General features: G+C 42.5%; 2 protein-coding genes across 3 annotated transcripts; both read right to left on the bottom strand.

Annotated features, from left to right (window-relative positions):
• Positions 1-8,521: 8,521 nt before the first annotated feature.
• Positions 8,522-22,263, bottom strand: FGF6 (fibroblast growth factor 6). Its single transcript, XM_069952880.1, has 3 exons — positions 21,918-22,263; positions 16,718-16,821; positions 8,522-9,127 (listed from the first exon to the last, which is right to left on the bottom strand). Exons 1-3 carry the CDS (start codon positions 22,261-22,263, stop codon positions 8,951-8,953), a joined length of 627 nt encoding a protein of 208 aa, XP_069808981.1. The 3' UTR covers positions 8,522-8,950.
• Positions 22,264-43,027: 20,764 nt separating this feature from the next.
• Positions 43,028-71,087, bottom strand: LOC138772459 (solute carrier family 45 member 3-like). 2 transcript variants are annotated; one of them, XM_069952861.1, is made up of 5 exons: positions 71,005-71,087; positions 50,437-50,727; positions 48,102-48,923; positions 46,145-46,410; positions 43,028-44,987 (listed from the first exon to the last, which is right to left on the bottom strand). In XM_069952861.1, exons 2-5 carry the CDS (start codon positions 50,582-50,584, stop codon positions 44,535-44,537), a joined length of 1,689 nt encoding a protein of 562 aa, XP_069808962.1. In that variant the 5' UTR covers positions 50,585-50,727; positions 71,005-71,087; the 3' UTR covers positions 43,028-44,534. The 2 variants fall into 2 exon arrangements, with proteins under 2 accessions (XP_069808962.1, XP_069808972.1); XM_069952871.1 differs by lacking the exon at positions 71,005-71,087 and adding an exon at positions 55,317-55,396.
• Positions 71,088-72,089: the final 1,002 nt, after the last annotated feature.

The following is a 72,089-nucleotide window of genomic DNA, read 5'->3' as shown; positions in this document are numbered from 1 at the left end:
GGGGCATATACCTTCTGGGGGGAATCTATCTGCATACTAGGGGGCATCTATGCACTGGCTGTACCTATCTACCTACTGGGGCACATACCTTCTGGGGGGCATCTATCTGTCTACTGGGGGGCATCTACTTACTGGCTGTACTTATCTGCCTACTGGGGGCATCTACATACTGGCTACACCTATCTACCTACTGGGGGAACCTGGCTACCTACTATATAGTAGTAGTATAGTATGGGGTAATATTGATCTGTGTGTAGAGTGTTATGCTTACATATACAGAAATGTTAGGAATTATATAGACTAAGACATGGGGGGGGGGGATTTAAAAAAAACCTGGATTAATGCTAGCATCCCTGTTCTCGTACAAGTACAGCGTCACCGCTCACGGACCCCATCGTCCACCTGAAGCTTCTGCTACATTACAACCCTGCCCAGGAATGCCCGCTCAGCCAGTGAGAGACTGGGGCGAGACACCTCTGCGGTCACCAATTGGCTGAGCAGACACTTCCCGATGCGGTGCTTTAGGGACACGGGGATGGATGAGTATAAATTTTTATTATGTTCCCATACCCCCTCTGCCCACCCTGGATTTTTTGTTCCCCTTTAATATTGATATAAGGATAAAGTACCTATAAACGCCAACAAACACCAAAACGCAACACAGTACATAAAAAAAAAAGAAAAACTTTTTATTGAAGGATTACATGAAACTTTTGTGCACAGCACATTTGTATAAAAAATAGAGTCATAACCTTTTAGAAACACATGGCTGGATATTTCTGCTTATAAATTTACAATCTTTGTCAGAAATCATCACTACTCCACAATGAGGTATATGTCATTGGTAAGAACATGATCAGGTTTGTGTGTGCAAGAAACGTGGAATCGGAAATGATGAACTCTGCTGGGTTTTAAGGGGGAAATAACAAAATATACAGGTTATTTTTTTAACCCACAATGCTTTGTAATCCTTAAAGGTTCCGTGTAGAGTCCGTATATATACAGATGACATATACAGATGACATGCTATGGAACGGACTCTGGAACTCCTGGAGTCATCTTTCATTATGATACCGGGAGCTCCAAAGCACATCCATGTATCGTCCGTATCTACGGACCGCGCACAGAACCCCTTAATCCGTGCATGGAGGTAGCCATTTTGTTGACCATGTTGATGATTATATTTCCACCATAGTGAGCCCCATGGATAAAGTCAACCTGACTGCTGGTTCATATTAACATTCACTACTATTCTGGGACAAATGGTACCACCATTGGTTTAGCCTTTGGGTATATTATAAGGACTATACAAAGCCATCTTTCCCATTGCGCAGGATAAGCGGCTGCCCAGGGGCGCATGACTCATAGGGGGGCCCTGAACTGACTGTAAAACACTTACAAAGGAGCGATGAGCTATTGCCCAGGGGCCCATAATGCTGTTAAGACAGCCCTGGGACTATACACCATCTTCCCATACACATGAACATTCAGCACAGCTTACTGTTCATGTGTTCTCAATAAAGAGTGGAGGGTAAGCCCTGGTGGTGGTTTGTCTCCCTGAGAACACGTGATGCCCTTCCTTGGATGCTGCCCTCGGATTCCTGCCAGGAAGACATGGATACAACCTATGGCTGTATCCATGTTTTCCAGGGTTCCCTATGGCGACATCCAACTCTTCCAGACCCTGGGAGTCAAATGCTGAACAGTTATCCTCTTTCCGGTGTATAGGGGATAATACTTAATCTCAGGGGAAGAAAAACCTTTAAGAGATTAACTGAGAACCACTGAGGCACAGAGCCCCCATAATAGGGATAGCAGCCACAGTTGATCTAGCATGTTGGATTTCAACTATCTAAAACTTTTGTTCTTGGTGGGATAAGCTAGAACCAGAGGAGTCCATCAGCAGCTTTTCCCCCCCTATCTTCTACAGAGAACCAATGCACTCTCAACCGAATAAAACATGCAGGAATATGGTGGGACAGGGAGAGATCACTAGAGGCTGCATTAGGCCAGCAGCTCCTGTATATTATGTGTATGGCCATCTTGAGATAGGGTTCCCAACTTGGTAGTCTTTGGAACCTGGTTGAGGAGTTTTTGAAAGACATGACCTGTTAGGGCCCTTTTACATGGGCCAGTGGGAGGCAGTAACCTCACTGATAAGTGCTGGGCTGCACGATCAATAGCTGGATTGTTAGTGCGTCCATTGTTATCAGCAGCACATCCCCTGTATATAATGATAATTTATATGGCTATACAAAAGATTTAATCCACCGACAAAAAATGGACCATACTTAGGTTACCCAGGCGGAGAGCATTCTCTTAGGGGTTCGCTCATTGAAATACCTTCTATACTCCCCATTCTGTTTCACACAAGCTTCTCCGAGCACATTCTACTTATCGGACTGCCGAGCCATTTTACAATAATTATTTACAAACAGAAAACAATAGAAAATATTATATAATATAACATTTTATCATTCACTTCCTATAGCTATTTTTTTTTTTGTAATTGATCAACATAATGATTTCTAACCAAATAGTAATAACTAATATAAATTGTGCTGTTTCCGAAATGAAAGCATGACGCGCATAGGTCAAAGCGTTTCGCACTTATTTAAGGGGAAAGTGACAAGGTAAACTTGCTCAGAAATACATAAAACACCATGGGATTTTACAGCCAGTAGCCTTGACTCACTTTGCAAAAATTCTCCTATGTGTCTCCATGGATACAGACTACAAAAAAACTCTGTGTAGTCTGATCCTGCAATCCATCCATACATCCCCTGCCTTCTACTATCCTACTGAATTCATTTAGTAAGAAGTAGTGAACATATGGGAAGCAATATGATTGCAGGATCAGACTACAAAGGCTTTATTTGTAGTCTGTAACCATGGGGACGCGCCAGAGTTGCCATAAACTAATAACAGGATATCTTTAAACAAGGCTTCCTGCAAAGTTGCTTCATTTTCCATTTAGTCCCTCGTCTCTTTATGGGTCTATATTGCAGTTTACAGAGAGAGACTATTGTTTAGGACCCTCCTTTCCAGCAATCTTTGAGGGGGGACCCCCTACTTATTCTACAATTTAGAGCCTATAAAAAAAAATTAAAAAATAGAAGTAAAAAGCAACATCAAACTTATTGACTTCTTCTGACTTTGATTCCCAGAAGTCAACTTGTTAATGCAAAGCTGACCTTTACGGTACGCCGTATATTTTTAGGAGGTCTAAAAACGATGGGCATAAATTGGGACAGGATAGCTAGACGCATCTCTAAGAAGTCAGAGCGAGAATAGGCAGGGTAGTTCCTCTAGCACTCTATGAGGGTTAGTCATATAATGTATATAAGGAGCTATGAGTCAGAACTGACCTATTCGAGGACCATGGGGAGACTTTCACATGCAGCATGTGTGTAGATTTCCTGCCACGGGTTTTATCATATACTATGCAGATCAGACATCTACCTACCTTCTAGAAGACACTTTCTCAATGAACTTTGGGTGGTCACCACAAAGAAGTTTTACTTTTTTGGATTGAAGAGGTTGATCCACCAATAATACTTATTCTTAGCCACAGGAGAGGAGATACGTGTATGATGGCAGGTGGTCATGTAGTAACCTTTATCAATTCATTTTAATGAGAGATTCCTGTTCTTGAGATTATGGATGGTCCCATTGGTTGGACATTCCATGGTTATACAACTCCTAGTTGGTAACAACCCCCCTAAGAGAACCTTTATTAACAAAATCAACCATGGTACAGACTAACAAGTTGGCCATTGACTTGTCTATTATTGAAGAACCCACCACAAGCATCTTCAATATGACTTGAGGAAACTGTCTAGGTTCGGCAACTTCTCTAAACTCGAACTCTTAGCATTTGATTCCAGAAGTCTGGAGAAATTGGATGCCACCCTAGGGCTGCCAGGAAAACATGTTTTCCAGGACTCCCTAGGGCAGCATACAACTTCTCCACACGCTGGGAAGTTGCTGAACCCAGACATTTTCCTCAAGTCTGCTCAACACTAATAATGACCCAAACTTTAGCAACCGAATGTCTCTTGGACCAGGCAGATCTTCAACAGAGACAAGACAAAATGGAATTTCCATATTTGCTCCTTTTGTCCCATAAAGTGGTGCTACTAGTACCCTATTCCATGTTCTAGAGGAACAACATGCACATTCAGCTTAACCAAATCCTTATGAATGGGAAATCAAAATTAAAGTTGACCATAGATAGCATTTTATCAAAATAGGATTGGAAATGTCAAAAACCAAGTGGTCATATATTTGCTCCTTTGGAGGACTATCCAGTTCAGGAATCCAATATAAAGGATTAAGGGAAATCTCTATCAATTAGCCAGAATGAAGAGGGGCAACGAAGGGAGCCTTCCTCTGGAGGACCTGGCCAGGGCAAGCATTAAACAAAATCCTATGTAATGTAATCCTTAATTTCCCCTTTGGTGGCTTTGTGGAGCTGTAGGACACTTGCTGCCAGGTTTACAGGAAAATAACAACTGATTCCTGGTGGTCCCTATAGTGGGACATTAAGGATTGTTTAAAGCGGACGACCCCCTTAGGAAAATATTACTAGAGATCCAAAATGATCCACATAGTTAGCCATAAATTATTATTCCGCTCTTGGAATTGTACACAGCCCATGGTTTAGAATCTGCACCTGCTATGTTGTGAGCATTCCAAGGATTCCGCATCGGGAGAGCGAACGCCACACACAGTGATGCCATATTTTATGCCCGCTATGAATGTTTCAGGTTGTTTTCCATTAAGCGAGTGAACGAATGGCCTAAAATGACCCTGATGTAACGCTATTGTATTGGTATGCCAGCTATTCCAAGACCTCCCATCAACAAGTCAGTGGAAACAATGAAAGAGGTGAGGATTAAGGCGTCTCGGGCAAGATTGGATTGGTTAATGGTCATTGTTAGAAAATAGGGCAAGAAATAGAGTATAACTGGTACGGTTATTATTACTGTCACTTGGTACAAAGATATTCCATGGGGAATAGTTTTATTTTACATCTGACATTAACACACTTGTGGTTGATGTCCCTTATACAGAGCCAACTAAGGTCAACTGTACGGGAAGCAATTTAATAGATGTTCTCGAAGGTCCCATCAAGAGCCATTGTGACTGGCATTTATATAAAAACAACTAACAGTACCATGGCCAACTAGAGCATTCTCTGTACAGTCTATTGTCCTACTTTGGTTTCAATAAGATAAACAATTAACCCAAGAAGCTCTATTCTTGGCTACCACCTAAAAAGTAGAAGGTGACTTTGAGTGATGATGCCATCTCAGACACCCCAACTCTGAGAAGATCATGCTTTTGTCTCCTACACCATAAGGCATGTTACAAATTTACTCTATACAATTTTAATGGTCACTATTTCACGAATGACACTTTTTATTCCCAACATTCCAAGAACACAACTAGTATTTTATTCCCAACATTCCCAAGAACAAACCAGGTCATATTAGAAAACAACCAAAACCTGCAAATTTCATCTAATTCTACATTAAGAAATCCTTCAACTTGACAGATTACGCCATTTTTGGTCATCCTAGATGCACCAAGACTATGACTTAACTTTGTAGCCTCCATATCCATAAACTTATGGAAACCCAAATCACCCCCAGTAACTTTCAGAACATTCAATACCTCCATGTCTCATCTACAACTATATTGTAATCTCTTCCCGGATATCTTACAAGGAAACTGAAATAGAAATGAAGCCCAAGAACATCTTCTGATATGTCGTAGGTATACTACAATGGTGAAGATCAAGACCAACATTGGTCTCCAGATCAAACACAGTGAAACCTTGGATTACGAGCACAATTCGTTCTGGGAACATGCTTATAATTCAAACCACTTGGATATCAAAACAAATTTTCCCATAAAAATTATTGAAACGTAGACGCGATTCGTCCCAACAACCCCCAAAAAAAGCCAGCAAGGTGGCGAGAGATGTCAGAACAAGGGCCTGGGGAGTTGAAGCACTCACCGCTTGGGTTATATCTATGCACACAGGATCTAGGCTGCCTGAACAGTTTTCATTGTATACTAAGCCTATGTCCACTATATATAACATAATAGGAGTTTTTTTAAATATTACCCAGACTCGAGTCATATATGAAACCCATCAATCAATCCGATACTGGCGCACATTTTCTAACCTCCATTTATTGCAATATCATGGTTTTCCACTAGAGATAAGCAAACCTCCAGTACACCTGGGTTTGTCCGAATCCGAGTGTGTGGAATTTGATTACCGGTGCCTAAAAAGTTGGATGCAGCTCTAGGGAGTCCTGGAAAACATGAATACGGCCTATAGCCTATGGCCGTATCCATGTTTTCCAGGCAGCCTTAGGGCGGCATCCAACTTCTTCAGCCATTGGTAATAAAATGCTGCATGCTCAGCTCCAGATAAATGCAAGGTTCGCTAACCTCTAGTAGTCACACATTTCTTTACAAAGCTGTCGAACATTTCCTCCATTCCGATTCTAAGGTACCATACTCATTCTATAAGGTTCTTATTCAGTTGAGTCCACAATGATGGCCTGTGTTGCTTCCAGTAGTGTTTTCAAAATTCTATACCCTCATTTTGACAGTATTGCTGCAATAAATCAAATAGCTAAAGTGTTATACTGGTAGCTCAGGCCTAAAATCACAGTCATAAAAAAATCTATAAACTTTAAAACACTAAAAAAAACTGACACGCCATGTCACACTTTGTGCAGGGTCTGTGGGGGCGGGGACACAAGGATTCTATCTTTAAATAAATGTGTCAGGTACCGCCCCCGCAGAACCTAAAAAAGGTAACACGTCTGCTTTTTCTTGTTACGTCTAGAGATAAGTGGCTAGGTCTCCGATTAGTGAGATCAGAGATCACTGAGACCCCGACTGATCTTTTGACATAATAACAAAAAGGTATATAAGCAGCACCAGTATATAAGTAGAAGAGTGCACGTGTCACCAGACTGGACAACGTCCGGACCAAATCAACAAAAATGTAGTGGAAACACTTCAATGAAAAAAAATGTGACTTTTATTCACACCCTTTTGCGCGCCATTTCGGCTCGTTTAGTAGCCTTTCTCAAGTGCTTAGGAGCTGAAACGTTGCGCAAAAGGGTGCGAATAAAAGTCACATTTTTTCATTTTTTTCACATTTTTAGATCTTTTGACATGTGTACCTGACATTTTTAAACTGCTGTAATACTTTAAGAGTCCGGATCAGATATAAACGCTATTTTCAGCTGATAACACCGCCTCGTTCTGCCCTAGATTCCTTGACAAACAGATATACATATATATTTTTAAAAAATTAATTCTACGTTTAATTTTTTAATACTACATTTCTTAGAAATTTTCTAAATAAATTATAAAAAAAATTTCAGTGGCAATTTTTTTTTTCAGTTACTCTTCTATTTCAGTTATAGACAGTGCACAATTCCGAGAAAGTTTAATTTTTTTAGATACTTTTTTTCTTTCTTAAAAGTGAGCAGAGATGTCAAACTGTTCTGGTTCGGCAATGTTCTCTGAACCTGAACGCTCGGCATTTGACTCCGTAGGGCGGCATCCAAGTTCTGCAGCCACGGGGAGTCAAATGGCGAGCATTCGGGTTCGGAGAACGCTGCTGAACTAGGTCAGGTCAACATCTCCGCTCAACAGTATTCTTGACCCCTTTTTGACTATCTAGGAAGAAATATACAATCATTAACACTATATACCCTAAGGTGCACCTGTCATTAAAAAGAAAACTTTTGACTTGTCAAAAGTTTTGATTGGTCGGATCTTACTGCTGAGACCCCCTACCAATCAGGAGAATGAGAGGGGAGCAGCATGTGGTAGAAGTGCCCTTTTTTATCCCTGCTGTCAATCATTTCCATCCAGTTACCCCATAGACTTATAATGAAGCCAATGAATGCCCTACTGTGGGCTTCTTCTGATCGGTGGGGGCCTCAACCTTTCAAAACTTTTGACATGTCCCTGTAACATGTCAAAAGTTTTCTTTTCAATGACAGTGCCAATTTAAAGGGAAACTATCAGCAGGTTAGAAGGATCTCCCTATAGGGCATGGGGAGCTGAGGATGACTGTATGTTTCTTACCTTCATCCTCAGCGCCGTTTCCGAGATATTCAGAGTTCAATCTTTATGCAAATAGGTTGTTTTGGTGCACTGACCACCACTCCTTGACACGGCCGGTCCACCCCTGCTACTGAACGAGCCAGCCGGGACGGATCAGTGCACTGGGGGCGCCAGCCACATCCCCGGTGCAGCAAAACAACCTATTTTCATAAGGTATAAACTCTGAATATTTCGGAAATGGCGCCGAGGAGTAAAGTAAGAAACCTACAGTCATCCTCAGCTCTTCGTGCGCTATAAGGAGAAAGCAGCAATTTAGATACTTCTAACCTGCTGATAGTTTCTCTTTAAATAATCTTTCAAACATTATTTTTTACAGGTATAAAAAATTCCTATTCATAACTTCATCCTTTAAAAAAAAAAATACAAAAACAGCAAAAAGAATTACTGATATCAATATACATGCAAAAGCGGTTGATGCCGAAATCAGAGTTTCGGGGGAAGGGAAGTATTTCATATACTTATAATAAAGGTGAAAGGACTGAAAGTTTATTTTTTCCTACCGGAAAATAAAATGTCGAAAAGTCCTTTGGAAAACAAAGCTCCCGAAACGCGTCCTCTATCCGTCAGGGATAAATTAAGTTACTGTACTAAATATAGCACTTTTTTTTTTTTTCGTCCTTCAAGTTGTTTATAAGCCGGTAAGCAGATCGGTACAGGGTGCGGTGATCCGGTAGAAATATCTCCATCCAAATATACATATATTCTGCTACTGTATAAATATTTTTACCTGGGAGAGTATTCACATGTGCAAAATTACAAGACCCATCTGGCCGGACTTGTGTCACATTCGTGGAAGAAAATGTGTGACTGTCATGGCCGGGGAAATTTTGGTTCCTCTTTTAATTCTTCCGTGTTTGCTTAATCCGAGATAGGCACCTTGATACATTTTGGACTCGTAGGCATTATAGTTGTTGGATAGCAGAATTTCTTTAAATTTGCATTCATCCTGAAAGGTTGGCTGTAAAAAAAAACATAGTAAGAGCCATCATTGTCACACCAACACCAACCAAACATAAGACTGCTATTATTTATCTATACATATTGTACATTCTCTGGTTAAAAGAGAAGTCGGCCATTTTGAAAATCCGCCAGCAGCCAGGGGGATGGGGGAATTTGATAACAAGTCGGAACTTACCTCTCTCTGTGACCGCGGTGAGCGTCACGGACGGCCTCGGGACTCTCGCCGGAAGTAATTTTTCCGCACTCGGAGGGAGAATGCCTGTCCCGGCTGATAAGAGAAACAGATCACTGATCTCAGGGAGACCAGCCAAAGATAGCACAGCCGACAGCTAGTTAAAGCGCTCAATGCAGTGAAATCCTAGGTGCATTGCTTTCTGGGAAACATGATTATTAAGGAAGGATCCAGCCAGACATTATTATTCTTGGCTGGTCTCCCTGAGATCAGTGATCTGTTTCTCTCATGGCTTTACTAGGCATTGCTTCCACCTAGACAGAATCCTGCTCCACACTGATGAGGGGCAACACTCCGAAACAGCTGTCTGTGGATGGATACCTAGCCTTGGTTTTTCCCTTGTTATTACATTGACTTATAGGGCCACTTAATAAAGTGGTTTTGGTGGTTTCCCTACAGGAGCCACCCTTGGCTGTGTCCTTCCCGTGTCCCACCCCAGTTACTGACTGGCTGAGCGGCCAGTCCATCAGCTGGGTTGTGACGTGTACACCCCGGAGATCCCCTGGCAGTGGTCCCGTGGCAGGTCAGGAGAGGTAAGTTAGTACTTTTTATCAAAATCCCCCCTGCCGACAGCCAGATTTTCAAGATGCCCGGACTTCTCCTTCAAAGGGGTCCTGTCACCATAAAAGTTCAGTATAGCTTTTATTCTTTTAAATCTTGCATCATTCTGGCCTTAGGAGTCCAATGGGTGGTACTATAGCTATAAAAGGAATAAAGTTTAATCTTTTCCCACAACATTATATATATCAATCTTCTCAGCTTTTCCTGCTCTATCACATGGTGCTGTCAGATGTTACGTGTAGCATTACAGGTTTCTTTTATATGATGCATTATATGTAGGGCATTGTTACAGATTTTATATTAAGGCGCTGTCACTGTTCAGGGAGGGGTAGGAAGTCAATGTGCAGAGATGATTGTGCACGGAGGGAGAAGAGGTCACTGTGTAGAGGTAATTGTCCATGGAGGGGCAGGAGATCACTGTGCAAAAGTCATTATTCAGGAAGGGAGAAGACATTACTGTACAGAGGTGATTGTGCAGGGAGGGAGAGGAGATCACTGCGCAGAGATCACTGTTCAGGGAGAGAGAGGAGGTCACTGTGTAGAGATAACTGTTCAGATTGGGAAAGGAGATCACTGTGTAGATGTCACTGTTCAGGGAGGTGAAAAAGGTCACTGTACAGAAGTGATTGTGGAGGAAGGGAGAGAAGGTCACTGTGCAGAGGTCACAGTTCAGGGAGGGGGAAGAAGTTACTGTACATAGGTGATCGGGCATGGAGGGGGCGATCTCCCTGCAAATGTCACACTTATGGAGAGGGAAGAGGTTACTGTACTGCGCATGAAGGGGGAGTAGGTCACAGGGCGAAAGTTACTGTGCAGAGAAGGGGGAGGAGATCACTGTGCAGATGTCACTGTTCAGGGAGAGGGTACTGTGCAGATGTGATTTTGCATTGAGAGGAAGGAGGTCACCATGCAGAATTCACAGTTCAGGGAGGGGGAAGAAGACATTGTACAGAGGTGACTGTGCAGGGAGGGGGAGAGGTGATTGTGCATAGAAAGGGAGGAGATCACGGTGCAGATGTCACTGTTCAGGGAGAGGGTACTGTGCAGATGTGATAGACATTGTACAGAGGTGATTGTGCAGGGAGGGGGGGGAGAGGTGATTGTGCATAGAAAGGGAGGAGATCACGGTGCAGATGTCACTTTTCAGTAAAGGGGAGGATGTGAGCTGTGACCATCGCCTTTTGTGAGTGGTAAATCCCGTATTATCTTTACAGTTGATGTAAACATTAGTTCATTCTCTAACTATACGTTCCTAAACAGCGACATGGAAAATTAGGAAAACGTCACAATGTAATTTAAAAAAATTTATATAAATCATAGACTATTCATTCTTTTCTAGCCTAGAAGTTGAGAGTAATAGAATACTGTGTTTTTGTTTTGTTTTTTTTTTGTTTTTTGTTTTTGGGCATTTATGCATCCATGTAGAAATAAATACATTCTAAAATTAAAAAATATTTTAGGCTTTAAAAATCAAAATGTTCAAATCTGTAATTTCAGATTCAATAAATTTGGATGATTGTGCCCTAGTAAATAGATACGTAGTCTATTTCCAAAGGACTGATCTGGCAAGTGCTGCCTAGTCCCACTTTATATAAGCCTTTTAGTCTTCTTGACTAATTGCAGAACAGGAGAAGGAGGACGGGGACAAGAAGAGCTTAGCATTAGACATGCATGTTCTTAGGGTGAGAGATTACCAGGAAGAGCTCTCAGCGACAGATTCCTAAACATCTTTCTAGACAAACTACTAAAACTCTTACAGGACATCCATAAAGTTAATGTTACTACTAGGAGATTACACATATCATCTTACATCTTACATCCCAGACTGAGCATGCCCATTAAACTTGAGCATGTCCACTAAACTTCCTTTAATCCACAATTTGATTTTCAAAAATATCTGGAATCTGGATCTGTGCAATTTTTTTTTTTTTTTTGTAGGTAAGCGTAGATTCTTTTTTTTGTTTTCTATATGTATTAAAATGTTTGTCCGCCATCTTTACCAACTCGTTACAAACTTTGTATAAAGTTAGTAAACAATCTTGGTTCATGATGTTCAGTTCACTTATCTCTACCTTGGACCCTCCCTAAAGATGGAGGGAAGAAGTTCCACAGTCTTTTTGTTCTTGCTCCAGATGAGTCTTGCAGAGACAGGGGAAACTCAGGAGGGATCTGTCCATCTTCTATCTATCTATCTATCTATCTATCTATCTATCTATCTATCTATCTTCTATCTATCTATCTATCTATCAATCTCCTATCTATCTATCTATCTATCTATCTATCTTCTATCTATCTATCTATCTATCTATCTATCTATCTTCTATCTATGTATCTATCTATCTTCTATCTATCTATCTATCTCCTATCTATCTATCTATCTATCTATCTATCTATCTATTATCTATCTTCTATCTATCTATTATCTATCTATCTATCTATCTATCTATCTATCTATCTATCTATCTATCTCCTATCTATCTATCTATCTATCTATCTATCTATCTATCAATCTATCTCCTATCTGTTATCTATCTATCTATCTATCTATCTATCTATCTATCTCCTATCTATCTGTTATCTATCTATCTCCTATCTATCTATCTATCTATCTATCTATCTATCTATCTATCTATCTATCTATCTATCTCCTATCTATCTATCTATCTATCTCCTATCTCTCTATCTATCTATCTCCTATCTATCTATTATCTATCTATCTATCTATCTATCTATCTATCTATCTATCTATCTATCTATCTATCTATCTCCTATCTGTTATCTATCTATCTATCTTCTATCTATCTATCTATCTATCTATCTATCTATTATCTATCTATCTATCTATCTATCTATCTATCTATCTATCTCCTATCTATCTATCTATCTATCTATCTATCTATCTATCTATCTCCTATCTGTTATCTATCTATCTTTCTATCTATCTATCTATCTATCTATCTATCTATCTATCTCCTATCTATCTATCTATCTATCTATCTATCTATTATCTATCTATCTATCTCCTATCTATCTATCTATCTATCTTTCTATCTATCTCCTATCTATCTATCTATCTATCTATCTATCTATCTCCTATCAAATCAAATCAAATCAAATCAAAAAAGCTTTATTGGCAGGTCCAAGTTACACATTAGCATTGCCAAAGCATGGGGAGAATAGGGAGTTGAGGAAATGGGATTCACCCGGGGTCGGTGTACAGGGGTTCATGATGTATCATGGTGGTGGGGGGGATACATTCAGGGTCGGGGTATCGGAGTCCATGACCTATCGGGGTTGGGGTATTGGAGTCCATGACGTATCACGCTCCTCTCAGTCTATGGCAGGCAGTGACGTATTGTGCCACTATAGTCGCTGTGGTCTCTTCTTTCCCCAGCAGGATGGGTAGTTTCTCTTCCTCCTCCATGGTGGAGAAGCCTGGGAGGAGGTTGGAGAGTCTCCTATAGTGAGTGTCCCTCACTGCTGAGTATTTGGAGCAGTGTAGCAGGAAGTGGGCCTCATCCTCCACGGCCTCCTGGTCGCACTGCTGGCACAGTCGGCTCTCCCTGAGGATGTAGCTCTGTCGGTGCCGCCTACCTCCTATCTATCTATCTATCTATCTATCTATCTATCTATCTATCTCCTATCTATCTATCTATCTATCTATCTATCTATCTATCTATCTCCTATCTATCTATCTATCTATCTATCTATCTATTTATCCATCCATCTATTGCCTTTCTCTCTCTCTCTCTCTCTCTCTCTCTCTCTCTCTCTCTCTCTCTCTCTCTCTCTCTCATACATAACCATTCTTGCTATCACATAATTGAAATTCACCCTGCTTCCCTTCAGTAACCCGGCACACAATGACCTCCATGGAAAATCCAACCTGGCATTCGGTTACTGTGAGGATTACCGCAGGTTTGGTGTTTCACAGGATATGAAGTGGTCATCTTCTAGTCGCCTCCTCTCTGCGAACCTTAGCATAGGCCGACGAATGTGGATAATCCTTAACACTAATAGCTAAAACAGTCTAAAATAGTGCCCTCATATCTGTGTATGAAGTCAGGCAGCACTTATAGCGCCTGGCAGGATTACTGTGACGTCAGTGGTTGCAGATGTACCGCTGGGTGCCTCTATCCCGGGTGACCTTAGCCGCTAAGTACACGATCCTGCGATTTGGTGCCTTTACAAGACCCTTTAGAAAGTCATTATTTGTAAAGGATAAGAGGGTGTTATGACAGACGGTGCCTGAGAGTCTACATCTAACAATAAATCTCGCTTCTCCGCTCCCAAGATGCACGGGTCACATGCCACCTGTTGCACCCGCGCTCTCCGCTCGCTGATATACATTAGCACGCTGCTCTTTTATTCGCCTGTAATATATATTTATAGTGCAACTTATATTTGACCGCAAACAGCAGGATCTGTGACTGGATACGAAATCCAGATTAGAAAACGTGACATTTAATATTTGACGCTGTAAGCAAAGATGTGTCCGCTGACGGCTATAATCCTGGTCCTCTAATCTTATCCTGCGTGCGCTATATAAAAGGAAGGAGGGGGGGGGGGCTTTTATTACAGTGCAAATCGTAATGTATTCCAAGGACTATTTTTGGAAGAAAAGTCGTGGGACTACTTTTTCATTATCCAATTGGCTAGCCATACAGGGCCGGTGTCAGCACAGGGCTTACCAGAGCAAGTGTCGGGGCCCCAGTGCCTCCAGGGGCCCGGAGAGGGAGAAGGGCCCAGTGTTCTGATGCTCAGCCCGATCACTGTAGTGCAGGGTGAGTGCGCTGAACATCAGAAGACAGAGAAAGAGCAGGAAGAGAAAGAGATATGAAGGACCTGATCACATGACCCGCAGGTCCTTAATACTACAGTATGGAGATCAGCCAGCAGAGAGGAAGAGGGAGAAGACTGAGCGCTAAGTGCTGTGTGTATGTATGTGTCTGTGTCAGTCAGTCAGTGTATGTGTGTGTCAGTTAGTAATGTGTCAGTAAGTGTGTGGGTGTCAGTCAGTGTGTGTCAGTAAGTCAGTCAGTAATGTGTGTGTCATTAAGTGTCTGTGTGTGTAATGTGTGTGTCAGTAAGGGTATGTTCACACCTCGTTTTCGGTCCCACGTCGGGCTGCACGGCAGGAATCAGTGAAAAAAGGATGCGGACGTGCCGACGGCCACATGACGGCCACATTGACTTTAATGAGCAGAACGGAGTCATTATGTGATTGTGTTCTGCTCATTTGCGGGACGTACACGGCTTTTGTGCAGGACTCAAAAGCGTGGTCGACTTGTGAGTGAACCCAATCGTGTGACATTTGATTACCAGCGGCTGCAGAAGTTGGATGAAGCCCTAGGGAAGTCTTGGAAAACATGAATACAGTCTATAGCTTATGGCCGTCTCCATGCCTTCCCATTCATATGATTATGGGGGGACGCGATCAGCTAATTATAAGGACACAGTGTAAGGTCAGCCTTATCCAGTAGCGGATTATAACAGGTCAGTTTCGGGTGGCAGCCCGGGGCCCTTTGCTCCTGAGGGGCCCATGGCCCCCCCAAACAGACTTATGTTCAGTGATGATTTGCATAAAAATCGCTCCTTTATACCGCAATTTTGCAAAAATCAGGGCAAAACTGTAGCCAGGAGACAATGCATTAACATTAGGAAATATATGGAAGGACCTTATCATGTGACAATGATGTCACCACAGGTCCTTTACAGACTGAATTATGGAGGAAAAAGACTTAAGTTAGTGCCGACATAGTTACAGTGGGGTTGGGGGGGGCCCAAGTTTGGCCTTATCTGTACATTATATGGCTGTTTCTAGGGAAGGAGTCCCTCCAATTACCCCCAAAAGCCATTTTGGGGATGACTGATTAGAAAGGTCATGTTTGATAGGGTTTGACTTCTGGGTTCAACTATTGATACCTAGAATGATGTTGCAGTTGTCACTCCTGACCATCCGTGCTGTTTCATCTGTATTGAATAGAACGTTATTCCAGTTCTGACCACAGCATTGCCATAGTTACACTTTAAGACCCAAAACTGGGAAATTTAAGTGGTACTCCAGTGGCAAAAAAAAGATTGTTTTCAAATCAACTGGTGCCAGAATACAGATTTGTATATGACTTTTATTTAAAAATCTCAAGTCATCCAGTACATATCAGCTGCTGTATGTCCTGCAGGAAGTGCTGTATTCTTTCCAGTCTGAAGCAGTGCTCTCTGCTGCCACCTCTGTCCATGTCAGGAACTGTCCAGAGCAGTAGCAAATTCCCATAGAAAACCTCTCCTGCTCTGGATAGTTCCTGACATGGACAGAGGTGGCAGCAGAGAGCACCGTCAGGCTGGAAAGAATACACCACTTCCTGCAGGACATACAGCATTTTTTAAATAGAAATAAATTACAATTCCGTATAACTTTCTAAAACCAGTTGATTTGAAAAAAATAAAAAACAAATAAATAGAAATTAACTGGAATACCCCTTTAAGCCCTGTGGAAGTCCTAAAATGGGCACTTTTGTGCATGGTTTACATAACGCTCACCTTTGTGGCCCATTTTGCATGATTGTACCAGCAAAACCAGGCTTTTTTGATGGAAATGGGTCAAGGGTGGGCTGTTCCATAGAAAAATACCAACAGGCCTGCAGACAGTGATCTGACATATAGACATTGATGGTCGATACGTTAACACATTAACCCTTTTAATTCTCAGTGGAAATGTTTGATGCTTTCATCATCTATAATCCATTCTCATTCCACCTATAATACATACATTAATATAAAATCTACAATACTCACCGAAGCATAGACTCTCCCTTTGCTGTTCATTGCTACAAAAAGATTTGTTGTCACACCAAACAAGCTTATAACTCCCCGTTCTACTGTTGAAATTTCCAAGAGACCTGAAAAAAAAGAAAAAAAAACCTCAGTTAAAATAAAATCTGAATTTTTATATATATATATATATATATATATATATATATATATATAAACCAGTGCAAGAAGAAATTGTATGTGTGATGTAATGATGATATACTGTATGTGAGTACAATATCGGGGTGCGTGCACACTACGGAATCCGCGCGTATGTCCGCGCATCCCTGCCCGTGCCATAGACACTATTCTATACACAGGTGGATTCCGCATTCCTCCGAAAAAAAACCATTTCATTTCTTTCGACGAAATCCGCCCGTTTATAAAATAGTGTCATACGCGCGGATTCCGTAGTGTGCACGCACCCACAGGGTGAAAAGAGAAGTTCAGTGGGGCTCTAGGACCCTGTAACCCTGTAGCTTAGATGTGGTTGGGCATGGAGGATACAGGTTCTACAGATCGGCCCTGCACACTGGTAGGTTGCTGAAGCTGGTCCCATAATTGATGGATTGGTGAATATTGGGGTGACTGGGCAGCAATAGAAGTGTTACAATCTGGTGGAGACACTTCTGGACAACTCTTGTGTGTGCGCGGTGGGGGGGGGGGGGCATTATCCTGCAGCTAGAAGTCATGAGAGTCAAGAAATAGGGCCAGAGGATGTCCTGTATATATCACAGAGCTGGTAGTGTTTCTCGTATCACTACTAGGGGTGACTGACTGTCATATGTGATGGCTACCCATATCATCACACCAGCAGGGGGCAGTGTGTCCTCCACATCATCACACCAGCAGGGGGCAGTGTGTCCTCCACATCATCACACCAGCAGGGGGCAATGTGTCCTCCACACTAGAGATGATCGAACGTCGAAAAATCTTAGGTTCTATCGAACTCAAACCTTGCCTAACCTTCCGCATTTGATTCTCGATGCCTTCCCGCTCCGTGGGGAAGGAGGAGACAGCCCGGGTACCGCATGGAATTCCGGGATTCAGCTTATTACCTAGGAACATAAGATTTTCCCGATGTTCGATCATCTCTACTCCACACATCATCACACCAGCAGGGAGCAGTGTGTCCTCCACATCATCACACCAGCAGGGGGCAGTGTGTTTCTCCACCGCACAGGCAGGATTAAAGCGTTCACCATGAGGCCTTTATAATGGAACATGGCAGTTGTCGAATTCCAGTTCCAGTTCATAGCAGTCAAGGTTTATCGTTCATGACATCACTGTAAACAAAAGTGACAGTGTCTCCTGTCAATGGCCGTCTGTGTCTTAATGGTGGACAAGGGAAGTGTGGGAAGTTCCAATGCTTGTGGTCCAATCACATTATCCTTTTTACAGGTGATCTATCTGGGCTGTCCAGGACTTGATCAATTTGTGCAACCTCATATAGCCGCTTCTCCCGACATCTCCTCACAGCTTAGTCAGAACGGCCTCCATGGTGGGAACCATCCTGCTTCTCTCAGTCCAATAATGTTTCCCCTCTCTGTTGGTGGACTGGCAAAATGCCTTTAAAGTCATAGGGGGAGATTTATCAAACATGGTGTAAAGTGAGACTGGCTCAGTTGCCCCTAGCAACCAATCAGATTCCACCTTTCATTCCTCACAGACTCTTTGGAAAATGAAAGGTGGCATTTGATTGGTTGCTAGGGGCAACTGAGCCAGTCTCACTTTACACCATGTTATGTCTTTACACCCTTTACACCACTTTACACCCATAGAGTTATGTCTAGTTGTCACCAAAAAGAGTTATGTCTCCCACCAAAAGGTACACCACCCAAAAGTGGCCTCTGAGAGACTTTTTATAGCGCAGCAAGGGAAGACCCAGTTTTGCAGCAATCCAACTTTTCTATCTGGGTGCGTTCTTTCCACATCCCTTGTTACCCCTGAGTTTGGTCATCCAGGCCTACCATTGTTTACCTCCTTGATACTAGGTTCTCCAGACCATTGCAGAAAGACCAAGTCTAGGAAATGTATAATATTACAATATTTAAAAAAAAAATCAAAGTGCCAGAGATTTGTAATTTACTTCTATTAAAAAATCTCCAGTCTTCCGGTACTTATCAGCTGCTGTATGTCTTGCAGGAAATGGTGTATTCCCTCTAGTCTGGGGAGTAGAAGAGGATTTCTATGGGGATTTGCTGCTGCTCTGGACAGTTCCTGACATAGACAGAGGTGGCAGCAGAGAGCACTGTGTCAGACTGGAGAGAAAACACTACTTCCTGCAGTTAATTTGAAAGAATTTTTTATTTTTTTTAATAAACAACCCCTTTAAATTTGGGCACCACTTCAAACGGCCAAAGGATGGAGGTCCTGGGGGTTGATCACTAAATCAATATTATAGTCCTGGAAAATCCCTTTAAGGGGCCCACACATAGAACAGGTTTCAGATTCCTGCTGTGCAGCATCTTATCCCTATAGATGTCTGCCTCAAAGCTCCTCCTAATTTCAGGTACTGTAGTCCTATTATTGTTGGAATTGTTGGTCCATGTGGTTTGCTAGAAGATACACGCTCTTGTGTGGACCCAGACTGTACATTATATAGTAGAAGGTGGATGCTGCTGGTTCCTGGGCAGGAGTGTCCTTAGTTTGGGTGCGGTACTGCAGCTCAGTTCCATTGAAGTGAATGGAGCAGAGTTGTAATACCCCAAACGACCTGAGGATATGAGTGGTGCTGTTTTTAGAAGAAAATATAAAACAGACTTTTCCTAAAATCCTGGCTACCACCTTTACCAGGGTATCCATTATATTATACTGTATGCTCTTAGGAGCTGGATACGTTTTAGTAAAATGGATAACATACAGTACAGCTATTAAACATATATAGGCACCTTAACACCTGGATCCCCTTAAAGGGGTATTCCACTCCATGAACAGAACTTGTGATATGTTGTTGCCCATGGTGAGACTAACAATTCCTTCCATACTTGTTATCTATTCCTTCCCCCAGTTCTGAGCTGCTGCTTTCTGATGAAAACACAACGATCCATGTCTGAGCTTTTCTCTCTGCCTCCCCCTCCCTTCTGAGACAGCTGATGTAAACATGTCCCTGGTATCTGCAACATTGTAGCTTATTTATAATGCTGGGAGGGTTAATCATAGTGAGGTCACTAGCAACTTGTCCTCAGAATAACCCTCCCAGCATTACAAAGAAGCAACAATGTTGCAGATACAGCCTGCCGGGGACTTGTTTACATCAGCTGTCTCAGAAGGGAGGGGGAGGAGGGGGAGACAGAGAGAAAAACTCACACATAGATTTTTGTGTCTTCAGCAGAAAGCAGCAGCTCAGAACTGGGGGAAGGGAGACTGAATAGATAATAACAAGTATGGAAGGAATTGTTAGTCTCACCATGGGCAGCAACATATCAAAAGTAATGTTTGAGTGGAATACTCCTTTAACACCATAGAGAGTTTGCTAGATTAGGGCAAGGTCTGGTTGTTACACTAGTAGACAGGAACAATACATCCATATGAATGATGCCTAAGGGTGCGTTCACACCTACAGGATCTGCAGCAGATTTGATGCTGTGTTCAGTTATTTAAATGAAATCTGCTGCAGAAAATCAGCTGCAGATCCTGTAGGTGTGAACGCACCATAAATCTATAAGATGCATACATTATACCATGATTAGAGAAAATTTACTGTAATAAAGAAGTGAATCGATTGGATATCTCGGCAATCTGCTCATCAGCTCCTGTCATTTAACTGACTGTTGCTCTGTTCCGCTCCTCCCCGGGTGCCTGGAAGAGCTGGATCCAGTCCTGACTAACTTTTGGTGAAATTTTGGAAATTTTGGTGATATTTAACCCAAACTACCTCCTATTAGTGCTCAGTGTTCTGAAGCATTAGGTAGCCTTCTATCATTTTAATCCCCCAAAATGTTCACCAAATTAGCATAATTTTTATAAATATATATGTATATATATATAAATATATATATATATATATATACACCATTCTTGATGTTATAAAAAAAAAAAAATTCTATTCTCAGGGTTGGTTTAACGGTTTATTAATAGATATGATGTGAACAACTGTGGGCAAGTGAATCAATAAAAAAAAATCAAGTAAGCAATAAAAAAAAAAAAAAAATACAAGGTGGTTGTAATGATCGTATTAAAATAATATGTAAAACAACAATAAAATAATATATATAGAAAAAAAAAGTAAAATAAAAAATGTAACCAAACAATAATCCAAAATGTAATTATAAAGTAATAGAACAATAAAAAAATCCAAAATATAATCATAATAATTGAATAAAATATTCAATAAAAATCAAATAATAATTGGATGATAGAAAAGTAATGAAATGTAATAATAATAATAATAAAATAATAATTAAAAATGAGTCTAAAGTATGTTAATAAAATAGTAAAGTAATAGTGCTAATAATAATAAAACATGTAATAACAATAATCTTCATAATAATAAAATAATAATAATAATTGTTTTCAACTTATTATTAGTCAAATAATAATAATACTAATAAACCAATAAAATCATAATAATAACAATACTAATAATAATTATCCAAAATATTAAAAAATAATAATCCAAAATAATACTAATACTAATAAACCAATATAATAATAATAATAATAATAATAATAATAATAATAATAATAATAATAATCCAAAATATTAAAAAAAAAATCCAAAATAATACTAATACTAATAAACCAATATAATAATAATAATAATAGTAATAATAATAATAATCCAAAATAATAATAATAATCCAAAATATTAAACAAATATTAATCCAAAATAATAGTACTAATAAACCAAAATAATAATAATAGTAATAATAATCCAAAATAATAATAATAATAATCCAAAATATTAAAACAAATAATAATCCAAAATAATAATTATAATCCCAAACATAATAAAATAATAATATTAATCAGTGATTATAAAAAAATAAACAAAAAAATAATAATTCATATAATAATATATATTTTTTTATTTTAAGGTTGGCTGATAACTTTGGGATTGATTGATTGATTGATTGACCATCCATTATGTGTCTCACAGATGTAGTAATTATTGAACTCCCTAAAAAGCTCCATTTTACATGCATGACATCACTTTGGCATTGAATTTCAGGCAGTAACTCACTATATGGACTTTCACTGTGCGCACCATCTATCCTTCCATCTGGGTGGACCTGCAGGTGAAACCCAATTCCGACATTGCAGTAAAGCCTCCGCTGCCTCTTAATTCCCTGCAAATAATCGCTCTTCCACTTTGCATCCGATCTGTCCGCAGACATTCCAATCGACCTGGACAACAAGGCTTCCCATGTCCTCTCCTGTAAGGTTCCATTAGCCCTGTAGGGTATATAGGGTATAGGGTACGACGAAACAAGGTCTCCCACAAAACCCAGCAGAAGGAAAACAGGCAACGTCCAGTGAATTCTGCCTGCGTAGGACATAGTGATGAGTAGTCTTTGTGCAACGGCCATCCGGTTCACCTTCTGGACACGTGGTCAGAATTAATGGCCCTAAAAATACCGCCCTCCTTGTTTTTCTCTCTTCAGCATGGCGGTGGCAGCTTATTTTTGGAAGGCAGATAGGGATTGCTGACATGAAACCGAAGCCTGGGAGAAAATGAGTAGAGAATACGTAGAGCCCAGCAAACAGAAAAGTGGTGGGGACCATGTTTTGTAGCTCTCGAGTACTAGTGGGCAGCAGCCGGATATATTTGCTCGGCCTATCTTTATACTTCGGAGGCCGTCCTACACCCCCGACGTCATCCTGACATCAACGACGTGCCGACGATAGACCGGCTAGAGACGAGGACTCTCATCACTGACCTGCGATGGTCGCCCGGATGGACGACTTGGGGACGACTTTGTGAAAATGTGAGATGTGAAGAAGAGCTCCAAGGACCAAATTGGTTGGATGGTCATATGTCTGGCAGGCAGTTTCCTTATTTAGAGCGCAAGAAGCTATAAGCGTTCTTCACCTCATCCCTTAGCAATGATAATCCTGCCAGCACTTCCTCATCAGTATGTTCACTCAAAGGGAATAGCATAGACAAGGCATAGGGAAGCCAAGCGGAGGGATTGTACGCCGCCATCCCCAGCAATAAATTCACACATATAATTGTTCCGGTCACTGCGAGGGATTATTACATTAGGCAGAACCGAGGTTTCGTGATAATATTGACATGAACGTCCAGCAGGGTTCTATTCCCGGGGGAAGGGGCTTCATGCATGTTAAGGATATTTCGAGGCTGTCATATAATATGGCGAGTGAGGATCAGCTGCTTCCTACCACGTGGAAGGAATGAATCCATAATACAGATGTGCCACATATTGTACTGGAGTCAAAGTTATGCGGCTTTCTCATTTGGATTTAGTTTCAAGAGGCACGCTTGCTGTCAGTGAATGGGAACGGGGGTGTTTATATCTAGAATTTAAAGGGGTACTCAGATTAACTGGCATCAGAGTTATATAGATTTGTAATTAAAATTTAAAAAATCTTCCTGTACTTATCAGCTGCTGTATGTCCTGCAGGAAGGGGTGTATTCTTTTCAGCCTGACACAGCGCTCTCTGCTGCCACCTCTGTCCATGTCAGGAACTGTCCAGAGTGTTTTCTCTGTACAAAAATATTGTGTGATGTGACATGTTATATTCCTTTTACTATGTCATCACTTGTCTTCTTATGTTACAATCACCATTCTTAATGTACCGAATTAATGCTTGTACAGTTATAACAAAAAACCTTTAATAAAATATCTTTAAAAAAAAAAAAAAGGAAAAAAAAAAAAAAAAAGTTCCTGACATGGACAGAGGTGGCAGCAGAGAGCACTGTGTCAGACTGGAAAGAATACACCACTTCCTGCAGGACATACTGATAAGTACTGGAAAATGTGAGATTTCTAAATAAAAGTAAATTATAAATCTATATAACTTTCTGACACCAGGTGATTTGAAAGAAAAAAATATTGGCGTATTGCTTTAAAGGCAACCCATCATGTTGAAAATCTGTAGGCAGCATGTCATAGAGCAGGAGGAGCTGAGTAGATTCATATACGTCTTTGTGGGAAAATAGTCAGTATGACTAGTAATATAGTCAGTCTAAGCTTAGGAGTCCAGTGGGAGGTCCTAATTAGTGATTGACAGTTTTCCTTGGATTAGTGTGCATATAAACATAACTGTTAAAGGGGTTATACTATTAAGAAAACTATCTCTAAACTGATGTATCCTATGAAATTAAAGAGAAACTCTGCCATTTTTTTCTTTTAAATCAGCTGGTGTCAGAAAGTTGTAATTTACTTCTAATTAAACATTTCCAGTCTTCCAATACTTATCAGCTGCTATATGTCCTGCAGGAAGTGGTGTATTCTTTCCAGTCTGACACAGTGCTCTCTGCTGCCACCTCTGTCCATGTCAGGACCTGTCCAGAGCAGGAGAGGTTCTCTATGGGGATTGGCTCCTGCTCTGGACAGTTCCTGACATGGACAGAGGTGGCAGCAGAGAGCATTGTGTCAGACTGGAGAGAATACACCACTTCCTGCAGGACATACAGCAGCTGATAAGTACTGGAAGACTTGAGATTCTTAAATACAAGTAAATAACAGTTCAAGCAGATCCACTACTCGCAGGTAATCGTTCGGAGGGGGGGCACATACTTTAAGGTCAAGGAGAGCGATCAGCAGAAGGAATGCTTCAGATGTCGGGGCCGATGACCTACTTTGGGCTTGGGCCCCTCCATGGTCAGAGGTTAGCTGATGATACAGGTGAAATGGGAGCATCCCTTGGCATGACGCCACTTCTTGTCCAGCCAGGACTGTGAAACCTGTGCATGTAAAGAACTGGCCAGGAAGCATGCGAGCGTCTCCATCCAGGGTGATAGGTTTTGATGGATAGACGTGTACAGTATTCCTTTGATGTCGTTCGGCCTTAGACAAAAACACGTTATCTGCCGCAGTGCAAATACCTTGCATCACTGCTGTAAAGTGAGAACAGAAATACCACTTATCCCACAGCCCATCAGAAAAACAGAAGTTACACGCAGGCCGGTCATTATGGCCTGAAAAACAGCTGGGCCCCCTACCATTAATTATATGCTATACATTAGAGGGGCCCGGGGGGTAACTGGATACTTAGCACTGGGACCAGGTATTGGAGAGTAGGATCAATGGGCCTATCTATACAGCTAAAATAAGTATAGGGTTACCTATAGAACATGATCGTGCACTCATATATACAATCTAATAAAAAGTTTTGCTTTACATGAGTTATTGGAGATCATCAGCAAGTGTTTGAAGAGACTCTGTCAGTAGGTTTATGCTGTCCTATCTAAGGGTAAGATAAACTAGTGACAGAGAAGCTGAACAGAATGATGTATCCCTTACATTGTTCTGTGCAGCTGATCTAGAGATATTCTACTGACAATAAGTAGTCCTCTCCACTATGTGCATGAGCCCAGTAGTCCTGGATATTCATGAGAAACAGAAAACTCCGCCCACCAACTACTGATTGGCAGTTATCTACCCATGCTGTGTATAGACGGTAACTGTCAATCAGCAGATGGAGGGCGGGAAGGAGGGGTGAGACCATAATCCTATTCTCCTGCATATAAGGAGAACAGATGAACAAAATTATACAGTAATTATAAAGTAATACACCCATCTGTTTAGCATTTCTGTCACTAGTTTATGCTGTCTTCATTTGAGGTGGAATAAACCTAGTGACAGATTCCCTTTAAATTCCCTGCAGTGCCTCCACAGTAGAAATAAGGCATTGCACATTGCACAAAATAAATAAACAAACTGTCTATGTAATCTATTGACCTGCTGACCAGGATGATATGAAGCATCCCTTACACATTAGATAGTTGTCTGAAATTGATGGGATCCATTGACATGAATCTGATGTTTTTGAACAGCTATTTACTTCCATTGGTCACTTGGTTTGGCTCTATGTCAGTATAAACAATGGGGGATATTTATCGAACATGGTGTAAAGTGAAACTGGCTCAGTTGCCCCTAGCAACCAATCAGATTCCAGAGTCTGTGAGGAATGAAACGTGGAATCTGATTGGTTGCTAGGGGCAACTGAGCCTGTTCCACTTTACACCATGTTTGATAAATCTCCCCGAATATACATATGAGTATCTAGATACCACCTTAGAATATGTTCACACTACGTAAGTTCCGCAGAAATCATGGCCATTGTTACAATGGCCATGATTTCTGCAGCACTTATGTAGTGCTGCAGGTTGAGGGAATCCCGGCCGGAGTGTATACACATGGGGGAGATTTATCAAACATGGTATAAAGTGAAACTGGCCCAGTTGCCCCTAGCAACCAATCAGATTCCACCTTTCATTTTCCAAAGAGTCTGTGAGGAATGAAAGGTGGAATCTGATTGGTTGCCAGGGGCAACTGAGCCAGTTTCACTTTACACCATGTTTGATAAATCTCCCCCATAGTATACACTCCGTCCGGGATCCCTAGCGGCGCCGTAGAAAACCGACAGCAGAAAACCCTGTCTGTTCACACAATGGAGCGAGCGACTCCAGCCACACGCTCCATTGTGTGCTGTGGAGAGTTCTGATGCGGGCGCGCACCAGCCCGCATCAGAACTCAGCTATGCTAAAGATCATCTGGCCGGTACTGTAGTACTGGTCGTTCCGGGTCAAGGAACGGCCGGTCTCATACTACGTGTGACCATAGCCTTATAGTGTGAAGCTTAGATGTTCCGCTGACTGAACTCTCCCACTATCTACATATAGAATGGGCTGTCTATGGTATAAACTGGTTGATAGATTATACTGGGGTCTTTGTGCTGCTTTGTTACCTCCGGGTACGTTTCGAAGATAATATTTCTTGTGTAGTTAACCATTTAATTTTCCACCCACCCATATGTCACAGGGCAAAGTGTTCTGAATACTTTTCATCACGCTAGGGCTGAGACACACACATGTTAATTTGTCACTTGTGCTTGGTAAAAATCCATGGTCGACATGATAGTAGTCACAACGTGCCAAAGCTGACTTTAATCCAAGGAACAACAATCAATATATATATATATATATATATATATATATATATATATATATTTTTTTTTTTTTTTTTTTTTTTTAATCCAAAAATAAGCAATATAGTCAAATTGTGTGCACTGACAGAGCTTTCTGCGTCCGCTATTAAATGAATAGCGGCCGCAAAAAACTGACATGTCAGTTGTTTGCGGCGCCAATGGGAGTCCCTATGTGTATACGCTCCGGCCGGGACCCCATAGACAGCAAGCCAACGTATTTTTCCGTATTAACTACGGCCATTGTTGCAATTGGCAACAACGGCCGTAGAAATACGAAAAAATATGTTGTATGAACATAGCCTTAGAGAGTGCTGGAAAACAGGGAAGCAGCCATAGGCTACAACTTTTTCAGCCACTAGGTGTCAAATCTGATCCTCATCACTACTCACATTCGGCAAGTTTGCTCATCACTAGTCATAAGCCTGATAAACGTTACACTGCTTTACAAGTATTTGGATTGCCTGTGCTGGATTGAGTCTGGACCCTCATTCCAGATATCTCCGGGATTTGAAACCAATTGGAAAACAGAAGGACTAATGGCCCTATTCCACAGGCCGACGGAGAGGAGCAAACGAGCCCTGTGAGCGCTTGTTTGCTCCTCGTTCCCCGCTTGCTGAGTCCGGGGAGGGCCGGAGGAAGCTGCGGGGGGGCCGCCCAGGTGATCGCTGATCGTCAGGACAGCCCATAGGATATAGCAGCGGTCTGCTGCCGCCGCTCCTGTTACTGGGGGCAACGGCTGCAGATCGCTGCTATATAAGTCTTTTGTCTTTCAACATGTTAAAAGACCAACGACTTCAACGATCAGCCGACATGAACGATATCGGCTGATCTTTGCCTCCTATTCCATGGGACGATTGTCGGCCATAATGGCCAATAATCGCTCCGTGCAATAGGGCCTTAAATAAATCAGATCTGGAGACCAATAGTCTGTGTAAAAAGAGCTCTTACTGTAAACTCTAGTGATCACCATACCTTCCGAGAGTCCAGAAGACAAGAATGAGCTGAGTTACGGATCCCTTACGAATGGTGTTATGGTCCTATTACACAACCCGATCATAAACTGTAAATGCTAGATCGGCGCTCGTTTACTGAGCTATTACATGGGGCGACTATCGGGCAGGAAGAGCTGTACGGACATCGTTAGTGATGTCCGTCAGCCCTTGCCTTTAGTATAAAATAATATAGTAATAACTCACCTTACCACGTTCCTAGGTGTCCTCGGAGACCTTCTCCGCACTCACAGGCCGCTGGCCCCTCAGCCAATGATTGACTGAGCGGCTGGCGGCCTGTCACTTAAGAGAGGGCAGAGCTGTGGACACTGGTAAGGTCTCCGAGGACACCTGGGAACGTGGTAAGGTGAGTTATTACTTTATTATTTTATACTACATTCATCGGGACCTAAAGAAACGATTGGCCGATTATCGTTTCATTGGCTAATTGTTCTCTTTATTACACAGAGTGATAATTGACCGAATCGTCCTGATTTGGTTGATTATCGCTCCATGTAATAGGGCCCTTAAGCCCCTATTACATGGGGTGGCGAGAGGGAGCAATCGAGCGCCAACGTGTCAGGTCAGTGCTCGCTTGCTCCTCATTCCCCGCTCGCTGCCTGCGCTACAACATGTGTTGGCAGCAAGCCGGAAAGAGCTGGGGGGGGCCATGTGGAGCTGCACGGGGGGGGGGGGGGTCCCCGGTGATCGCTAGATCATCCAGGCAGCCCATAAAAGATAGCGATGGTCTGCTGCCGACGCTCCTATTCAGCCGAGCGACGGCGGCAGATCGTTGTTATTGTGGCTGTTGATTTTTCAACGTGTTGAAAGACAACGATCAGCCAACATCATGCATGTCGGCTGATCGTTGTCTTCTATTACACAAAGCGATTATCGTCCGTATAGCGAATACGGACGATAATTGCTTTGTGTAATAGGGCCTGTAGTCTTGTATCACTACCAAAATCAGTTGATTTCCGTGAAAACGCTCTGAAAAAAGTTGGTGTCAACCCCTGTAGCGGATGTAATGGCGGCCATATGTGTTGCCACTCAACATCAGTAAGAAGTAGGTAAAAAACTTGGACTGATTTATTATTTATTGGCAATTTTTGTCTTTTAGACCCAATCTTAGATTGAAGACTTTGAATTGGTGGCTTCATTTGAATTTGAATAGAACCGATAGCTTTCAAGGTAAACACGTCTATTTCAAGTTGGAGGAATCGGAAATAGAAGGACTATTTTCTCGAAGATTACATTTGCAGCAAAAACATCTGCTGCTTGAATTAAGGCGTAGAAACCTTAGACCGGGATACTTTTAGCACAGGCTTCACGAGCTACTAGCTGTAAGAAAATGCGGGTACCCACAGGAATTCATCAGAAGGGAAAGTGAAATGTTTTGGGGCTTCCACACACCCACCACTTGTCGTTACTCTAAAATAGATGTCAACATGAATGTAGCTCATAGAGGTAAATTACAAACACCTCAATCAAACAACTTGGCAAGAAGTCCTCGTCTTCCTAACACCGTAACAAGACTTCTTATATTACAGCGAGCATCCTTCGCGAGACAGAGAATATGTCTACCAAGTGGATGTCAACTATATGGCAGAATATAGAGGGAATGAGTTGGGGAAACCTTGAGCAGCATTTGGTTACCAGTGGTTGAAGAAGTTGGATGCAACCATAGGGACTTCATCCAACTTCTTCAGCCACCGGTAATCAAATGCTGCCCTCTCGCGTTCAGACTACAGGGCCGACTGTGAGGAGCGCTGACAGCTATCGTTTGCTCCTCTTCCCCACTCGCTGCCACCGCTATTACACGCGGGTGAGTGAGTGCGGGGGGGCTGCGGGGAGCTGTGGGGGGGGCTGCCCAGGTGATCGCTAGATCGTCCGGGCAGCCCATAGAGGATAGTGTCGGTCTGCGGCCGCCGCTTCTATTCCATGGTGTGACGGCAGCAGATCGCTGCTATCACAGTCGTTTGTTTTTCAAGATGGTTGAAAGACAAATGACTGCAACGATCAGCCGACATGAACGATTTCGGCTGATCGATGCCTTCTATTCCACGGGACGATTATCGGCCGGTAATCGTTACGTGGAATAGGGCCTTAACCCAAGTGTGCTCAAAGTTAGCTCATCTCTAGTCTTTAAGACTCCATCACCTATACCTATCCCATTGTGTACACCAATGGTAAGGGTCCAAATTTTTAAAAGAGAAGAGAGGGCAGACCATGGTAAAGATCAAAATGGGTTCCCTTTATTATGTCACGTTTGCCACCTAGGGAAGGGACTGTTTTTTTTCCTCTTCCATCACCTACTTAGATAAACTTCGCCACCTTCTCATTGGTTAACAATAGTAATGAGTGAACTTACCGAACTGTTCTCCGAACCCAAGTGCTCAGCATTTGACTCCTGCACAGGTTATTGGCATCCAATAGTAATGGAGATGGAATCAACTAGGGCTTGACAACTTCTTCCCAATGGTTGCTGCATAGTGATATATGCACTCGATCCTCACAAGGTCTATCGTCACAGAGTGGAAAAGCATCAAAACTACTTGATTCCAATGGAACCATTCCCAAATGAGTGCATTTGTCCAGTCGTGCGCCTCTCTTTTCCTCTTTTCCTATGAGGGCATTAGAATCCTCAACTCCATGATAGTGAACCACAAACTGCTCAATAACAACTCTTAATATCTTAGCAGATCCACTGTACCCTAAAATGTATGATATACCATTATGGAGATGGGTTGAACAGAATATCGGTTGATTGTTGACTGTATTGTGCACATTTTTAACTATTATAGTCTCCTTTATTCTTAATTTTATGGGCTACAATGAACAATACTTCCAGCCTTGTGTAGCTCACTTCTCAGCTTTACTGTGTAGACTGGAACAGAATAAACAGAGTTATATCATCATTATTAGAGAGTAAGCATCCCAAACCCAAAGATAAAAAAGTAGGTGGGGAATGGACAACATTTTTTACCAAAATGGCCCAATACAAGTGCTAATTTTTTTTTTAAACAGACTATTAGATTTATAGAATTGTCAGTGGATGAGATTACGAAATACAGCTTATATAACATCATTGGAGAGAACTGGTTTGAACTCTTCTCGGGGACCCTGGGAAATGTCACCTCACCAATGTGACAAATAAAGAGAAAAACCAAGACTGCACCACAAATTGCATATATTTTAGACAGGAACAGGCATGGGTGTTTGGCATAGGGCAATATGGCATTTGGCAATATGATACATATCAGTTGGAAAACAACAGCCCCCTGATTTTGGAAACGGGTCGACCTCAAAAGGAAGGAATGGCGTGTTTAGTTGCTTGTGTAATTTTATTGCAAAATCATTTCTGATTGCTTAACTTGTCAGAAGAAACCATGACGGGTCACCACCCACTCTATGGGTGTTGGTGGAGTATAAATTATGTGACAGAAATGGCAATTATAATGTCATTCTTTAAAAAGAAATAGAATATTTCCTTCTAAAAAAAAAAAATTACAGTAGTCAAAAAGTTTCAGGTAATATCCAAGGACAATGGGAGAAATCACAGTATCTATGAATATATGAGCATATGGGTACAATGACTAGACATTCCCCCCCCCCCCCTTCTTGGACTATACGAATGAAGAACGTTCATGTTCATACCGAATATGTACCAAAAATCATGGGATAGGTCATGAAATATGACTCACCCGCTTAATATAAAAGACTTTGTGAATTAATCTCTGAAAATAATATTACGCCGACATTACTTACATAGAATATGAGTAATAATTCACAATACTCCCTATCTAATATTACAGGGCGGAGGACCTGTGATGGTGGCAATGAGATTTCTAAAATACATGATGAGGGCTCGGTCCTTGCTGTAGCCAAGTATGTCTGGTGTACCATAGAAATTTAGCACCTGTAAAGTAGGACTAGAAGGTAATTGTATTAAGGGAAGTGCGGGCATGGAAGAGTGGGGGCCCGATAGAAAAATTCAGAATGGACACAAAAACAATTAGGATTGGATCCCTCTAGTCCACAGGGCCCTCCAGAGATTTCTACAATTAAAACTACAATTCCCATCATGCCTAGACTGGTTGGTAGTTGGCCACCTGTGTTCTAGGCCTCTAGCAGTTCAACAACCAAGTTAGTAAAATGAATAATAATAATAATGATAAAATGACTGTGCTCGTTCTGTCTAGCTTTAGGCTGGGTTCACACTACGTAAAAAAACACGGCTGTTGTTTGCGCAAATACGGCCGTTGTTATGAAATACGGCTGTGTTTTTTTACGTAGTGTGAACATAGCATTACATTGTAAAGCTGAGAAGTGAGCCAACCTAGAATAATAAAAATAATAATGGAATTACTCTACTCATTCTATCTAGAGCTAGACAGTAAAGCTGAGAAGTGAGCTAATTTCTAATAATAACGAAATTACTCTGCTCATTCTGTCTAGATCTACACAGTAAAGCTAAGAAGTGAGCCAACCTATAATAATAATAATGTAATGACTCTACTCATTCTATCTAGATCTACACTGTAAAGCCGAGAAGTGAGCTAATCTCTAATAATAATAATAACAATAATAATAATGAAATTACTCTGCTCATCCTGTCTAGATCTACACAGTAAGGCTATGTTGAAATGCTGTATAAATAACAACTATTCCGTGTGAACAGACATTGTTTAACACAGCGTTTCCCAACCGGGGTGCCGCGGCACACTGGTGTGCCGTGAGAACCCGCCAGCTGTGCCGCGGGATCCCGGTCGGAAATTAGAAACTGTCCCTTTAATATCCCTAGAAGCTGCGGCCGCGCAGTTTCTAGGGATATGCCGATGGATTGATGTTCTGCCCGCTCACACAGTGAGCGGGCGAAACATTCAATCGCGCACAATGTCAGAGCAGGACCTGTCAGCGTCCTGCTCTGACATTGACTCCCATAGGCCGCGGCACTTCATGCCAGCAGCCTATGGGAGGCCAGGACTTGACCTCTCCGGCAGGCGTGATGATGTGACGTCATCACGCCTGCCGGAGGTTCAGTCACCGCGGCTCACAGGACGGAGCCTGAAGAGGAGGGAGAACACACAGCGCCGATTAGGTGAGTATGATGGTTTGTTGTTTTGTTTTTTTTAAAACTATTGGTGCATATTGGCATACTGCAGGGGGCATTATATGGGGGCATACTGCAGGGGGCATTAATATATGGGGGCATACTGCAGGGGGCATTAATATATGGGGGCATACTGCAGGGGGCATTATATGGGGGCATACTGCAGGGGGCATTATATGGGGGCATACTGCAGGGGGCATTAATATATGGGGGCATACTGCAGGGGGCATTAATATATGGGGGAATACTGCAGGGGGCATTTAATGGGGGCATACTGCAGGGGGCATTAATATATGGGGGCATACTGCAGGGGGCATTATATGGGGCATACTGCAGGGGGCATTAATATATGGGGGCATACTGCAGAGGGCATTATTAATATAATGGGGCATACTGCAGAGGGCATTATTAATATATGGGGGCATACTGCAGAGGGCATTATTAATATATGGGGGCATACTGCAGAGGGCATTATTAATATATGGGGGCATACTGCAGAGGGCATTATTAATATATGGGGGCATACTGCAGAGGGCATTATTAATATATGGGGGCATACTGCAGGGGGCATTATTATTATATGGGGGCATACTGCAGGGGGCATTATTATTATATGGGGCATACTGCAGGGGGCATTATTATTATTATATGGGGGCATACTGCAGGGGGCATTATTATTATATGGGGGCATACTGCAGGGGGCATTATTATTATATGGGGGCATACTGCAGGGGGCATTATTATTATATGGGGCATACTGCAGGGGGCATTATTATTATTATATGGGGGCATACTGCAGGGGGCATTATTATTATATGGGGGCATACTGCAGGGGGCATTATTATTATATGGGGGCATACTGCAGGGGGGATTATTAATATATGGGGGCATACTGCAGGGGGCATTATTATTATATGGGGGCATTATTATTATATGGGGGCATACTGCAGGGGGCATTATTATTATATGGGGGCATACTGCAGGGGGCATTATTATTATATGGGGGCATACTGCAGGGGGGATTATTAATATATGGGGGCATACTGCAGGGGGCGTTATTATTATATGGGGCATACTGCAGGGGGCATTATTACTGTATGAGAGCAAAGCAGGGGGCACTTGTACTCTGGCCTCATGGCCATAGTACGTCTCATTGTACCCCTTTATACTGCAGTTATATGAGCCACATAATTATCAGCACCATATACTGTGGCTATACAGTGCACATCACCACAGTATATGGTGCTGATAATTATGTGCTCATATACGTGGGACTGTATGTATGAGTTTTCATGGGACTGTTTATATATATATATATATATATATATATATATATATATATATGGGAATACATGGGACTGTATGTATGAGGTTACATGGGATTGTATATATGAGGGGGTTATCCTTTTTTATTTCACTTTTTTAAAATAAATAATTTATTGAAAGGACCTCTGCCCGGCATATGTCACTCTTGAGGGCTTAAAAAGCAGCTCTTGTGGTGATAAGAAGCTGATTTAAAACCCCCAAGAGTGAACTCCGTGAACTATATGTATAATATGTACTGTTTTAGTGTCATTTTGTGCCATTTTGGTTGGTGGTGTGCCCCGGGATTTTTTAAGTATAAAAAGTGTGCCGCGGCTCAAAAAAGGTTGAAAATCACTGGTTTAACACTACCTACAGACAAAATTAATGATCATGATCATTAATTCCGGACATAGGTAGTGTTAAACAATGGCCGTTAATGCGGAATGGTCTTTGTTCATACAGAGTGTGAACATAGCCTAAAGCTGAAAAGTGCCATAACCTCTAATAATAATAATGAGATGACGCTGTTCATTTAACCTAGATCTACACAGTACAACTGAGAAAGTAGCTACAGAAAGCAGGAAGTACTGTTTTTACTGTGTTATAAAACATTGTTTTATTTAGATATGTAGCTGGTTACATTAAAAAAAAAACAACTAAAAAGCTAAACAAAAGCTAAAAAGTAATATAAAGCATCTGGATTAAAAAAGATAATTTATCAAATCAAATACAGTTTCCAAAATAATTTGACACCTCTTGTATCATTAAATTTCCAGCTCTCTAATATTGATGAGATAACTCTGTTCATTCATTCATTCATTCATTCATTCATTCATTTCAGTCTACACAGTAAAGCTGAGAAGTGAGCTTCAGAAGGCTGGAAGTATCAGCTTGTTATGACGGGTCTAGAGGCCAATTTGTAAAGTAATATTTCAGAGAGGTTCGAGGATCTCCGTCTCCGGCGCAGGCAGTGTACGTCACACTGCTTATACCGGGGAGGCGCGCCGATGCCGGGAATGGGCTCCAGGTGAGTAAACTGTTTTTTTTTTTTAATAGTGTTCGCCCCATACGGTGGGGATGCGGCCATTTTTGAGCTCCCCCACCATACGGGGCGACCATGCCCGGCGTATAAGACGACCCCCGACTTCTAAGAAGATTTTTCGGGGTTAAAAAATCGTCTTATAGGCTGGAAAATACGGTATATATGTTGATAATTTACCATGTAATGTATTTATTTTTATGATGCATCCCCTTTAAGCTAAGATGCTGTTCTTAGCATAAAATATGTTTCTTCTTTCTCTAGGTCATGTCACTTCTTTCGGCGGATAGTGGAATACGCCGACCCATAGAATGGTGTCTATGGAGCTGGCGGAAAGGCGCGTGGACATACTGCGGAATTCCACTGACATTATCCGCGAGAATTCCTCAGTATGAACCAACCCTTACTTAGGACAGTTCCTGACATGGAAAGAGGTGGCAGCCGAGAGCACTGTGTCAGACTGGAAAGAACACACCACTTCCTGCAGGACATACAGCAGCTGATAAGTACTGGAAGACTTGAGATTCTTCATTTACAAATCTATATAACTTTCTGACCTCAGTTGATTTGACATTTTGGGTCCTCCAGGTGAGGAGACGCTCTTTATAGCTGCTCTTTATAGCTGCTGATCCTGATTGGGGGAACATTGCTGTATTATTTCTGACTTCTCTAACATGGATTCTGTTATCTATCCATTTCAATAGCCCCGCTTCACTCCAAGCCATTTCAGATGAGGATATACCCAGATGACGTCCTACAATACAGAAATACATGCGGTCTCTCAGTCCTGAATCAGATACGTGTACATTTGATATCCTTTTAATACAGCGATTCTCATATCTAATAATATGATAGGCGCACATTCCACATACGCACGGGGTATAATTAGACATCTATGGTTGTGAATGCCGGCGCCGTACGTCTTTAAGATCACAAATAATATACAAACAAGAGATCCCATTTAGCTATGAAAATAATCTGTCTCTTTGTAGACTGAGGAAGGGCAGAGGAGAAGGCCGGGCCTACTATGTATAGTGATTGCTATTGCTATGGTAACCACACATAGCCTGGCTTATGTTCTACTAGGGCAGGGATAGGGAACCTTGGCTCTCCAGCTGTTGCAAAACTACAACTCCCATCATGCATGGACAGCCAAAGCTAAAGCTGAAAGTGATTCTACCTGCTTAGGGTGGTATTACACGGAACGATTATCGTTCGAAAAATCGTTAAATCGTTCGGATTTGAACGATAATCATTTCGTGTAATAGCAGGCAACGATTAAACGACCAACGAGAAATCGTTGATCGTTTAATATGATCCGGACCTATTTTTATCGTTTGATCGTTTGCTCATGGTTCGCATATCGTTCGGTGGAATAAGAATTCACAGCTGAAACGTACGCAATAGCGACGACTAAACGACCGCAAGAACGATCATAAATAACGATCATCGTTTCGTGTACTTTGGCGAACGATTTTGGGCCGTTTGCCTTAGCGGTCGTTTAAGATCGTTTATCGTTAATCGTCGGAAAATTGCTGGGTGTAATAGTACCCTTACACCTTACCTGTGGGACTACACCTATATATATATATATATATATATATATATATATATATATATATATATATATCCTTCTTCCAGACAGAAAGATGGTCTGGAAGAAGGAGAGGAATGCTTGCTGCATGCCAATGAGCACATAACTTTTAACTTACATCGCGGCCACAATACAGATGTAAGAAAGAGACACTGATATATAAACAATTTATGGTAAACAACACGTTGTACCAGCTTGACTGCGCAGAACAGGAAACTGCTGACTATCTATGGATTGACCTATGAGAGTGTGATAAGTATGTGTCTTGTGACCTGAAACCCCACCTGTATTGAAAGTTCTGTCTATAAAAGTTAACACAAAACAATAAAGGGCACTCTTCCAAAACTTTTGTTACTGATACGTACATCAGTTGTCTGTGTCTGTGATTTTAAGTTGTAAGCAGAACTGCAGCTGCTATCTCTAATTAGGAACCATCCCATCATATCCTGGGGAGTGTCTAGCTTCATAAAGTCAGGCAAAACAAAAGGTAACCTTATCAGTTCCCTATCCCTGTACTAGGGCAAAGATTTAGCCTTGTATCTAAATAAGCAGGTAAAAAAATGGTGGCTCCTGTCTTCTTCCTTGGGTCTGTGGGGGTCTGGCCAGGTCATGGTTAGACATATACTCCAAAGGTGCTATGAAGGGGCTGCTGTTTCTTCCTTCAAGTGCTCCATGACCCTTGGTCCAGTTATCCAATTAAGCTCCATTCACTTTAATGGAATTGCAAAACCTAAACCCAAACTGGAGACAAGAGTGGTGCTGTCTCTGGAAGAAAGTGGCCATGTTTTTCTAACGCTGGATAACACCTTTAACCCCTTATCGTCTAATGACGTATCTGGTACGTCATGGTGACGCTGGGGGAGTTCAGAGAGCGGTCTCGCCGAGACCCCGCTCTGAACGGCGCCGCTCCCGGCTGAGAGATCAGTGCTGTGTATATATACACTCACCGGCCACTTTATTAGGTACACCATGCTAGTAACGGGTGGTCTTCTGCTGCTGTAGCCCATCTGCCTCAAAGTTGGATGCACTGTGCGTTCAGAGATGCTCTTCTGCCTACCTTGGTTGTAACGGTTGGCTATTTGAGTCACTGTTGCCTTTCTATCAGCTCGAACCAGTCTGCCCATTCTCCTCTGACCTCTGGCATCAACAAGGCATTTCCGCCCACAGAACTGCCGCTCACTGGATGTTTTTTCTTTTTCGGACCATTCTCTGTAAACCCTAGAGATGGTTGTGCGTGAAAATCCCAGTAGATCAGCAGTTTCTGAAATACTCAGACCAGCCCTTCTGGCACCAACAACCATGCCACGTTCAAAGGCACTCAAATCACCTTTCTTCCCCATACTGATGCTCGGTTTAAACTGCAGGAGATTGTCTTGACCAATTGCCGCCATGTGATTGGCTGATTAGAAATTAAGTGGTAAGGTGCAGTTGGACAGGTGTACCTAATAAAGTGGCCGGTGAGTGTATAAGTCCCCCAGGGAGACTTCTAGTTAATCTAAAAAAAAAAAAAAAAAGTGAAAATGTTTTTTTATTAATAAAAAAATTCCCTCCCCTATTAAAAGTTAAAATCACCCCCCTTTTCCCATTTTATAAATATAAAGAAACAAATAAACATGTTTGTTATCGCCGCGTGCGTAATCGCCCGAACTATTAATTAATCACATTCCTGATCTCGCACGGTAAATGGCGTAAGCGCCCAAAAATTCCAAAGTGCTAAATTGTGCAGTTTTGGTCGCATCAAATCCAGAAAAATTTTCATAAAAAGCGATCAAAAAGTCGCCTATGTGCAATCAAGGTATTGATAGAAAGAACACATCATGGCGCAAAAAATTGCACCTGACACAGCCCCATAGACCAAAGGATAAAAGCGCTATAAGCCTGGGAATGGAGCGGTTTTAAGGAACATATATTTGTTAACAATGGTTTGAATTTTTTAAAAGCCATCAGATAAAATAAAAGTTATACATGTTACATATCGTTGTAATTGTAACGACTTGAGGAACATGCATAACAAGTAAGTTTTACCCCATGGCGAACGGCGTAAATGCAAAACTCCCTGAAATGAAAACAAATTCCTTTTTTTTTTCAATTTGACAGGGCAAATGATTTTTTTTCCAGTTTGGCAGCACATCTTATGGGAAAATAATGCCTGTCATTGCAAAGTACAATTGGTGTCGCAAAAAATAAGGGCTCATGTGGGTCTCTAGGTGAAAAAATGCAAGCGCTATGGCCTTTTAAACATAAAGTGGAAAAAGCAAAAGTGCAAAAATGAAAATTGGCTTTGACTGTAAGGGGTTAATTATACGAGTAACAAAATAGCACATATTCAGTAATGCTCAGTTTAGAGTCTTAAAGGGGTACTGTGGTGAAGAATTTTATTTTTCAAATCACCTGGTGTCAAAAAGTTATACAGATTTGTAAACTACTTCTATTTAAAAAGTCTTCTAGTACTTATCAGCTGCTGTATGTCCCACAGCAAGGGGTGTATTCTTTTCAGTCTGACACAGTGCTCTCTGCTGCCACCTCTGTCCATGTCAGGAACTGTCCAGAGCAGGAAAGGTTTTCTATGGTGATTTGCTCCTGCTCTGGACAGTTCTTGACATGTACAAAGGCGGCAGAAGAAAGCACTTTCTCAGACTGGGAAAAAATACACCACTTCCTGCAGGACATACAGCAGCTGATGAGTACTGGAAGACTGGAGGTTTTTTTTGTTATATAGAAGTAATTTACAAATACATATAACTTTCTGACACCAGTTGATTTAAAAATATAAATTTTTACTTTGGAATAGCCCTTTACGCTATGTTCACACTACGTATATTTCCGGCTGTAGTGCGAACCGCAAATTTACGCATGTAGTTTTAGAGGTTGATGCGTACGCTTGGAAGTATACGATTTTCGGCCGCACAATGCACACTAAGTATGAGCCTATGGCCGGATCGTATACGGCGCCGTGAAAAATGAACAAGACCATTGTTTGAGGACGGAAATGTTCCAACTTATGGCCGTGGATTTCCATGCGCTCCCGTACGGAGTACTTATTTCAGCCAAATTGAACTTGATTTTTAGATCCAAAAGGTTCTGTGTGGTTTACGGGGCTGGGCGAAGATTTCCAAGTAAATTACCTGTTTCAGATCACTTTGAAACAAGCTAGGAAGCATAACTGTACTACGGGCGTATGTTCGCGGTTCGCCCGCATGTTCGCAATCCGGCCGCATGTCTATTTTACCCACGGCCGTACTTTCAGCCGCGTACGAACTACGGCCGGACATATACGTAGTGTGAACATAGCCTTAAGCTGGAATAGCGCTAAACTACCTGTTCTAAACTCCCTCTGAGCCCAGGGATGAAATACATTCCGTGTCGGTGTTGATAGTGATGTTTTTGATATAACAGGTACAATGTTATTCTTTTCTGTGATGAAGGGGGGTTATCTAACTATCATGATCTTAGACTAGCATGTCTTAATATGTAGCATTAGGGCACATCCTATTTCACCCTTTTTCATTTAGGGAGTTAAGCACATATTACAAACTATTACCATAACAGAAAGGACACAAGATAATAGGAATTAATAAAAGCATCAGAGGAATAATTTATTGAAATGAGCTTTATGACAACATGTATACATATTATTTACATGATAATAGTGTCAAAAACTACAAACAAAATCCTAACGTATAAATTACTTAACAGTAACAAAAAAAATTCCCCTTAAATATAGTATTTTCTTAATTATGAAAAAGATAAAAGTACAGGCACTTAGGAAAACGATGTTATAAGGCTTGAGATTTCAATGTCAGTAATAATAACCCAACGAAATGTTCGATTTCGATGGACAAGAAATAATTTATAAAAGGTTCTGAAATAGTCGAGATGTTGCCCATACCAACCTCCAAACCCACTACCGCTTCAATTTCCAGCCTAGAATATACAGAAGGAAGAATCTTATAATTGAGGCATTACCAGCTGCCACCAATCTGATGCCAGACACCATATTGTTAAAGGGGTATTCCAAGAAAAATTAACTCTTCCGGTGGCTCTATTCATTCCTATGGAGGTGCTGGAGACAGCGGAGTAAGCGCTCTTCTGGCTTACTCTGCTCTCTCAGGCACCTCCATAAGAATGAATAGAGCCACCGGAAAAAGCTGAGTAACCAAGAATAGTGCTTCCTCGTCTCTCTCTCCAGCAACTCCATAAAAATAAATGTAGAGCTTTGGTCTCGTGCCGTACTGCAGCTCTACTCATAATACAGAAGCCGGGGGCCAATACGGAGGTGGCTGGGGGGCTTGGGGGTTGGACCTCCCCATGGTCTCCAACTTTTACAAGTTAATTTTTCTTGGAATACCCCTTTAATGGTATTTTAGAAGATGAATGCAGCAATCACGCTGGTTTATATAGGTCCAGTCTCAACTATCTTGGGTTTGTCAATGATGATTGTTCTCCAAAAGGTTGTAACTAGAGATGAGCGAACCGGGTTCGGGTTCGAGTCGATCTGAACCCGAACGTTCGGTATTTGATTAGCGGGGACTGCTGAAGTTAGATAAAGCTCTAAGGTTGTCTGGAAAACATGGATACAGCCAATGACTATATCCATGTTTTCCACATAGCCTTAGGGCTTTATCCAACTTCAGCAGCCCCCGCTAATCAAATGCCGAAAGTTCGGGTTCGGATCGACTCGAGAATGCTCCAGGTTCGCTCTTCTCTAGTTGTAACCTTTCAATGACAGTTCAGTTTTTGGGTAAACTCATCCCTCTAGAGACTTTCCCATGGCCTAAAAAAAAGATTCTTCAATACTGTAACCACACACACAATATGGAACTAATGGACCTCCCTAGGATGAGCCCTAAGCAGGTACCGGCAAAGGGAACATAGCAGTTTAGCTCCATACTTCCTAGGCAGACGTGGATGTATACGCATCGGACTTTTCTAAGGGGGACCAGAGTGAGATTGTGGCTAAAAATTGTAAACTAGAAGTTCTTGCATCAAGTCCTTTAATTCCTTAGGAATAGACTTCATCTATATGTTCAGTTTGGCCCATGGCCATGTGTTAACAAAACCAAACAAAAATACAAAAAGTACAGTATAAACATATAAAGCTAGCAGCTTTTCTTTCACTTGCAATTGTAGTGAAAGAGCTAAAAGTCCGATTCAGTAACAGTAGTTAATATTCTTTAGAAGATGTTTTACAGTACACTAACTTAAAAGAATCAGAAAAAATAAATTAATTATATGCCTATATATAGCAAAAAAAAAAAAAAATATTCAACTACAATATTTAAATTTTACATTTTCAAATTCCTGTTGTTAAAGGGGTACTCCAGCGTGGGGGCACTTTTGCGCTGGGACCGGGGATGAGGTGGCCGAGGGAAAAGACGTCCACTCACCTCCCCAGTTCCAGCGGCGGGTCCCACATTGTGGCGCTCCGGAGCACTGCGATGCGGGACCAGCCATTGGAACTGGGAAGGTGAGTGGACGTCTTTTCCCTCGGCCACCTCGTCCCCGGTCCCAGCACAAAAGTGCCCCCACGCTGGAGTACCCCTTTAAATCTGAATTTCAGAGATTGTGCTTTTTATTTTTTTTAAAGATAAAGCAGCTAATAGGGAGGATTCTGCTGCAACGAGCTGCCTCCTGGTTAGAGGCAAATAGATGAGCGCAACTCAAGCATGTACAAGTCCGATGGCTGAAGAAGTGGGATGCAGCTGAATCCAACCATCGGTATTCAAATGCTAAACGTTCGGACTAGAGTTGCGATCATCTCTAGAAAGGAGAAGTTGGGAACCAAATACAATAATACTCAGTGTTCGAATATTTGCAGGAGCTCTAAACTGTCCTCCTGCATAGGAGATACGCCAGCCGCCTGAGGAGAGAGGATGTCACCATGCAGGGCTCGGGTCACGCCAGCCGCCAGCCGCCTGAGGAGAGAGGATGTCACGATGCATGGCTCGGGTCACGCCAGCCGCCAGCCACCTGAGGAGAGAGGATGTCACCATGCAGGGCTCGGGTCATCCCCAATATGGTGGCATCCCCCACAGCATCCCCTGAGTGCAGCAGTCCAGGAGGAAAAGAAGAGTAGCCCCGGAGCTCCTGCACAGTGATGTCCTCACTCTCCAGGCGAGGGAGGACGTCACCATGCAGGAGCTCCAGGGCTGCTCTTCTTCTCCTCCAGGACTACTGGTAGTATAAAGTGTATTGTGGGTTGCACTTAGGGCATGCTGTGGGAGATACCAGTGTATTGGGGGTGACCCGAGCTCCTGTGCGGTGACACTCTCCCTCCCCAGGCGGTCCGAATAGTTTTTTTTACCCTTCGAAATGGTTTAATTAGCTCTATGAACAATTATAAGACTTAGTTTCACCTAAATTTAATGTTAAAAAAAAAATTTAGGAAATTTTTATCGAGGGGCAAAACGTGAATAAGGTTATTCTAAAAATAAATCTAGGTCAAGAATCCCTTTAAATTCTATAAGTTTATTTTGCCATGGCCTCTGTCTCAAAAGAGGTCTCTTGGTCCCAGGAGAGGTTTCTTTGATTCCTTTACTGATTCTGGTTCAAAATATTTCGGCCCATATATAACAGCTTATAACTTTTCTTGACTGGTCAATTCTCTGTGAATTATTCTCTTTCCTTCTAAGAATTGTGAACCTATACTGTTCTAGCATTTGCAAATGTTTTACGACTTTCATAGAAAGATTATATTCCCTTTAATCATCTTGATGTGGATGGAATGGAAAGAAGAAGAAGAGGGAAAATAGAGAAAATATGAAAGAAAAAAATCTAGGCAAAAATAAAGATGGATAAGTGGGAGGAGTTGAGAAGATGGGGCGGAGGGAGAAGACGGGAAGAGCGGAGAATGCAGGAAGAGGGAAAAATATGGGAATAGGGGAAAAGATGGGAAGAAAGGTAAGAACAGAAGGAGAGGAAAAAACAGTAAGGGAAGATGGGAAGGTGGGAAAAGGGGAGAAGATGGGAAGGGAGGAGAGAAAAGAATGAGAGGAAAAAACTGCAAGAGAGGATAAGATGGGAATGAGAAAAGACAGGAAGAAGGGGGAAGATGGGAAAGGAGAATAAGATGGGAGGAGAGGACGGGAAGCGTGGAAAAAGAAAAATGTAAACAGGAAAAGGTAAAAATAAAGTAAGAAGGGCTAGGAAATAGGAAAAGTAAAATAAGAGTAAACATAAAGAGGTATTGGAGACAGGAGGAAACAACAAAAGAAAAGAAGAAAATGGTGAAGTATAGGCCATATAAGATGTGCCAGGCCCATCTGTAAACAAGTGCCAATCTCGAGATCGGGACTCTTTTACAGAGCCTTTAAATGTCTCAATAAGTTATGTGGCCCTTTCCTTCAATCGGCCATTGGTTGCATGCCCCCCTAATACACAGGGAGATGTGCAGCTGACAGCCAATGATTTTTTTTAGAGGGTCAAAACCCACTTTACCTATAGCCAGTTAACTGGCTAATCTTTGGCCCTATTACACAGGACGATGTCAGCCTGTTCAGCCATGAATTGTTCCATGTAATAGCTCCCCACCAGTGATACAGAGCATTAAACTGCTCAAAAAACTTACAAAGAAACATCTATGGCTGTAAACGTGAACACTGTAAACAAGGTTTCTGTAGTCTCCTTTCCCTAGTTGATATTTTTCACGTTTGCATGTCTTTTAGGTCAAAAACAACACGATTCGCCAAGTAAATGGCAAATACTCCAAAAACAACTGATGAAGCAATGTAGACCGTAACACTTTCCATCAATTGTACGAACATTCCCATAAAGAGGGACGGAAACACCTGAGAGAGGAGGAATGTGCTATCAAGAGTCGCAAAGTCAAGGCCAATCCCTCTCTTCGCGTAATCGTCTTTGTCGGCTCTGTGGGCCGTCTCATTATTGTTATCTGTGGGATAATAGGGGTGGTCCCCAGGAGGAATGGATATATCCAGTTCTTGAGTGATATATATACTTTCTTCTTGGTTGTGCCCTTTGTGCTTACAAATTCCATTTTGGTGGCTGGTCGGTATATTGGGTGAAAAATACACGGCTTCTTTGGTGACAATCTTCTCATTCCGGATGTTCGGCAATGTGGGCCTTGGCATAAATACCTAAAGAGAAATATATCTTTATTATAGTAGCCCATAGTAATAAATATTGACATTTTACATAAATATAGCTAGTATTGAGTTTTTGATGCCACTTACAGAGACCAAGCTATCCGGAAATATAATATACCGGTTGGTTATACTCGAAAAAGTTGATGCTTAAATTGTCCATGTCAAGGACACTTATGTTGGATCTTTTTTTTCACCTGACCACAAAAAAAAAAAAAAAGTTTAACGCAACCATTTTTCCCAACAGTTCAGTTGTCGGTGGTCCCAATTTATATAATATTTTTGATCTGTCTGACTTAAATTTGGACACACCTATGTACACCTATAGAAATCCATGGCATTTTCATGGCAGTAGACAACAAAAAGTTGGTCTACTTTTCATTACTCTCGTTAGCCAGTATCCTGCTCCACTCTGAAGAGGGGCAACAGCTGTCTGTGGATAGATGCCTGGCTTTGGTAAACCCTTGTCACTTCGCAATGCTCGCAACTGAGTTGGACTTTTGCCTGTGTCCCAATACTCGCAACCGAGTGGGACTTAAGGGGTTATGTATCAGGGTGGTTTGGTGATCTCCCCACTGGGAGTCGCCCCCTTGGCAACAGGCTTTCCTTCCCTGGAGGGATATCTGGCTATTCCCGTGTTTTGAGACTCGCAACTGAGGCTCTACGGACCCCTTTTTTGCACAGTAGCCAACAAATAAACCCTATGTGGTCTGATCCTGGAGTCACTTTTTCTCTTCCATCTGTCTCCTGCATCTACAAATATGTTAGCACTAAAAAACAGGTGACTACACAGTGTCTGTTCATAGTCTGTTACCATGGAGACACATTGGTCTGCAAGGGAGCTGTAGACATGAAATGTACTTTTTTTAAAAAAAATTCCGAAACATTGTAACTAGAGATGAGCGCAATTCCAGCATGCTCGAGTCTGATCATTTAACATTTAAATACAGGTGGTTGAAGAAGTTGGATGCAGCCTTAAGGAGTCCGGGGAAAACATGGATACAGCTATAGGTATTCAAATGCTGAATGATGGGACTCAAACATGGCTTCCTTCCAGTCTCCACTATAATTCCAACTTGTTACATAACCAACATTTCAGTATTGGGTTAAACCTTCAATGAATGATCTAATCTTGAACACATTTGACTCACCTCTTTGTCCTTGTGATATAGACATATTAAGGTGTAGGGAAGAGTCTGTAAGGTTGCGTACGCGAATCCGGTTAAGGATGACATGATGGTTACTATGACAATATTCTGGGACAGGCATATAACCAGGGCAGATGAGGTGAAGGTGATCATACTGGACAAATACACTTTACGAGACCCAAACTGCTTGGCGAGTTTGTTGATGATCATGGAGAAGAAGGTTGATGTTGCGCACTGGAGAAAGAGACCAAGACTTCCCATGCGGATTCCTGCAAGACAGTGAACGGTCAGATTAAATGTAAATTATAAAAACTCTTCAGGTCCTAACCAGAATAGTAGATCACCGCTTGCTTACACAACTTGAGCTTTAGGCAAGGAAAACCAAACCAAGCAACGCTGCATGGGACAGGTGGCATCTCCAATAAACGTCAATTTTTGGCCAACTACTGACCAATATGGGGAGAAGCAAAATCAAGACATAAGCCGGTCTAAGCCACCATTGCTTGATCATAGAGCGAGAACCTTTCCAAGAGTACACTGTCAGCAGGGTCTCCACTACTGGAAGCTTCTGAGTTTGTGCTGGTGCCTACACGGTATGGGCACATGTGAGATACACGATACTGACTGATCACCTACTTCTTGATGGTCAGTATAAATTTTCCTGTATGGATGCCCAATGGGAACCCAAAGTAAAAATGGTAGTGAAAGGGATCTATATAGGGTTAGGTCCTCAATTCTTTGAAGTGTCCGTTGCAGAGTCCATTTTAAATTATCGCACAAAAAGAACAATTGAATTCTTTTGTACCGTTAAACTCTGGAAAATTAACAGACATGAGTGGGAAAACCCAATAGATCCCAATAAGACTGTATATGGGTCAGTTGGGCTTCATCTGAATAAGTTGGTGCAGCCGTTCACTTTCTCAGTCATGGAGGCTCTAACGCAGTGTGGACTGACCCTAAAACAGACAACTGCAAAATTTTTCCTAAATTTTTTTTGTTTTTTTTTCGGCTACAGAAATACAAAGCTTAACTTAAAAAGATCGGGGACGTCCATTGGAACAAATCACTGCTGTATGAGCCACCAGTCATAAAGTATTATCCCATAATGGCAGCTAATGTTTCCCAATATTAAGTGGACAAAGTGCCGCTTAACATTTGTCTTTTAAATATATATAGCCCTTCCCGGATAGTCCCCAGCTGTTCCATTCATAGTGTGTATATATAAAAAATACTGCTCCTGCTGGAACACCATTATAACTAAGGGGGTGCAGATGATGCAGTCCTAGTCAAACCCTGTGACTAAAGGGGGTCTAGATTGTACATGTCACATTAAAAGGACAGTAAGTAATGGGTAGGGTGTGGAGATTTTGTATCAGGGTCCAGGGGCACCAGATTACACCACTGTAATATATCGTAGTGATTGTAAGAAAAGTGCATTTGGTGGGAAAGAACCAAAAGATGTAAGGCTTATGATGAGGCATTTTGAGATAAAAGGGCTTAAAGGGGTTTTCTGGGTAAATATAACAAATGGTCTATTCTCAATTTCAATTGGCAAGGTACTGACTCTGAAGCCCAGAATACTGATAAATTACTACTTCTACTCAAATTTTTCCTCTAAAAATCAATATCTAGCTCAATCAATTTGCTATAAAATATTATGGGGGAGATTTATCAAACATGGTGTAAAGTGAAACTGGCTCAGTTGCCCCTAGCAACCAATCAGATTCCACCTTTCATTCCTCACAGACTCTTTGGAAAATGTAAGGTGGAATCTGATTGGTTGCTAGGGGCAACTGAGCCAGTTTCACTTTACACCATGTTTGATAAATCTCCTCCCATGTCTACAGATTGAACTGGACTTTGAATGTCAGGGGTTCCCTTTAAGCGTTCATCTTTTTACATAGAAACACAAAAAAAAGAACCTGAAATCAATGATTCGGGAAAGCGATAGTGTCTGTACCTTCATCGTATCGAATTCTTGACTCAGTCCCGGGAGCTGCACTTGGAATACCTTTGTATAGTCCTTCACCAACAAAATCAGTGTAGAATAGCATAAAAGACATAACAGCCATCCAGCTACATAACTGCGCGGCACACAGCTGTTTCATAACCGCGGGGATGCGGCAGTAACTGTGATAAATCCTGGGAGTAACCGACCAGCAAAGGCTCAACAAGCAAAAAATTGGGTTACATTTCCAAGAACGTAGCTTCCATTTTGGTATACAACATCCCCTGGTGAAAGACATTGAGGTCACGGAAGGCTTGTGGTCCAGAGCTTGTTGGCTATGCCCATGTTCTTCCACCGTCTTCATTGTTACAAGGACACTTATTATAAATATAACCGTCAATAATAAAAACAGGCACTCGTCTTGTCCACCGAGGTAAAGTGACATGTAGTTATAATTCCAGTTGACGGAGGTCAGTAGATATCCAATACAACCACCAACGCTGATCATCAGCGAGAACATGGCGAAGGCTTGACCGCAACCTTCGTCGTCGTGATAAAGGTCTGAGAGAAGAGCTTCCAATGGGGTGAAGCAGACCTGTACGCAACAATCTAACAATCCCACACCGAAAATCAGGAAAAAAATATGGACACGGTTCCCACCGTAAGAGAAGTAGGAAGCCAAAGAGTCTGCGTGAGGAATGATGAAGAGTGACAGGAGGACACCGAGAGATAGCAGCCAGATGAAGGGTCTCCTCCCACCATAGTTACTTTGGCAATTGTCACTAGCTGATCCTATCAACGGTACCAGGATTAGTCCAAGGACAGGTCCAATACCTTGAAGAGAAAACGTTGGCATTAAAACATTGGGAAAAACATGGCAAATATTGTTTTTAGGCGTAAAATGAGTGGGTCTTCACGGACCGTGATTTTGTCCGCTCTGTGAAAAACAGTCTTAAATGCTCTGAGTTGGGGCTCGGGGAAGCGGTGACAGGAGCTGGGGAGACGGGAACGGTAACAGGAGCAGGGGAGCCACAGGAGCGGCAACAGAAGCTGGGGAGACGGGAACGGTCATAGGGGCAGGGCAGCCACAGGAGTGGCGACAGGAGCTGGGGAGACAGGAGCGGGGGAGACGGGAGCGGGTGACAAGAATGGAGGAGAGATGGGAGCGGTGACAAGAGCAGGGGAACGACAGGAGCGGTGACAGGAGCTGGGGAGACGGGAGCAGGGGAGACGGGATCGGGGGTGACAGGGGCGGGTAACAAGAGCGGGGAAGAGATGGGAGTGCTGATAGGAGTAAAGGAGATGGGAGCGGGTGATGGGAGCGGTGGAAAGATGGGAGCAGGTGACAGGAGCGGGGGAGACGGGAGCGGGGACAGGAGCGGGGGGAGGCATCCATGCTGCCATCCGCACTGTGAACTGTCCAATTTTTTTGTGGCAAGGATGACGGCACGGATGGTATAAATAGACACATAGGGGGAGATTTATCAAAGGGTGTAAAATTTAGACTGGTGCAAATTGCCCACAGCAACCAATCACAGCTCAGCTTTCCTTTCAGCACTGCCCAAAGCTGAGCTGTGATTGGTTGCTGTGGGTAGTTTGCACCAGTCTAAATTTTACACCCTTTGATAAATCTCCCCCATAGAATTTAATGATTTAATGGGTCCTAAAATTGCCCGTGGGTCAGCCACCACTGACAATTTTACGGGACATGAGAATAAGGCCTAAGCGATGTCATTGTCTGGTGCAGTGACATCACAAGTTTAAAGGTGATCCTTAATAAGGAGCCTCAAATTATACAATATGAAGTTTGCATGGTACAGTCTTGAGTGCAACTTGATATGCAGTGTGCCTGAGGGGGACTGAGGGCCCACAAAGACAAGAGTCTTATCCAGTAGATGAGCTGATCCAAGAGATACTAGTCCTTTTATGCAAAAATTACCCCCCCCCCCCCCCCAAACAAAAGTCTTACAAAAGAACCAAGAAATCGGACACTTCAATGCCTATAATCATGTAGAGGCTGGTTTATTGTCACAACACTCCGTGCGGCCACTTCTCATGTACCCTTTGGGGCATTCGTTACATGACAGTAACAGACACCAAATACCACAAACCACAAAAAAGGGAGACAAAAAGAGTGTTTTGATACACAAAAGTGACATGACCTGAAGCAAGTACTCATCTACAATGATCCTAGTAAAAGGATAGACCTTGAATCCTGAAAAAGATAGGAACAACCAGTTTGGCTGCCACTACAATATTGTTAGAGGCTTTACTGGCAGCCATATGACTTCTTAAGGTGTTCTATACAATCCAAAAATATTATGGTAATAATATAGGTATAACTTACCCAAAACCATGGTCATGTACCGCTCTTCTACCCCAGCCTCCAACAGTAATGGGGGGACATACGTGATCCCAGCTGCCACACAAATTTCGAGGCCACACGTCATAAAGTTTAGCAGGACGAGGTGCCACTGCAACCTGCAGGGCGTCATCTTCGAGTACCTTGTCTCTCCAGTGTCTAGGGCCGAATGTGTAAAATCTCAAGCGACCTCATAGGAGACAGAGAATTCTCAAGAGTGGTCTTTGAAGACGACTCCCTTTGATCTTCTTGGGTCCCCATACTCAATGACACTTGCTACAAAGAGAAGAAGAGAAACAAGATTAACGTCTAGTTCCTTCTCAATTCTCGGTTATAACAAACATAAAACCATAGCTAGATTATCCACCTACGGGTGGTATTACATTGGACGATTTTTCGTCGATTAACGATCTCAAACGACCACTATGACAAACAATCTTAAATCGTTTACCTTATTACACAGAACGATTATTGTTACTCACGGTCGTTCTTGCGCTCGTCCATTCCTGGCTGATAGACCAGGGAACGACGTGTTATAACACCGAACGATATGTGAGCGATCAAAGATGAAAATAGGTCCAGATTCTAACAAACGATCAACAATTTATCGTTGGTCGTTTAATCATTGCCTGTTATTACTCAAAGCCATCATTGTTTAAATTCGAACAACCTCAGGATTTTTCAAACGATAATCGTCCCGTGTTATACGACCGTTAGGAACAATTCAGTTGGTGTCCTAGTCATATATCTCTATACCCTGGGGGTCCTATTAGGCAAAGCGATTTTTAACGATAAACGATGGCAAACAAGATTTTTATCGTTAACCTGAAATCGTTCACCATATTACACAGAACGATTGTCGTTAGTTACGATCCAAGCAAAAGAAGCAACGATTTGGAATATGACACCGAACGATTAGTGAGCGAATGCGGAATTACAGGGAACGATTGGCAATAATTTTAGGGTCAGCCCTAAATCAACGATCCTCGACACATGAACGATTTTTCCATCGTTGTCTGCAATTACACAGAAATATTATATTATCGCTTAAATTTGAACAAAATAAAACGATTTTCTGCACGATAATCGTCCCTTTTCCATGCTGGCGCCCCCGGTGGCGGGCAGAACTGAGAGGCAGAAATCCTATTGGTCCCACCTTTACGTCAATCTTGGTTTCAGCTATATGAATTAAAGGGGGTTTGCCAAGTTTTTCTATTGCTTTGCCTATCCATATAATCGGTGGGAGTCCACCGATAAAAAAAAAAATCCAAAGGCCTTTATCAGTTAAAAGGGTTGTTCCTTAAGGGCAATGTCTGCAATCGCGGAGAGTCAAATGCTGAGCATTCGTGTTCGGAGAACGTTACCGAACCCCAAGAGTTCTGAGTCTCTGATCAAGATGTCTATCCACCATTAAGGAAGCATCCCTGAGTCCACTCTGGCCAACAGATAGGGGGTCCCAAGTAACGGATCCCAAGGATAGAGCTTCTGCTAATGGTACAATCTATTTAATGGCAGTCGTTCTGGAAATCTAGTTCGATTTGTAGATTTTGGCCAACAATTATGTGACGTCTATGAGCAACTTTATAGTCTAGTAAGTATTTGGTGGTAAAGGTTCAACAACTAGGGATGATGGTCAATGGACAGGCATAGATCCCTTTATTATACTGTTGGGGGGGGGGGTGTATGTTAGATACTGTTAAATCCTTCCCATTGGTTCTACGGTAATAATATTTCCCCCTTGTATCCCTATTGTGAAAAAACGATGGTTGTAGCAAATAGAGATGAGCAAACTTGCCGACAGTTCGGGCCTGCGCGAGCCCGAATGATGGCCATTTGAATCCCACTGCCCGGAGAAGGTGGATGCAGCTCGAAGCCTGCCTGGAAAACATGGATACAGTCATAAGGGGAGATTTATCAAACATGGTGTAAAGTGAAACAGGCCCAGTTGCCCCTAGTAACCAATCAGATTCCACTTTTCATTCCTCACAGACTCTTTGGAAAATGAAAGGTGGAATCTGATTGGTTGCTAGGGGCAACTGAGCCAGTTTCACTTTACACCATGTTTGATAAATCTCCCCCATAGTTTTTCCTATGACCCCCACTAGCTCCTTCTTCAGGCCAAACCTGCTGATCTAAAACTGGACAATCTACAAAGCTTCTTTTTTAGACATGGCCTGATCCTGTAAAACGACTCCCAGGAGGCGAACGTTGAAAAATCATCACTGTGCATTAAAGCGGTTACAGTCTGTTCCCTACTTGTCTTACACGTGTGCGGGGGAAATACTCCAGGAATGTACACGGCCTGGCGCTATACCTCGGAATGAAGAAAACCAACAAAAATCAGCCCATTTTTTTTTTCGTGTGTGAGAATTCATAAGGACACACACAGCGCTGTAGCGGGCGTACAGTGCTGGGTCTATTTACTGTGCTGCTCAATGCAATCTATTGCTCCCTGTTATCAGACAGTGAATTAGCCCTATTCCACGGGACGATTATCAATCAGATTATCGTTAAGTCGTTCGAATCTAAACGGTAATCGTTCGGTTGAATAGCAGTTAACGATTAACGACCAAACGACAAATCGTTGATCGTTTAATAAGACCTGGACCTATTTTTATCCTTGCTCGCTCGCAAATCGTACGCATTGAATAAGACGTCGTTCGGTATTTCGCAGTAGTGACGAACGCAATAGCGACGACAAGACGACCGCAAGAACGATCGTAAGTAACAATTATCGTTCCATGTAAATGGGTGAACGATTTCAAGTCTTTCGCAATAGCGGTCGTTTGGATCGTTTATCGTTAACCATTATGCGAATGATAATTGTCCCGTGGAATTGAGCCCTTAGTGAGTCACTAAGCCAAATGATAGGAAGAATGCACTACCAATGGTACAGTGTTCATTATGCATCAGCCACAGCCGGAATTTTGTAATTTACTTCTATTTAAAAAAAATCTCCAGTCTTCCAGTACTTATCAGCTGCTGTAAGTCCTGCGGGAAGTGGTGTATTCTTTTCAATCTGACACAGTGCTCTCTCTGCTGCCACCTCTGTCCATGTCAGGAACTGTCCAGAGCAGTAGCAAATCCCCATAGAAAACCCTCTCCTGCTCTCCAGACTGGGAAAAATACACCACTTCCTGCAGGACATACAGCAGCTGTTAAGTACTAAAAGACTAAACATTTTTAAATGGAAGCAAATTAGTAAATTACAAATCTATATAACTTTTTGAGACCAGTTGATTTAAAAGATTTTTCTTTTTGTCACAGTACCCCTTTAAACAAAAAAAGCATTTATGAACAGTCCCTTTAAGGAATAGTTTTGATACAGGTTGGTATAACAAATCCCTTATGTCCTAAGTAGCGGTGACGTCAGAGAAGGTCCTTGTCTGTGTTAATGTTGTTCTTACGTGGTTAGTTGTGAGTAAGCGTGTGAGTCGACGGCCCTTAGTTAGGAGCCAAGGTTCTGAAGCCGTTGATTGTTACAGGACGTTACTGTACCAGTGAGTCCCTACTGATGTATCTTCATCATGGAGGAACTGACCGGAGAAAATAAAATCTTCTCTGTATATTTTACCTCATCTGAAGTTACTAATCTAAAAATCTAAATAATAAGGCGGAAGATCAATATGACTAACACCAAAAACCTGTCTGACTTTGCCTATAGCAACCAATAGGTATTCCCATTGGACCACGGCCTAGTGGTCAGACTCCCCATGATCATTTTTACTTTGTCAGATGGTAATACCCCTTTAAAGGGGGTACAAAAGGGGGTATTAAAAAATAAAAAAAAACTCCAGTTTTCCAGTACTTATCAGCTGCTGTATGTCCTGCAGGGAGTGGTGTATTCTTTCCAGTCTCACATAGTGCTCTCTGCTGCCACCTCTGTCTTTGTCAGGAATTGTCAATCCCCATAGAAAACCTCTCCTGCTCTACAAACTGGAAAAAATATACCACTTCCTGTAGGACATACAGCAGCTGATAAGTATATACTGGATGACTTGAGATTTTTTTTAATAAAAGTAAATTACACATCTCGGACACGAGTTGATTAGAAAGAAAGTATGTTATGATGGAGTACCCCTTTAGCGTATGTTCACACTGAGTAATTCAGGCGGAATTCTCCCATAGATGGGCTATGACACACTGAGACAGGCGGGATTCCGCGGAGAAAAGTTCCGCCACAGAATCCCGACTGTCTCAGTGTGTCATAGCCCATCTATGGGAGAGCACGCACTCCTCTGCTGCCGTCGCTCTCTGCTCAGAGAAGTGACGTCATTTCATTGAGCGGAGAGCGATGGCAGCGGAGGAGTGTACGATCTCCCAGAGCAGGATTCCATGGAGGAATGAAAAACGGAATCTGTTGGTTGCTAGGGGCAACTGAACCAGTTTCAATTTACACCTGTTTGATAAATCTCCCCCAATATAAATATATATATATATATATATATATATATATAGGCTCAGTTGCCCCTAGCAACCAATCAGATTCCAGTTTTCATTCCTCACAGACTCTTTGTAAAATGAAACGTGGAATCTGATTGGTTGCTAGGGGCAACTGAGCCAGTTTCACTTTACACCATGTTTGACAAATCTCCCCCTATATCTCTGTACTTTATAGCTATTTGGAGGTGAACTACCCCTTTAAGAAACATTGTCATACACCAATTATATACTTATGGTACGTTTACACAGAAAGATTTATCTGTCAGATCTTTGAAGCCAAAGCCAGGAACAGAGTATAAACAGGGAACAGGTCATAAAGGAAAGATTGAGATTTCTCTTCTTTTCAAATCCATTCCTGGCTTTGGCTTCCAAAATCTGTCAGATAAGTCTTTCTGTGTAAACGCACCATTAGCTTTGCCTACCTGCACCATAAGAGTAAAGACTCCGCGTCGGCCCCGTGTGATGTGAACGCCGCCGTTCCTACACTGACCCCACACTTCATTATTCCCAGCTCTCAGAGTTTTTTGGACGGGCATCATAGTATTTTCCCATCACATCAACCTCTCACCGGCTGCTAAGGAGAAGCAGACAATGTCTCATTGTATCTCCCAGGCCGGCCCCGCTCTTACATCACTAGCAGTCAGCCAGGAGGGGGAACCTATTGGAAATACATAGACGCTTATTTCCATGGGCAGATTCCCATCCTGGACAAGATGGACTGAAGCGTTATAACTGTAATACAAGAAGAGAGGCTTCACAACTGGGGTCAGAAAGTTATACAGATTAGTCATTTACTTCTATTTAAAAATCTCAAGTTTTCCAGTACTTATTAGCTGCTGTATGCTCGGCAGGAAGTGGTGTATTCTTCCGAGTCTGACACAGTGCTCTCTGCTGCCACCTCTGTCCATGTGAGGAACAGTCCAGAAAAGGAAAGGTTTTTTATGGGGATTTGCAGTTCCTGTCACGGACAGAGGTAGCAGCAGAGAACACTGGAAAGAATATGCCACTTCCTGCAGGACATACAGCAGCTGATAAGTACTGGAAGACTTGAGATTTTTGAATAGCAGCAACCTTCTCTGTCTTCCAGCTCCCTTTATAAGGGTATGGCACCAACTAAGGGCCCTATTACACTAACAGATTATCTGACAGATTTTTTTGGAGGCAAAGCCAGGAACGGACTATAAAAAGAGATCAGGACATAAAGGAAAGACTGAGATTTCTCCTCTTTTCAAATCCATTCCTTGCTTTGGCTTAAAAATAATCTGTCAGATAATCTGTTGGTGTAATAGGGCCCTAAGACTGAGCCCCTTCTCTCTAAGAACCTGATAGAAGCCACATGAGATGCATCTATGATCCATAAATCCAAAGGATAACGTATCCTTACCCTCCCCCAGCGAAAGAGTCTACTTCTATGGTAGAGAAGGATCAGCCTGTTGGATTTTAAAGGGGTACTCCAACGGAAAAAAAAAAATCTTTTCAAATCAACAGCTGCCAGAAAGTGCCAGAGATTTGTAATTTACTTCTATTAAAACATCTCAATACTTCCAGTACTTATCAGCTGCTGTATGCCCTGCAGGAAGTAGTGTTTTCTTTCCAATCTGACAGAGTGCTCTCTGTTGCCACCTCTGCCAATGTCAGGAACTGTCCAGAGCAGTAGCAAATGCCCAAAGAAAACTTCTCCTGTTCTTCATACTGGAAAGAATACACCACTTCCTACAGGACATACAGCAGCTGATAAGTACTGAAAGACTTGAGATTTTTTAATAGAAGTAAATTACAAATTTATTTAAAAAAAAAAAAATGTTGGTGAACAACCCCTTTAAAAAACATCAAAATGACGCTGTCCCTTTAAGACTGTGGTAATGGTATAGTATGTATATAATGCAGGGTAATGATAATACATCACTCTGTCACATGAAACGCATAAAACAAACAATGAGTCAACGCCACGGCGAAACCATCTTGTGAGGCGATACTTTTCCTCCATCTTCCCGGCACTTGTCGCGGTGAAGGCATGACGGGGCAGGAATCTGCGCTATTATGTCTGCACCATCTGACCTCATTCCATCCTCATTGGTTTGATTCCATACAGCTGTGTTTACACTGAGGCCCAAAGCTAAACTTACCCCCCCCCCCTAAAGTTCACAGTACGGAGAGATCCAGGAACCACCTGCAGCCGAATGTTTATCATTTGACGAAACACGGGGCGGACATGTACAGATGTAGCAGAGCTGAAGGGGTTACTTGAGTTTCACATGGCTTTAGTTTACATACTGTAAGAGCTGTGCCAGGTGACAAACTGAGCTCTGCTATAACTTTCACAGAGAAGTCATAGGCAGACCATAGTTAAAGTGTCACTGTCGTTTAATTAATTATTATTATTAATTTTTTTTTTTGCAGAAATCAATAGTACAGGCGATTTTAAGAAACTTTGTAATTGGGTTTATTAGCCGAAAAATGCGTTTTTATCCTGAGAAAGCAGTTTGAAGCTCTCCTCCCTGTCTTCATTGTTCTCTATGGAGAGGGGAGGGGTGGAGGGAGATGAGGCACCAAAACAGGACAACAAAGAGTTAATTTACAGCTACATTACTGGGCTATCTCCTCTGAAGTCAGCACTGACCTCTGAATACTAGCTTTCACAAAGCTCCCACTGTGTAATCCCTTGTTCTCTGCTTCCGACTAATCTCTTTCCTCCCCCCTCCCCTCTCCATAGAACAGACAGCGGCATGTCTAATGCAACAAGACATGATTTCCTGATAATGAGCAGTGGATGAGAGAGAGGAGGGAGCGGGGGACCTGGGGAAAGTCTTTTTGAATGCAGATAATGGCAGATTTGCCTAATAAACCCAATTACAAATTTTTTTAAAATCGCCTGGACTATTGATTTCTGCAAAAAAAATAAAAAATGACAGTGACACTTTAAATTAGAGAGGAATTCCCCTTTAAATAAATCTGATTGATTTTAGATACAGTTAAAGGGCTACTCCCAATATTACAACTGAATTCACAACATTGTATACTGATGATTATGGAGTTTTACTTTAAACCATCACTGTAATAGGGTAGAGGCTATTTTACTATAAAACAGTACTTAAAGGGGTACTCCGGCAAACAAACAAACAAAAATCTTATAAATCAACTGGTTTCAGAAAGTTATACAGATTTGTAATTTACTTCTATTTAAAAATCTCCAGTCTTCTAGTACTTATCAGCTGATGTATGTTCTGCAGGAAGTGGTGTATTCTCTCTAGTCTGACACAGTGCTCTCTGTCCATGTCAGGAACTGTCCAGAACGGAAGTTTTCTATGGGGATTTGCTACTGCTCTGGACAGTTCCTGACATGGACAGAGTGTCCGACTGGAGAGAATACACCACTTCCTACAGGACATACAGCAGCTCATAAGTATTGGAAGACTTGAGATTTTTAAATAGAAGCAAATTACAAATCTATATAACTTTCTGACACCGGTTGATTTAAAAGAAATGTATTTTCGCCAGAGTACCCCTTTATGGTGCGTTCACACCTACAGGATCTGCAGCTGATTTTCTGCAGCAGATTTCATTTAAATAACTGAACACAGCATCAAATCTGCTGCAGATCTGCTGCAGATCCTGTAGGTGTGAACGCACCCTTAAGGGGTAAACTAGTATAACTTTCTGACATCAGTGCATTAAAAAAAAAATCACCGGAGTGCCCCTTTAAGAGCCCAATTTGGGGGCTATTTATCATCTAGAATGTCAGGACCAGTCTCCTACTGATACCTCAATATAATAGGTCATGAAAGAAGTCTTGGAAACCAGTGAACCCCTTTAAGGGTCCAACTGGGAAAGAAGTGCATAGTCACAGTATACAAAGGATATATATTGTGCATTGTTGAGCTGTTCACGGAGAGGGACGGTTTGTGCTGAGAAACAAAGCCGGACATTGGCAACATAAGCAGCGGCTAGTAACATGATCCCCCAAGCACGCTGATCCTGTGGACTAACATTTCACATTCTTAAAGTAACAAGCCATTTTGCTTTTACATCTGGATGAAACCGGGATGGTGATCTGTTTTCCCAATAGATCTGGTTTTAGTAGGAGACCGTTATATATAGGTATATAGGGTGTTGGTCCAAAGACAAATATGGGACCACATTATTATTATTATTAGCAATGGATTTTTCTACACCAATCTCCCTTCCACTACAGAAAGATCATGTTGGCTGAATTCCCAGCTAGAGTGTCAGGAAGTCATTTGCAGAGTGTTCTGGTGTCCATTCTGTAACTGACTTCCCAATCATGTATGTAGGACACTTTAGTCGGGAATTTAGCCAACGCTATCTTCTTTCCACTAAATTATTATTTTTCTTTTTACCATAACCCCTCCCACATAGTGGGAGAAAGATCAAGTTGGCTGAATTCCCACCTAGACTGTCAGGAAGTCATATGCAGAGTGCTCTGGTGTCCATTCTGTAACTGACTTCCCGATCATGTATGTAGGACACTTTAGCCGGGAATTCAGCCAACGCTATCTTCCTTCCACTAAATTTTTTTTTTTTACCATAACCCCTCCTTCATAGTGGGAGGAAGATTAAGTTGGCTGAATTTCCAGCTAGAGTGTTAGGAAGTGTTCTGGTGTACATTCTGTGACTGACTTCCCGATCATGTATGTAGGACACTTTAGTCGGGAACTCAGCTAATGCTATCTTCCTTCCACTACACTTTTTTTTTAAAATTTATTACCTATAACCCCTCCCACATAGTGGGAGGAAGCTCAAGTTGGCTGAAATTCCAGCTATAGCGTCAGGAAGTGTTCTGGTGTACATTCTGTAACTGACTTCTTGATCATTTTTGTAGGACACTCCAGATGGAAAATCAACCATCAACCTTCCACTATACTTTTTTTTTTTTTTTTTTACCATAGCCCAGGGAGGAAGATCAAGTTGGCTGAATTCCCAGCTAGAGTGTCAGGAAGTCTGTTGCAGGATGTACACCAGAAGACGACAGATTAGTTTCAAAAGCATAAAAAAGCAAGAAATACCATAGAAAGGTAGTACTAAAACCTAATTTGCCAATATATGTTTATTTATTAGACCGTTAAAAAAAAAAAGTTTAATCATTGAACAACCCCTTTAACTCATCTGAGCTCCTACCATAAATTTGCTTAGAGGGAGTTATCAAGAATTTGAAACACATGGCCACTTTCTACCACAAACAGCGCCACCCTTGTCCTCAGTTTGGGTGCGGTATTGCAGCTGAGCTCCATTGAAGTGAATGGAGCTGAATTGTAATACCACACACAACCTGAGGACAGGGGTGGCGCTGTTTTTGAAAGAAAAAAAAGATAAAAAGGTAAGGAAGGGGGAAGGATATGGCAGGCGATGGGTATATATATATTTTCTGTACAATATGACCTCTGCCATACTGAAATAGCACAATGAAATGGATCTTTCCTATTGATTGAAATATGGTCGGAGGGACAGGACACAATAGAATTAGTCGGATTGTGAATAATTTGTGGAATGTGAAACATCTCCGGTGCCGGACTGAGGGCGGCTTGTTCTCCGGGAATCAAAGGGCTGATCCAGCATTTAATGGCTGGAAATCTGATCTCAATTTCAATAGATGAAGCTGAATAGGAACAATTACCATTCCATTAGCCCAGGAATAAAATCTGTAATGTAAAAACTGGGGGAGAAGTATGTACGGTGGGTCTGGAGCCAGTGCTGGAGACCACAGTCCTCCTCCTCGGCCACTGGCAGCAGTGTCACCAGTTTTTAGGTGTTCGACTGGATATGTGTCTTTGAAAATAAAAACCTTGCCCCATTTTGGAGGCTGTTTGGGGAAGGTTTGGGAAAAAAAAAAAAACACAATATAAGCCTTTGTTATAGTCAGCTGACCAGATCCCTGACACCGGGTGCTGACCATCAGCCAATCAGGGCCAGAGTTATTATGCTCTGCCCCCACCTGCTCAACACAAGCTGCAGGGGAGGCAGGAGGGGTAAGAAGATGCACAGTACAGGACACTGAATATGGGGGGAGGAAGGGTATGTGGGCAACTGCAGAGGAGGAGGAAGGTATATAGTATGGGGATTACCTGCAGAGGAAGATGTATACAGTATGGGGACTACTTGCAGAGGGGGGAAGTATACAGTATGGGGACTATCTGCAGAGGGGGATGTATACAGTATGGGGGGGGCTTACTGCAGAGGTGGATGTATACAGTATGGGGACTACCTGTGGGGGGATGTATACAGTATGGGGGCTACCTGCAGGTGGGGATGTATACTGTATGGGGACTACATGCAGGAGGGGATGTATACAGTATGGGGGCTACCTGCAAAGGAGGGTGTATACAGTATGGGGGCTACCTGCAGGTGGGGATGTATACTGTATGGGGACTACATGCAGGAGGGGATGTATACAGTATGGGGGCTACCTGCAAAGGAGGGTGTATACAGTATGGGGGCTACCTGCAGGTGGGCATGTATACTGTATGGGGACTACCTGCAGGGGGGATGTATACAGTATGGGGGCTACCTGCAGGGGGGATGTATACAGTATGGAGGAATAACTATAGAGGGGGGATGTATACAGTATGGGGACTACCTGCAGGGGGGGATGTATACAGTATAGAGACTACCTGCAGGGGGGGATGTATACAGTATGGGGACTATCTGCACAGGGGGAGGTATACAGTATGGGGACTACCTGAAGGGGATGTATACTGTATGGGGACTACCTGCAGGGGGGGATGTATACAGTATGGGGACTACCTGCAAAGGAGGGTGTATACAGTATAGGGACTACCTGAAGGGGGGGATGTATACAGTATGGGGGCTACCTGCAGGGGGGATGTATACAGTATGGGGACTACCTGCAAAGGAGGATGTATACAGTATGGGGACTACCTGAAGGGGATGTATACTGTATGGGGACTACCTGCAGGGGGGGATGTATACAGTATGGGGGCTACCTGCAAAGGAGGTTGTATACAGTATGGGGACTACCTGCAAGGGGGGATGTATACAGTATGGAGGAATAACTACAGAGGGGGGATGTATACAGTATGGGGACTACCTGCAGGGGGGATGTATACAGTATGGGGACTACCTGCAAAGGAGGATGTATACAATATGGGGACTACCTGAAGGGGGGATGTATACAGTATGGGGGCTACCTGCAGGAGGGATGTATACAGTATGGGGACTACCTGCAGGGGGGATGTATACAGTATGGGGACTACCTGAAGGGGGGATGTATACAGTATGGGGGCTACCTGCAGGGGGGATGTACACAGTATGGGAACTACCTGCAGGGGGGGATGTATATAGTATAGGGACTACCTGCAAAGGAGGGTGTATACAGTATGGGGGCTACCTGCAAAGGGGGTTTATATAGAATGGGGGCGGAACAACTACATAGGTGGGTGTATACAGTATGGGGGGGAACAACTACAGGGGGGGAGGTTTACAGTATAGGGACTACCTGCAGAGACGCGGATGAATACAGTATGGGGACTACCTGCAGAGAGGCGGATGAATACAGTATGGGGACTACCTGCAGAGAGGCGGATGTATACAGTATGGGGACTATCTGCAGAGAGGCGGATGTATACAGTATGGGGACTATCTGCAGAGGGGGGATGTATACAGTATGGGGACTATCTGCAAAGGAGGGATGTATACAGTACGAAGGCCTAACAAAATGAAACTTTACAGCATGGCAGCTAATTCCCATATAGAAGGGGCTACAGTGTAGGGCCATTCTGTGTTTCTCCAAAAAGAAAACCTCCCCCGAGAATAATCCATAGCTCTTTTTTCAGAGAAAAAAATAATATAAGACCCTGTGATATAATCATACAAACACAATATATATGGAGCGTCTGATGAGCCAAGGTCCCAAGGGCCCCATCACCATTGGTTTCAGGTAAAGATACGGCCGCACATACATGGACGTAACCTGACCACCCAATTCTGAAGGATTGGTCTCCAGTAAGTGGGGGCGCAACATGACGGGACCACCACATGCCGTCCTATGGCCTCGGACCATTCGTTCAGTGATGGTTTTGTTAGACCATAGCAGGTGACCTGACTATTACAGAGCCGTAGTACTTCAGAGTTTATCATTGACTTCCCAGATGAAGAGAACATGACGTTGTCTCTTTGAAGAGGTGGGCCGCAGAATCGCCCCCGCCATGCACCATTTACCAGGCAGGTAAACAGAACCTGGGATTTTTCCCTCCATCGCCAGAGGATGAACTGGGACCTTTGATCAGACACTTTGATCACTGAAAACTCAGTTTAAGGGTTGTAAGATCTAAGGAACGGAAACATGAAAAGATACAGGGGGGGGGGGGGGGGGGGGAGCAATCCTTGTAGTTAACCTGCCACCTGGACTGAATACAGTATGGTTGTCACTTATGACTTTTACCTCTGGTCTCGGAGAGGCTGTCACTGCCATCCCGAGCTAACAGGATAGAGTGCATATTTCACAGCAATGGACAAAGGTTAAAGGGGTATTCCACTCAAACATAACTTTTGATATGTTGCTGCCCATGGTGAGACTAACAATTCCTTCCATACTTGTTATTATCTATCCAGTCTCCTTCCCCCAGTTCTCAGCTGTTTCTTTCTGCTAAAGACACAAAAACTGTGGGTAAGCTTTCCTCTCCATCTCCCCCTCCTTCCCCCTCCCTTCTGAGACAGCTGATGTAAACAAGGCTTAATCTGCAACACTGTAGCTTCTTTGTAATGCTGGAAGGGTTAATCTGAGGTCACGTTGCCGATGAACTCCCTGCATTACAAAGAAGCTAAAATGTTGCAGATAAAGCCTGCCAGGGACTTCAGCTGTCTCAGAAGGGAGGGGGGAGGAGGAGGAGATGGAAAGAACTCACCCGCAGATTTTTGTGCCTTCAGCAGAAAGCAGCAGCTGAGACTAAATAGATAATAACAAGTATGGAAGGAGCTGTTAGTCTCATCATGGGCAGCAACATAGCAAAAGTTATGTTTGAGTGGAATACCCCTTTAAAATAAAAAAGGAGTCCCGATTTATTGGTATATAATAGTGGCCAACACATTTTGAAGAGCAATTCCCTTCTTCCTCAGGGATTTCTAGTATGGACCTGAGGAAGAAGGGAACTGCCCTATGAAACACGTTGTCCACTGTGATACATTAATATAAAATTCTCCTGCTGTGATTCTTGTACATTACAGGTCATCCTATCAGCTCGGGGTTGTGCAGTCCAGCACTGTTTCTCAGAGCAGAACTCAGTATGCACCAGGGATTCCGGTTGAGGAAGGCGGCAACCGACCAATGGCGTACTTTACAGGTTGCATATGGTGTCACTCCTGGATACGGTGAACGCACATGTGGACCTACTCTCATATTACAGTCCCATTCACTGAACCATGATGTTACGGAGGAAGCCCATATATTACAGGATGATATTACATGTGACTTCATCATGTTTCTATTAGCCCGACAGGGGAGCCGCAATGTTACGAGGAAGAGGGAGGAAGCACGTTTGTTATTATAGAGAGAGCGAATTAAACCCTGACCCCCGCACAGGTGGCCGCCATATGCCTCAATCTCAGCCTTTACAGTAAGAATCTAGAGACTATGGGGGAGATTTATCAAACATGGTATAAAGTGAAACTGGCCCAGTTGCCCCTAGCAACCAATCAGATTCCACTTTTTATGCCTCACAGACTCTTTGGAAAAATTAAAGGTGGAATCTGATTGGTTGCTAGGGGCAACTGGGCCAGTTTCACTTTACAACATGTGGGAGATTTATCAGACAAGATGTAAAGTGAAACTGGCTCAGTTGCCCCTAGCAACCAATCAGATTCCACCTTTAATTTTTCCAAAGAGTCTGTGAGGCATAAAAAGTGGAATCTGATTGGTTGCTAGGGGCAACTGAGCCAGTTTCACTTTACATCTTGTCTGATAAATCTCCCACATGTTGTAAAGTGAAACTGGCTCAGTTGCCCCTAGCAACCAATCAGATTCCACCTTTAATTTTCCAAAGAGTCTGTGAGGAATAAAAAGTGGAATCTGATTGGTTGCTAGGGACAACTGTAGCTTCTTGTAATGCTGGGATGGTTATTCTGAGGTCTCAGCATTACAATGAAGCCACGATTTTGCAGATAAAGCCAGTCAGGGACTGTCTCAGAATGAAGGGAGGAGGGGGAGAAAGACATTTGTGTCTTCAGCAGAAAGCAGCAGCTTTGAACTGGGGGAAGGAGACTGAATAGATAATAACAACTATGGATAAATTGTTAGTCCCACCATGGGAAGTTACATATCAAAAGGTATGTTTGAGTGGAATACCCCTTTAATACCAATGGGTTCACAAGGAAACAGTGCAACACCTCATTTGTCCTGCAGTGGCGCTGTTGAGAATTTTTTTCTTTCAAATCCACTGGTGTGAGAAAGTTATATAGATTTGTAATTTACTTCTATTTAACAGATCTCAAGTCTTCCTGTACTTATCAGCTGCGGTATGCCCTGCAGGAAGTGGTGTCTTCTTTCCAGCCAGACACAGTTCTCTCTGCTGCCACCTCTGTCCATATCAGGAACTGGTGTGGATTTGCTACTGCTCTGGACAGTTCCTGACATGGACAGAGGTGGCAGCAGAGATAAATGTGTCAGACTGAAAAGAATACACCACTTTCTGCAGGACATACAGCAGCTGATAAGTACTGGAAGACTGGAGATAAAGTAGAAGTAAATTACAAATCTATATAACTTTCTGAAACCAGTTGCTAGGAAAACAAACAAACATTTTTGCTGGAGCACCCCTTTAATGAGAACTGTGTAATACCTAATTTTGACAGCGGAGGAGCTGTGGGGAAATCAAACACCTATTACCAAGTTCCTCCACAGACTGTAACTGATCGCTGATCCTCCTGGTGACGCACAGTGATCCCCTTATTGTTAAAGGGCCCTTTAACAGTCCAAAGCTGTCATCACAGTCACATGAAGCTTTATATTGTATTGTTACACGAGACACTAAGTATCAGGCATGTATGGAATGATATGTCTCATCTCGCTCCAATGTCGGACGGCTCAGAGGAGCCAACGAGGGCAATAAAATATGTGTCACTGTATCCAACAACGTCCCCTCCTGCATTCCCCCTTAGATTTACTGTCCTGCGCTACATTACACACAAAGTCCCATCGCTAAGGCGCCGTTCACACGCTCAGGTTTTCAATTGCAATTATTGAATACAAAGCCGGGAATGGATGAGAAAAGAGGAGCAGCCCCGGTGTTTCTTTCATACGGGTCCTTGATTTATGACTTTGCATTCAATAACAGCAATTAAAAAACCTGAACGTGTAAACACGGCCTCACTTATTTAAAGGGGTAGTTCACAAAAAAAAAAAATTCTTCCAAATCAACTGGTGCCAGAAAGTGCCAGAGATTTGTAATTTAATTTTATTAAAAAAAAATCTCAAGTCTTTCAGTACTTATCAGCTGCTGTATGTCCTGCAGGAAGTAGTGTATTCTTTCCAGTCTGACACAGTGCTCTCTGCTGCCACCTCTGTCCATGTCAGGAACTGTCCAGAGCAGGAGATTCTCTATGAGGATTTGCTACTGCTCTGGACAGTTCCTGACATGGACAGAGGTGGCAGCAGAGAGCGCTGTGTCAGACTGGAGAGCATACATCACTTCCTGCAGGACATACAGCAGCTGATAAGTACTGAGGCATGTGAGATTTTTTTTATTAATAGAAGTAAACTACAAATCTCTGGCACCAGTTGATTTGAAAAAAAAACTTTTTTTGTGAACAACCCCTTTAAATAGGAGCTGTCAAACAAACTTTTGACAGGAATTTTCTGATCTGGTGCCGTGCCCCATTTTAGCCTATGGCTGCCCCCCCATTCAGGACATATGTGAACCCTGCCTAAAGGCCCCCATAGAATCCAATGGGTATGGCATCCTACAGACCAGGGGTAGGGAACCTTGGCTCTCCAGCTGTTGCAAACTACAACTCCCACCATGCCTGGGCAGCCATTGGCTGCCCAGGCATGATGGGAGTTGTAGTTTTGCAACAGCTGGAGAGCCAAGGTTCCCTACCCCTTCCCCAGACTGATGTGAAGGATGGGACATGTTGAATTTCACCTGCCCTTTTGTTCTCCTTTAGCCAGAGGAGTTTGGCAGCTGCTTCCCATTCATGCTCAGTGTTTCTATGTACATGGGTGGGAAGCTGTCCTTATGGCATGTAAACATAGGATATAGTCCTGATAACAGTCAGGGGGCTGGGTAGCCTTTGGCCGGCAGATCTGCTCGGACAATAGCCGCAAGCGGCCACTTGTATTTTCTTTTGTCCAGTTGATAACTGAACCTTCGGCTCTCCAGCTGATGGGTAACTACAACTCCCAGCATTGCCGGACAGTTGGTTCGCATGTGTGTTCATAGGAAGGCTCATTCCCAATGATTGATAAAGGGGCCAGAGATTAACCCATGAATAACTGATCGCCCTCGGCCAATGTAAAAGGGGCTATACTGGTAAATAAATGGAGAGGTCAGTGTCAGTCTGCTGTACATTAAAGGGGTACTCCAGCAAAAAAAAAAAAAAAAAAAAAAAGTGTCAGGGATCTGTAATTTATTTCAATTTTTTTTTAATAAAGTCTACCAGTACATGTGAACATTTAAAGAGGTTTAAATTATTTAAAGGGATTGTTAAAAAAAAAAAATTCTTTCAAATCAACTGGCGCCAGAAAGTGCCAGAGATTTGTAATTTAATTGTATTAAGAAATCTCAAGTCTTCCAGTACTTATCAGCTGCTGTATGTCCTGCATGAAGCGCTATTCTTTCCAGTCTGGAGAGCAGGAGAGGTTTTCTATGGGGATTTGCTACTGCTCTGGACAGTTCCTGACACGGACAGAGGTGGCAGCAGAGAGCACTGTGTCAGACTGGAAAGATTACACCACTTCCTGTAGGACATACAGCAGCTGATAAGTAATGGAAGACTGGAGGTTTTTTTTTTTTTAATTGAAGTAAATTACAAATCTCTGGCAATTTCTGACACCAGTTGATTTGAAATAATTTCTTATTTTTTATTGGTCGCCTTTAAGTCGCACTAGCCACTTTCTCTTAAAGGGGTATTCTCATTTTGGAATTTTAGTCTGATTGTTGGAACCCGAACACAGAAAAACTGGTTTGGTTTGAGGAGGCGGAGCATGACAAAGTTATACTCTCTACAGGGACCAGTGTGCCTACAGAGCCCTCCAGCTGTTGGAAAAATTACACATAATGGGAATTATAGTTATAGGGTCGCAGGCTTGACACCACTGCTGTAGTGTTATGCGAACCCTTGTGTCATGCACATCCCCACTGGAGTATCCCTTTAAGCCAGGCCTTAGCCTAGGATTCCATAATAACAATGGCTCCTGAGGGTTCCTCCTATTCAATGTCAATGTAAAAGAGCGGCATTCATTCCCTTCAATAGTGACAACTGTTTCAAAAACAAAACAAAGACAAACACTAAATATTTGGATTGTCTCATAGGGGGTCCCTTTATCCCTTTAAATTTTATTCAGTCCGGAATTTTCCCTGGAAAGGTTACTAATGTACAGAGAGATTGTCCCCGAGGCCGCTGGCAAATCCAACATTCCTGACAAATCTGATTTCCCTTCAGAATTAATTAAGTGTCGTCTATCCGGAGCCAATGTTTACAATGTATCCGTCTGCGGAGGCCGTTACTATGCGGATACTGACACCGGGGGGGGGGGGGGGGGGGGGGGGGGGATTGACAAAACAAATGGACACTTGGATTAAAAAAGAAGAAGGGCTCATACGGATTGGGGGGCGGTGCTGAGAAGTTCCATCATTTGTCAAACAATCCCTTTAAAATAAATGGGAGCCTCCAAGGTCAAGAGGGGTTGCACCCCCCCCCCATCCAAATTGCTAATCAAGTTAACTGCTGTCTCCAAAGGTCAACTAAAGTGCAAGCTCCCAGGCCAAGGTGAGAGCATAAGATCTGCTATGAGTGATAGGATATGGTATGAGGGGAAACAAGTGGATGGAAGATCTTAGGGTCTAATTACATAGGCCGACTACGACTACGTCCTGATCACTTTAATAAACGAGCGCTGATCTGCTAGATCGGTTAACTGGACCTATTAGATGGCCTGATAATCTGGCAGTAAGGGCTGTATGGACATCGTTAGCCAATCGTTATCTCTATTACAAGGAGCAATAATCATTAGCGATGTCCATGCAGCCCTTGCCCAAACACCGGATACCTTACCTCTCCCCCCTCCCGGTCTTCTCTATTGTGCTTTGCAGCTTCCCGCCGTGGCCTGGGATTGGCTGAGCGTCCTGTCAGCTGACAGGCCGCTCAGACGTTGCTGCAGCCAGGATCGGGGAGAGGTAAGGTGTCAGGTGTTTGGGGAATCGTCAGCCCTCGGCCACGCGACGCTATTACACGTAGTCATGCGCGGTCGGTGCCCGATGATTTTAGGTCTAAACCTAAACCAACAATCAGCCAATGATCGCTGTCTCTATTATACGGAGCGATAATCGGCCCGATTCGGCCAACTATAAATCTCTGTAAAAGGGCCCTTACATGGGGGGACACAATGGTTCCCATTGGCCGACTACTCACTATGGGGGTACCGGAGATCCCAGCAGATAAATAAGACCCAATAGGCATCTGTCCCAAAATGTCACCAATGAGCCAACTATAAGAAGGTTCCAGGCCAACCATGATGCTTTGGTGCTCCCCAATATGTGGACTTCCCATCCCAACTGTTATTATGCTCCAGCAAACTTTTGCTGATCCTTTTATCCATGGAAAAGGAACCTGCCGCCCCCCAGCTGTTACACAACTTCAATTCCCATCATGCCCAGACAGCCAAGACTTTCTCTTCGGTTGTCCATGCATGATGGGAATTGTACATGGCTGTATGTTTCCCTATGGACTGTCAGCTAACACCTCCCCCCAGCATTGTAGAAGAAACAAAACACCGCAGATTGTCCTTGACGCCACATTTGAGGCTAAAAACATCCATATTGGTTGTATGGCTTCTTCTTTTTTGAGGTGGGGTCAATAATGCCGCGGCCAGACGTCAACTAGGACTAGGGGTCAATAGGGAAATATAAGATGCCATACCTACATGGCTTCTTTTTATTTCTGTGCATGACAGCTCCCCCCCCCCCCCCCCAACATTCTTCAATGAAAATCCTTAAGGGTGCGTTCACACCTACAGGATCTGCAGCAGATCTGCAGCAGATTTGATGCTGTGTTCAGTTATTTAAATGGAATCTGCTGCAGAAAATCAGCTGCAGATCCTGTAGGTGTGAACGCACCATAAATCACATGGGGAAAGAATCACATGACTTGTTAAGAGAACGCCAGAAAAGATGTATATATTAATACGCCCTTCATTGGGATCAAAAATATAGCAAAAAAAAAAAATTGGGGTGGGGCAGGTTTTGGTTTTTTTTGCTATTAAAAAAAATGCTAAAAGTATGCGTGAAGGACGCCTTGTTCAAGTTTTTTTGTTCAAGTTTTTTTTAAGGAAAAAAAAACAAATGCCACAAATGCAAAAGCATGGTGAAAATATTCTATTTCTTTAGGTCCTTCCAGCGATTATTTAGTCGCAGTATTTAAAAAAAAAAAAAAAAACTTAAGAAAAAAAAAATGCGTGAAGAACGTGTGTTTTTTTGTTAAGGAAAAAGACGCCACAAAAACATGGCGAACACATTCTATGTCTTTAGGTCCTTTCAGCAGTTATTTGTTTTTTATTTTTAAAAAATTGACTATTTTTTTTATAGTTATTATTATAATTTTTCAGAAAAATGCCATGTGTGAATGTAGGCTTAGAAAATTTCCATAGCATGAACAAAGTTTCTTGTGATTCACCATAAACCAGAGATGTCAGGATGCAGGGGCACAGCCCTGAGAAAGTTATATAAAAATTAAAAACTTTAAAAGAACTTTCCCCCCCCTGTATGTCCTAATGCTTCTATATAGGGGACCGTTCGGACCTGAGCAAGTTCAGGTAAAGTTCTCTGTCTGTGGTGATACATTGTATCCGCGGCGCAGCAGACAGGACACGTGACGCGATGGGATACAATGTAGCAGTCCGGACGTTCTGAATTCGAATTCTCTTACCTCATCCTTCCGGTGAGCGCGGCGGCGGCGGCTGCTGACTGGGGCGGCTCTCCCGGCACCGGGGGCATGGACTCGGTGCTCGGTGCTCGGAAGTTCCAGACTCCGGGAATTGGAGGCAGCAGGAAACGGAAACTACAGAGAGAGAGAGAGGGAGCCGGGGAGTGTGAGACACGCTGAGGGGAGTGTGAGACACGCGGAGGGGAGTGTGAGGGAGACAGACAGAGAGGGGGGAGACCTGAGTCACCGAGACACAAGCTGGAAAGTCTGACAGAGCTGAGGTGTGAGGGGCTGGAGGGGTGGGGGCTGCTCATCACAAAACATGAGGGGGGAGGTCACTCAATACAAGTTACATTGATGAACTTTGTTTCCCCTATAGAATATAGACTGTATCCCAAACATTCCATGTATTTATGGGGGTGGGGGTCAAACAAAATAAGTATAATATTATATGATGAGCGGTGGTCCTTCACCCTACCCCCCCCCCCAATACATACATCTAATGCTGCGTTTACATGGAGCGATAATTCGCCAAATCGATCGTTTACCGATTTTGAAGCAAAAATTTTTTTTTATTCGTCTAAACGATCAGCGTTAGAAAACTCGTAAGAGAAATCGTTATTGCGATCGTTTTTAAGCCCATCTCACACATAGGGTGAATCTTTAAAAGACTGTTTACACGAAGCGATCTGCGAATTTTTTCGCGGACGACGGTTTGAGAACATGTTGAAAGATCAAAATGAATGTTTTTAAAAATGTTATGTATTGCTGCTCTTGCACAGGACATAATAAAGATCCTAGTCTTACATAACTGTCAGGCGTGCACTGAGAGGGGGCTTAGTGGCCACCATCTGATGAAGTGCTCTCCTCTGTCTCCTTGAATCAAGCTTTGACTTTTAACCACATCAGTAATGGTGTCCGCAGATGTTTGGCCGGTCTTTGCATACCGAGATGTGATACAGGAAACCTCACAATGTTGGATTTTTTGCAGTTATGAAACAAATAGAATACTCACTAATAACTTAATATTATTGCAGGTAACACATCACAGGGGTCTTTATCACTATATGGGGGCCTCGGGGGACATA

Source organism: Dendropsophus ebraccatus, chromosome 1, assembly GCF_027789765.1.
Source record: "Dendropsophus ebraccatus isolate aDenEbr1 chromosome 1, aDenEbr1.pat, whole genome shotgun sequence".
Lineage (NCBI taxonomy): Eukaryota > Metazoa > Chordata > Amphibia > Anura > Hylidae > Dendropsophus > Dendropsophus ebraccatus.
The sequence above is the reverse complement of the archived record's forward strand: the minus strand, read 5'-3'. Positions and strand labels throughout refer to the sequence as shown.

What these genes read in the sequence shown, in the direction of transcription:
- LOC138772459 (XM_069952861.1), bottom strand. Translation starts at nt 50,584, where the DNA reads ATGACGCCCTGCAGGTTGCAGTGGCACCTCGTCCTGCTAAACTTTATG. An exon ending in GTACATGACCATGGTTTTGG is followed by an intron (nt 48,924 to 50,436) that starts GTAAGTTATACC and finishes TTTCTCTTCAAG; the next exon opens with GTATTGGACCTGTCCTTGGA. An exon ending in AAGAATTCGATACGATGAAG is followed by an intron (nt 46,411 to 48,101) that starts GTACAGACACTA and finishes ACTGTCTTGCAG; the next exon opens with GAATCCGCATGGGAAGTCTT.
- FGF6 (XM_069952880.1), bottom strand. Translation starts at nt 22,263, where the DNA reads ATGGCCGTTGCACAAAGACTACTCATCACTATGTCCTACGCAGGCAGA. An exon ending in GCACAGTGAAAGTCCATATA is followed by an intron (nt 16,822 to 21,917) that starts GTGAGTTACTGC and finishes CTTTTTTTTCAG; the next exon opens with GTCTCTTGGAAATTTCAACA. An exon ending in AAGGGAGAGTCTATGCTTCG is followed by an intron (nt 9,128 to 16,717) that starts GTGAGTATTGTA and finishes TTTTTTTTACAG; the next exon opens with CCAACCTTTCAGGATGAATG.